Below are 72,089 nucleotides of genomic sequence, written 5' to 3'. Positions count from 1 at the left end.
TACGCAACTTCTGCCTACCATGACGCCAGAAGCAAACCACCAGCATTGACTGAGGCGAATTAGGGACGAGTGATGCATGCAGCCAGCAGTGTCCTTAACATGATGCCACTCAACCTACAAGAGCATGCCCCCTTCCGAGAGAGCCTCTGCCCCTGTTGCACTTTGTGGTGAACTAAATCGGGGTGTCGGACAAGTATTAGGTAGTTTGAAATACCGCGGCCACGAGGTGTAGCCTACATGTGTAATCATTTTTGATTTACGCTTGACCTGAGGTCGCTGTGTAGTTAGTGCTGCACAGAGAGGCGTCTCTAGTTATAAAACATTGTACACTTAAGAACAGCTAGCACACAGATAAAACAAATGACCTGTCAAATGTGGTAATGACGATGTTTGTCCAATTTGAACCTTTATTTGAAACGTCTTGGACTGGCAAAATGGTTATTTTGTATGCATCTAAACCTTCATTTATCCAATATTTTTTTTAAAGAAAATAAACAGTGCTGCCTTCTACTATTGTTCACAATACAATGCATTTTGTGCAGTTAATTTAAGTCTATGACCAAAGTACTTTATTTTGACACTAAATAAAAAAAATACTTTCCTCTTTAAAGGGAGAGCATATAATTGAAGTTATTTAATCTGCAGGTTAGATAATATTTTTAAACATTTTCGAGGCCTGCTCTGTTTTAAGGTCAGACAGTGTGGTTTGTGACCTTCCATTTTTGGGGTTTTAGATAAGTTTCAGGGCTTTGCCTGAACTTTTCATGTCTCACTTGTGGGTAATTTGAGATATTTATTTGTTTCCATGGATATTATTGCTTAGTTTTAACCATAATGGTGTCACTCACATTGTCACTCATTGACAGTGAAAAGTCATACATACACTCAGACAGTAAAATCATAGGAATGTCATACATAAGCAACCAGAAAACTTGCCAGCTGTGAAGTTGTTCCTGGCCACAAACCTGAGCCAAGAACATTATTTTACATTTCTTTTTATTAAAATTTTGAGAAATGATCAAAGAAATGTATAATAACTTCTTAGCTTCAGTTTGTACCTTGGGACAACTTGCAAGAGGTACCTTATTTCAAAAATATCCATGTAAAATGAGGAAATTAAAATGAAGTGTTTATTTCATGGCACAATGAACATATGGCTCAATAACATCACTCAAATGTATCCCAGTTGAAAATAGTACCTAACCCCTGTAGTGGCTATTCTTTGCTGCAACCAAGCTTTGGTGCATGACCCCTTCCTTGCACAAGCACTAGTTTGAAAATATTGCAAAATAATGACACAAAAGTCATACAAAAATTGTATTTAAATTCTTTTTTTTACCAACTTTTATTTCTCCAACATGAAGAAGCATTTCATTGGAGCATCGAATTACACCACAGCATTAAGAAGCATTTTTTTCAATGCTGGTAGCTTTACACAGCTCTGCAGGTCCCTATAGTTTCTTATGATTGTAGTGTACTTGGTGACGTCAGAGGCCAGGACCACACAATCTGTTGAAGAGGGAAGCTGGGATAGGTTTTCTGGTTTCATGTTGAGCATTGCATATACTAAATGGGTAGCTCTGTCTCAGTAGAGGCCCCTTAGTCAAAAAAGCTGGGCGTGGGGGGACTCTGGGAACAATTCGCGAGTTGCTCGGCCCTTAGTTGCTCACAATGATTTTCACTCCTCAAAAGTAGCTCTCACTACAGAAAATGTTGGAGACCCCTGGACTAGGCTGACCACACTAGGTATCATTCAGAATGTAAAAGGGATCAACATTCAGGCCCTGAAGAGAAGCTTAGAGGTAAGCTTCGAAACATGTAGACCCATGAGGAAACTGCCCATTATAGCACTTTTTCCTCCTTTTCCCAACTTTTATTAATACCAGCTACAGGGAGTATTAAAGTTTAGTTTTCCACGCAGCCAGGATTTTTTTTAACTCACTTATCTTCTGACCCTTCCACTCTCACATCAAACACATTATTTCACTTCACTTGAAAGTGCTCCCACGTATCCATAGGTCGTAGCACCCCCGTCCCGCAGCGGGGCAGGAAGAACCCGATGATGAAGCATGCCACCAAGGGACCTTTTGGTGGGTGAGGGTTATTTTAGAATGCATATTGTTTCTCCCATGCTAGAAACCGAATGGTTCTCTAGGGTTTAGTCACTGTTTGTAAGAATAGCACGTTTCTTTGAAATTGAGAGTGGACTCCCTTTGTGTTTTCATTACTTGTAAAGGAGGCAGAGTCCACGACTTGATATACCTCTTCACTCCCTTCTTTGTAGGTATCCAATCTACCGCACCAGGATAAATGAAGAGGGGACCAGATATGAAATACATTTCGAATTTTCAGTTTTAGGGCATTCAAATTATGGACAAGTGTATTAGAAACAGCGGAAGAAAACCAGACACCTAAGTACTTAATCCTGTAATGATAGCATGAGGAATTAAATGGGGAAATCTCAGTTTAAGAAAAGTTTAACTAGTAGCCAGAAATAATAGCTTATAAACCAATCTCTTGCAAGAAGGGTTGCAGGAAAGTAAGGGGATTAGACGTATAAACCAGAATATCATTTACATTAGCAGAAAGTTTGATTTCGAGGGAGTTGTGTTTAAAACCAGATATAAGAAGATTACACCAAATGCACTCAAGAAAGGGTTCAAACAAACAAAGAAGAAAAAGCAAAGGTGAACAAGGACGACCCTGTCTAGTGCCTCTATGCAATTTAAAATAAGGAGACAAATGACCATTAAAAAAAACACAAGCACATGGTTCAGAATATAGTAATTCCAAACCAGTGGAGAGTATTAAACATAGATTGGCAATTTATATGATCAAAAGCTTTTTCAGCATCAAGGGATAGGCCATCAAGATGAGAGGGATATTTTTTTTCCAAAGGAAAGGACGTTAGAAAACATTCTAGCATTATCAGAAGCAAGTCTGCCCTTAATAAAACCAGCTTGGTCAGATTTAACAAGAAGGGGGAATACCATCTCCCAAACGAGATATCAGGATTTTAGCAAAAATGTACAATCATGGTTAATTAACGAAATTGGATGATAGTTTTTACAGAGGGTAGGCTCCTTATCTGGTTTAGGGATAATGACAATAAGGGCATCCAAAAAGGAGACACTAGCTTTAGAGCTAGATAAAAAGAATTAAAAAGTTAAAGTAATTTAGGAGCAAAAATAGAGTAAAAAGAAGAAATAAGCTCAACAGAAAAAAAGATCTGGACCAGGAGCTTTGGTCTTTTTCAAAGAGTTAATAGATCAATAACCTTCTGAAGAGTAACGTCCTTTTCAAGAGTATTAAGAGTATCAGGAATGGAGGTAGGATTAGGAAGGCCATGAAATAAAGTTTGAATATCACACTCAGAAGAACTTGTGTCCTCTTTACATAATAGTTCATAACAAGAGTAAAAGGTGTTAATAATATCAGGGTCCGAAGACAGTATAGTGTTGGTAAGTTCATTAGGTATAGGGCCATTATTTTTCCGTTCCGATTTGACTTTTAAAAAATGGCCAAAATGTTACCAGCTTTATTTTGACCTCCATGATATTTAGACTTAATTTTAAGGAGGACGTTGCAAGTGTCAACTGTACTAAACCTTTTAAGGGCAGACTAAGCTTTAATCAGTTCCTGTACGTTAGAGGAAGACATGGAAGTAAAATAAGCATGTTCAAGAACTTTAATATGTTAGAGAGCATAGAGGTATTTGGAATTCAACATATTTTTCTTTTTAGCAGAGTAGGCAATAATGAAGGCCCTGAAAGAAGCTTTAAAAGCATCTCAATTATTATGATCAGAAGTATCCTTAGATTGATTAAATTGAAAAAACTAATTAATAAAAAGTCACTTCCAAAATAAAAGTTAGGTCCGATGATAAGGAATTTTTAAATCTCCAGTGTCCCTGCTTAGAAGTAGTAAGAGACATGTCAAAAGAGGACAAAACAGTGGCATGATCAGAGATAAAAATAGAACCAATTTCTGATGATTGAATAGAAGGTTTTGAGACTAAAATATAATAAATTTGAGACATAGTATGATGTACATTAGAAAAAAATGTAAATTCATATCTATCTGGATAACAACATTTTCATACATCAAAGAATGGATGAGAGGTAATGGCAGATTGGAATGAGACTTAAATCTATACTTAGATTTCCTATCAGTAAACAGGTCTAACGAGTCATTAAAATCACCAGCAACAATAATATTAGGATTATAAATGAAGGATAGCTTTATTTTAACATTTTGCCAAAATTCTGGATCAGAGTTGACAGGGCCATAAATATTAAAGAAAGTAACTTGCTTTTTAAAAATAAAAGCATTAACCAAAACCCATAGTCATTTCGCCTCACATTCAGTTGACAAAATCTGAATATTTAATGATTTTTGGCATAGAATGGCTACCCACCTTTACGGTTAACAGCAGGAGAAAAGATAACCTGACCAACCCATTGACGTTTAAGTTCATGTGATTCAACATCATTACAATGAGTTTCCTGCAAAAAAGCAACATGTGCATTAAGTTTTGATAAATGAGAATGTACCTTGTGGCTTTTGACGGGATGAACCAGACCACAAACATTCCACGAGACAACATTAAACATGTTGAAGGGTGAGTGTAAGGATACAGGAACGGTTACAACAAGCTGCAAAACCAATAAGGGAAACAAAAAGACACCATTTATCAACAATAAAATAACATAAAGAAACTGTCATTGGAATAAAAAGAAGGACAAAATAAACATTCATACAATTATAAGGGAAATAAAAAGAGGAAGCGAGGAAAAAGATAAAAGAGGCTGAATAGAGAAGAGAAGAAAAACAAAGAAAGAGAATAAGAAAATGAAAAATGCAAGACAGTTCAACAATAAAGATCCAGATCTAAAGTGAAGAGAACGAAGGACGAGTGAAAGGCATAATAGGGCCAAGAGTACGAACAACAACAGAGAAGGAGGCAAGAAAATATATAAAGAATAGCCGCAGACTTAAAGAAATATAGACTTAAAAAATAAAATAAGAAAAACCATGCGCAAAGTTAAGTATATTTTGGAACATCAAGCATTTGTTTCCATAGTCTGACTTGTAATATTTAGTAAAAAAGTTTTTATTTTAGTCGAAGCATCGAACGACCATGAGACACCTTCATAGCAGATTTTACAGAGGCAAGGGTGTAGAATGCCATAACGAATGATCAGTTGTCTCATCCGGGGTTGAAGGGCTAGGAATTATTTTCATCGAGCATGGGATACATTGGAAATATCTTGAGAGGTGAATATGTTGTGGCCAGACCATACATAGAGACGCTTTTTCTTAGTAGCCTTCAAGACTCGCATTAAGTCTTGGAATTCCAGAAAGAGCATTATGATACCACGTGGTTTAGTAGAGTGGGGTTGAAAATGGCCCAAACGATGCGCTCGTTGAATATTAAGAGATGGTGCAGAAGGCCAAGAAGATCAGTTAAAAACTTCTTTAGGAAGGCCAAAAGGTTGCAACCCTCAAGGTTCTCAGGAAATCCATAAAGTTGAACATTATTCCTTCTGTTTCGATTTTCAAGGTCTTCAGTATGTGGTTTGAGTTTCTGAATTTCTTATTCCAGCATAAGAATTTTGGTAGACATTTCTTGAAGATCACCAACACGTTGTTCCAAATCAAGCATTTTACCCTCCATAACGATCCAATGATCCTCAATTTGTTGCAATTTCTCATTAGTTGCACACATGGTTTAAGGCCACGTACCTCATCCAAAATAGTGCCTAAAACAGGATTATTAGATGACAGAATTGGAGATGGAGGGTCATTTTTTGCTCTTTTTGGCTTTGTATCCAAAGAAGTCAGTTTAAAAGATGTATGTAAGTCACTGGCAATCTTGACATAATGAATTGAATGCTGCATACGTTTTTGAAAAGACAGAATCCTGCCCATGCACTAAAAAGATGATGTGTGTAATAAAATGACATATGTAGAAATATCAAAAAGAGTATATCATTATATCACATGTTAACTATAATTTAGTTGTTTGAAAGGAGCCGGTTGACGTCATTCACTTGGACAACAGCATTTGGGCAGAGTCCAGCTATGCATTAAGGAAATTAAATTGACGCAGGACTAGGAAAAAAAGTAATTTCAAGAAAACATATTGAGGAGAGGTGCCGGCTATCAAGCGAAACTGAGGAAGGTGGAGACCTGAAACACGAGTGACGCACTAGAAAATGGTGGCTGCTCACATGTGTGACAGGAAAATCACAGCCGCGGCACCAGGAGATGTAAAACATTCCTCTGACAGTTCTTTTTTGGCTCGCAGATGTGTAGCAAAGTAAAGGAGCCGAAGACTTCGTCAGGTGAAGCAAAGCACAGTGAAGAGAGGCTAAAAAAACGGAATATGGTCTGTGGTCGCAACGGAGCTCAGCAGTCCGCTGCCATCTTACTTCAGCACGGAAGCCCTGCCCCTGGAAATGGTCTTGTTAATAAAAAAAAGGTTGCAATACCAACCCAAAAATGCCTAAGGCATGGGCCTCGATCCTCTTGATGCAAGTTTGTGCTGACTCTTCCCTCAAGAAATCTTTTTTGTTAATGGAGGCTTATGGGAATTACAGTAGTAGACTTTGAGAGAGAGAGAGAGAGAGAGAGAGACAGAGAGAAAGAGACAGAGAGAGAGAGAAAATGTCCAAACCATGCCATGCAAGCAAAAGAATTTTAAGAAAAATGCTGCAAAAATAAATCATACAGAAAAATGGATAAGAGGAGTTAAAAGATATATTTATTAAAAAACTCCATCACAGTATGAAGAAGGCATTCAATGTTATCTTTTGGAAATGTAATACATAAAAGTAGAATATTTTTTGAAGAACTTTCAATGCTGTTCACTGATACCTTCTGGGCTTAATGGCTCATTGACTTATACAGTAATTTGTGTTTGACTCCATGTTCAAAGATATAAACCCTGGCAAGTCCTCTCATCCTTTCCTTCACCAAGGTCAAGAAATAAATAACATTCAGTTGGGTAGCAATTAACATCTGTTGTTCAATGCCAAGATACTCACAGGTGACTTTGTTCCTTACATATACTTATGTTGTGTTAGTTGATATTTGTGTCTGCCTCATGAGTGGCCATGGCTTAATAAACTCAAAACATTTTATACACGCTCTGGTGGCCTTGCTACATTAAAGAAAAATCTTCAAATCTTTACACCTGTCTTCTAAGAAACACATCAACCTTTTGACTTCTGCAACACATAACACATTCCTGCTTCAGGTCCACAAGAACATTTACATTTACATTTGGTCCACTAGTATTCACCTAGGGAGGCAACAGCTTCATCTGCTCTCTGGAACTTCTGCACCTTCTAGCCATATGAGGAAAGTGACACAGCAGCAAGCATGAAAATATGTCCAGTTGGTTCGCTGAATATCAACAGTTCCCTCTGGTACATTTCAGGCAGAGAAGGGCTGTGTCACAGAGACATGCAGGATTCTCTGGCAGGACGTCAAATCCTTTGTCTATGTGTGTCAGCAAGAGACTAGCATAAGCTATTCACTACTAATATGTTAAGAAAGTGGTTCAGGACAGTGGCTGAGAATCCCCAAGACAGTATACCACCCAGAAAGGGAGTCACAATTCTTCACTCTTACAGCATACAAGAAAGTCTTCACTACCATTTATTTCTGGCAAATTCTTCCCTTTAAGTCTATATCAGTCAGCTATCTCTGAATAGATCCAGTCAATCGCAATAAAATTCCAAGTCTTCCTTCCTCCAATTTATCAGCATCATGATGTTCACTTTCTTTGAATCATGCTTGGTTTCAACATAACTATCCCAGAATTCAATGCATGCAACAGCCAAGAGTCAGCTTTGTATAGCTTTATTTTCTCCTTTACCTTTGCCTCAGCTCCTCCCAATACACTACCCGCGGCTTTAAAGAAAATATCTTGCCTTTATCCAACACTTGGTACAGTCATCCTGTACTGCCTTACTCTCTCAAGGCTGGGAGTACTTCTACTCTGAAAATGAAAGGCAACAGTGTGGAAAAAAATCTCAACTGGCAATGCCCTTTGGTTGGATTGTATTATATTGAAGTATTTATATAGTGCATACTACCCCTATGTGGGGCACTGAAATGCTTGCCTACATGGTCGCCATTTGCTTTGCGTAGAGTGTATGGTTAAAAGGAGGGAATTTCTTTGTTTGTTTTTTGATCCTATGTGGTAAGTGTTTCCATGTCATGCGTGATGATCACGAGTTGCAGCAATTGTGTCATCAGACGCAGAGCTCAGCAGTGTGGTGGATTAAAATGTATGAGAGACATATGTATAGGTTATGGGTTTCAATTATCTTTCAGCTTTGAGCAACTCTCCATCAGTAAGCCTGGGTGGAGATCACGGAGGTCTACGGAACTCCACGAAGTGCAAAAAAACTCTGCCGCGCTACGCAGAGCTCTGCAATCAGCGGAGTGCATTAGATAAATGCTGTTTGTGGTGATTTTCGGTGCCAGGAGCTTGTCAGCACTGTGCAATCATCGCGAATGGCACCATGCAAAGCGCATTCAGGCGCTGATTCCTTTCTGCCCTTGCAGTAGATTTTTTACTCAAACAGCAGCTTTCTCAACGAGAACGGACTGTTTCTCAATGTGAACGGTCGCAAGCATAGGTGACCACTTGTAATGAGAAATCTTACCACCCGCGTTGAGAAATCTCACCGGGAGGCGGATTTTCCATGCTCGCGCTCACCATCTTGAAGTTGACAAACGCGAACAGGGAAAATTCTCGCAGGGAGGTGGATTTCCCTCATTCGCACTCACCAACTTGACTTTGGCAAACACGAGTGAGGAAAAAAATTCTGCTCTGCTACGTGGAGCGGAGTTTTTGGGAACTCCACAAGCTCACCGTAAAGCGGAGTGCGTAAAACTCCGCAAACTCCGCGCGCGGAGCAGAGTTCACCGCCCAGGCTTAGTCATATTATGTCTAAAATGTATCAAAAAACTCTAATGTACATACTTATAAATGACTTTCCATTAAAAAAACTATGGAATATTAAATACGCTAAGTTATTGATTGTAGAGGAATGGTAGCAAAAAAGGACTTCAATATCTTTGGTTGGCTTTTTGTCTTCTTTACCAATCACAATTATTTGCCTTAGAAGATTGCTTGGAGACTGTTTGTAAAATATTATAAGTCACACCTTTTGTCAATTTATGATGTTGGCAAAGAGAATAGAGCTTCCATCAATATTTATTTGTTGTTCTGCTATTTTTAAATTTTGGTCTGAGGTCTGTGGTGTTTTTACTAAAGTCCTGTCAACTTCCAATAACCAACCATATTAAATGATTATCTTATATTATGTGCTTTGTTGTGTTCATTGCTTATTTAGCATAAGAATTTTGTATTATCATCTGATTTCAAATAAATTGAATCTAATTGGAAGGATGCAAAATTGCTCTTTGTCGACATTTGACTGTCTGGATTATTTTAATTTGACAATCTTCTAGTATTTCTATAAATAAAATTCATAAAGCGTTACTCTCTTATCAATTGTTTTGGAAACCACTTGCTGATCAGATTAACAGTTGGCCATTAGTCTTAAAGAATAATATCTCATTGATTAGAATTTGAGCAATAATGTTGCACTTGTTTATTGCATTTTGCAGTGATAGGTCAATGTTATATTTATTTAATTATTTATTTGTCCGATTTCAATATTTGTGTAATTTAAAGTAATTTTATACATAAAGATCAGTACTTCCATTGGGAATACATTGTGTTTATCTACTGTAATTATAAACTATAAAATAGTTTCAACACAAAAAAAATGGCCCAAATGAGTATCAAAGCAATGTTGTGAACAATGTAGCAGTCACATTTTCACTAAACAACATAATGGGAAAAAAATGCACCACACAATAACATATTAGTATCAAGAAAAGGTTCATACCTGGGGACACAAGAATATAACTGTGCAAAGGGCAGATTGATTACCACAGAGAAAGTAGACTAGCCTTAAGGCTGTCACAGCTGCCCCTTGGGAAGTGAAGAAAGCTATACTCTCCACAAATCAAAACACCTATACAGAGGCATTGCATACCATTTATGTATATGGCACTTATGCTTAAAATAGCCTATTATTTCAATACAAAACATCATCTAAAAAATTATTTTTAAAGCTTGAAGTAATACACACTGTTATCAATGCTGATCTTTCTTTTACTAGTAACTTAAACTCAATTCTTCTCCAAGTGCTGTGTAAGTTCATGGTCAAATGTGTGTGCCATTAATACAATAATGTGCCCACACTTATTACTACAGCTAGAATGCATGCAATCTAACTGTTTGCATTTCAACTCATTTTCTCCAGTAGTGTAACCAAAGTTGGATGCATGCGATTAAGGGGGATATCCTCAAGAACGTGTGCTAAACATCGCAAAATTAGCGTAACACAACTTTGCATCTCGCAGTCTATTGCGGGCAAACAATGCCATGTTAACGTAGTATTCACAACCCGGCAGCACCATGCAATAGTCCCTCGATAACATGTCAAATAACCACGTTAAAATCAACGCAACGCCCCAAAAATGCAAAACACGAACGCCAAAAAAGTTGCGATGAGGCCAATAGCGCTGCAAAAATCAGCTGTAACCAGAGACAGGCCTGCAGTCCCCACGCATCATGTGGGAAAATGCACTATCAAAGCAGAACAAGATAAACACACCCAAAACAATATAAACTGCGTAGCAACAGGGATGCACCCGGACCGAGTGCCCAGGTCAATGCAAACCCCACAAGCCCCACAGACCACCAGCAAGGAACCAATGCCAAGGAGAAGAGGAAGAAGAAGACGCGGTTCAGTCCGCATGACAACCGGATCGTCGTCATGGAGGTGACAGAACACCAACAACAACTGTCGGTCACCTCCACCGTGTCATTGGCAACACAGACGGAAAAAGGGCATTCCGTTGTGAATGCAGTCGGATTGTCGAGGAGGCCAAGATGCGCTGCATGATGTGAAAAGCCAAACCAAGCAGAAACCCGCTGCCAACAGGAAGGCAGCAATGGCGAATGGAGGTGGCCACAGTCAACAGTGTGGAGACGGTGCAAGGAGTCGGGAGTATGGACACTGCTCGGCATGACCTGACACAACATCAACAGGGCTAGTAACCAACAGGGACTGGGGGAATGGGGGGTGACGGGCACAATGGCACACATGCACAACAATGAGTAGCACACCGCACACCCACAATGACCCTGGGTCACGTCCCAGATCCACGTGGCACGCTGCAGCACATATACAAACATCAAGTAGGCCTATGTCCACCATGTGCCCAAAGGGGTCCCACCCCACACATCACCAATTCCACAACACACACATGCACCTGTGCGAAACACAGCAAAGATGCGTATTTTTGAGCCATACTGACAATGCAAGTGATATTACATGATGAGCAGCATGGCTGGAGTATAATCACCATGACATTGTGCACGCAATGACACTGAGGTGGTTGAGTGTGGACCACATCCGTAAAGGAGCAAGTCACACCCTGACACTTCCACGTGCACAAACAACCACTGACGCCAACAATACATCTGCAGGCAAACAATGCACAAGAGTACAAAGACCGTCCAAGAGCACAAATGACCCAAGTCGCCAACATCACAGCACCTTAACAGCACAAAAGTCAAAGGCATCCGCCTCCAAGGGATAAGGGGCAGCAAAACCACTGCTGCAGTGGCGACTGGCAGCAAACACACATAGCAATGACAGCACATCCACATGGAAGACAATGTGGTACACAGTGCAACACTTACACTGCAGAATAGAGGACACAACTGGGTCCGCTTGTGCGTAGAAAATGGCCAATCACATCTGACATAGCAGGAAACTGTGAGATGAAAATGTACGTGTACAACCTCACCTACGTCATTTAGTCCAAATGTCCACTGTCCCGCATCAAATAGTCCGCTCCTCCCAAGCAGTCACAATGTACATTGTCATGCAGTCTCTATGTAAACTTGAGCAATGCGTCAACATACATGCCATCGCATTACAAGGCCAGGTGTCAGACTGCCAGAAGGGTGTGTCCGAACAAGTGCGGTTGGGGTACTACCTCATGGAAGCCGAACTAGATCACATACGTGGGTGTCTAAGTCCCATCAGGGACCACCTACACTCCCCAACGGAGACCCACACTTTGACAGAGACACATGCCTTTGCACATTTCCAGTACTGAACCACACCCAGAGCCACGGGATAATCATCCACACCCCCACGCTGGACTGTCGTACGCCGGCCCAGTTCACTCCTCTTACGTATTGAGTGTGGGACCACAAAGCTACATGTGCAAGGTCTCATACGCTGCCTGCGGTGACATGTCTGCATCCACTGTGTATGGCACAATGCAATGTTGTCGGGCCTGGGGCCCTAATGCATACATCATGAGCACACAGACACACTAAGATAGTTCATTGAACTGGCTACGGGCACGTGTGCTCGACACCTATATTCCCATGGTCACATGTACAGTGACGCATGTGCTGGATGTGTGTGGGGTGAGTGTAAGCCAGCCCTCATGGAGTAGTTGGTGCTGGCAACAACTTGTACAGAGATCACAATTAAAGCGGAAACAGAAAACACCAGCATAACATAAACAAATATGAAGCATCATGGTGGTAACCGGAGAAAGTACAGTGTTCACCCAACATGCAAGCAGAATGGTCCATGATTTGTGGTGCACTGAGTCAGTGGCACCTGAAGAGCTTATCAGGGTATCAAGCTGATGATGGCACCCACGACAGGTGTGAGCAACTCTGATAGTCTGGCAGTAAGACACTTCCGACTCTGGCATCTGTTGTTTGGAGTTGAGCCTGGCTGTGGTGGCTTGTGCATCCTGCGGTGATGCGACATCCGGGCAGGTCAGGACTCGATTCGATGTGTGAGCCCAGGTGGACTGCAGTTGAGGCCGGAGGCAGCGGACAGCGCAGGGCCACAGATACATGGCCTTGATGACCCCCAGTTCATCAACCCAGAGGCCATCCAATATGCTATCAGACAGAGCCCATGTCTTGAGCTGCACAGAGTCAGTGGCCCCGGATGCACTGTGGCCGGCACAGGCACACCTCCACGGGATGGTAACTTGCGGTGCAGTGAGATAGGGCCACGGGAGCTGAGCGGGTCCTCGTCGATGTCGAAGGTGAATGTAGCGAAGGGTTGCGGGGGACAGTGGAAGGTGTCCTCCAGGGCATGATGCTGAGGGCAGAAGCCGTCTGGAAGCGGCAAATGGAGGACTGGAATGCTACAGCCTCATTTTTGCCACAAAGTCAGTATCACCGACATGATGATGAAGACAACCCCCAGTCCATAGACTCAGTCGCCACCAAAGTAAAACCAGAAAGTGTCCATGGATGTCGGGGAACAGACTTAGTGGCACCGGAGCTGAAAGGGGATGCAGTCTGCGATGAGGCCAGTACAATGATATCAAAAGTGCCATAGATAAATCAAGACTGAGTTCCCAATGTGTGACCTACTCGACTGCAGTGTAGGCCAGAGGCAGTGGTCCGCATGGTCCCACAGACACGTGTCGTTGTGATGCTATGCACAGACTTGCTGGCACCAGATCGAAGGGAGTACAGTGAAATAAAAGCTGCCATAAATATATGGCCTCGTACATCATGAAATCAAGACTCAGTTCGAAGTGTGTGACCTACTCGGACTCAGTGTAGGTCGAAGGCAGTAGTCAGCAAGGGACCACAGACAGGTGTCGTTCGGATGCTTTGCACAGACTTGGTAGCACCACATCGAAGGGAGTATAGTGACATAAAATCAGCCATTAAGTGTGCACTCTGACATTTCATAATCAAGACTCAGTTCCACATGTGTGACCTACTTGACCGTAGTGTAGGCCGAAGGCAGCGGTAGAGTAGGTCAACGAGAAAGGAGTAAAGCAGGCCTGTGTCGTGGAGGCCGTGATCGTCTGAGGAGGCTGCAAACATCATGGGCCTCGGGCTCGGAACTTACGCCGGCACTTGGTGAGCCCTCTTTGGTACACGCCGGTGTCAGCAGGTGAGCAGTGAGGCCTGGCTGCGCAGTGGCGGGCATGACGGGTTCGGGGACCAGCGGCCCAGGTTGCAGCAGGGGCACAGGATCGCAGGCCACACCGCTCATGGTGCTGGCGTCGGCCTTGTGACGGGGTAGGAGGCGCCGCCCTGGCAGACGCGTTGGGCATTCCGGAAGAGAACCATGCCCAGAGCAACGTGCTTTTTATTCACACCCCTGGAGCCAACGGTCCCCTCCGTGCTAAGGCATTCTTTTGTACATCCCCAGTGCCAGTACAAACACTATGTGGCAAATTCCTATCACTCCCCTTTTTAACAATGAAAGTCGGATGATAGAATTAGAAAGGAAAGTAATGGAGGGATCAAATTTAGCCTCTTTGTTGTGACAGACATTCCACCGGGGTGCGGCCGAATCTGACATGTGCGCAGATCGGACGGCCCCCGGACGTCCTCCGCACACGCTCACCATGATGTCGGACAGCCGTGGGCCGTCCGACGCATGGAAATGGTTAAAGATTGGGCGTTGATCCTCATTCTTTTATCAAAGCATAACAGTTGCGGAAGAACATTTCACTGAGCAATATATTACTGGACAAACAGTAGCTACCATTATCAGATAAAAGGTGCAGAATTCCCTTTTCTCCCAGTGAGATGGATGTTCCTGATTAAAATATAATTATACATTGTCATCATGTTTGCATCTCACTGGTAAAATGGGGTATACATGCTACCTGTGCTGCATGACTAAAAGAATGTTCAAGGAAAGAAGTCCAAGGACTTTGGAAGAAATGATGAACCATAAATCGAGGTAGGTTTGTAAGAAAGAGTGTTTTTAATAAAGCTGTAAATGTCCCTTTAAAATTTACCAATACTAAATGAAGAAACTTCAATAAAGATTAAACTAAATAATGGCACCGTGTTCCCTGTTAAAATAAGAGCTTCTAGCATCCTAATACATGGATCTATTCTTGTGCCTTTGTGGTTCAATCTTTTATGTATGGCAGACCCCCAAAATAATTAGAGGAGGTCGAAAGTCATCTGCTAAATTGGTTAGTATTAGGTTCAAAAGTCTAACTAGCACTCATCACTTAGTATTAAAAACAATTACATCGATAGTCCTACAGAAATTACTAACAGCACTGAAGACATATAATATAATGGAGACAATATGTCAGTTAAGATAACTAAAACACAAGTCACTGCTTCTGATGAAACAAAAAAGTCAGGTTCAGTATATCAATTGAAGTGCGCAATTTAGTAGGTTAAGCAATATCCTTATTTGAATATAGTTACAAGTGTTTTATTTACATGGATTCAGCATCTAAGGAACACTAAGCATGTTACCGGAGCAGTACTTGGGGTCTGAAGTGGCTTATAAAGTTATATGTGGAAGAGCTAAAGATGAGGCACAATCTGATTTAGACCTATGGTCCCCTCAATTCTGCTGCATGGAGCACTATTGGTTTTGTTATTTAAACAAATATCCGGAAACAAAAACATTTCAGGGGTATATTCACAAGAACTTGTGATAACTACCGCAAGAGTAGCGTAAAACAACTTTCAATATCGCAGCCCATCGCGGGAAAATAGCCCCGTAACAACCTGGGATTCACAACAGGGCGGTAGCATGCGAGAGTCTGCCGAAACCGCGGACAATGCCTGTGATAAAACCACCTCGATGGAGATAAAAACACAAACCACAACACCAAAAAACCTGCGATGGGCCAAAGTGCGATGAGGAAATCAGCGATAAGCAGCGCCAGGCCAGCAACACACACCTGGCAGGTGGGAAAAATCTCCATAAAAGCAGAAAAAACACCCACACCCAAACCAACCTACACCCAAGCACCATGGAGGCAGCCGGAGCAGGCGCAGAGGACGAGCGCAACCCCACAAGCACCCTGGGCGGCCAGGTTGGGACCTCGGGGACAAGGAAGGGCAAGGACAAGAAGACAAGGAAGACGAAGTTCAGTCCGCAGGCGGACAGGATCATAGTAACGAAGGTGATGGAACACCATCAACAACTCTTCGTCACCTCCAATGTGTCACTGGGCACCAAAACTGCAATATGGCAGGACATCGTCAACAAGGTGAATGCCGTCGGAGAGCACAAGCGGACAATGGACGAGGTCAAGAGGTGATGGAATGACATCAAGTGGAAGACCAAGGAGAAACTCTCCGCCAACCAGAAGGCAGCAATGCAGACTGGAGGTGGGGGCCCAGCACCACAGCTGGAGCTGGATGACATGGAGGAGCTGGTGTCGACAGTCATCAGTGTGGAGACTGACCGGAGTCGACAGGACACAACACAACCGCAACAGGGTGAGTGACCACCAGGTTCTGGGGGGACGGGTGGAGATGGGCGCAATGGCACACATGCACAATCAAGCAGAGCACAGTGCACACCCACAATGACTCCGGGTCATCGCCCAGATCTACAGACTGTCACAATGTACAATGCCATGCTGTCTGAATGTCAACCTGTACCATGCGTCTACACACATGTGGACACATTGCAATACACCATCATCCCTTCACATCGCAGGAGCACTGTCAACACCTCCTGCAGAGCAGTCCCAGCCACTCTTCAGGGATGACGAGGAGGACAACGCCAGCATCGACACCAAACCATCCAAGACATCATTGACCTCATCCGCCACTCACCTCCAGGCTCAGGGCAGCCCAGCTACATCGATGAGACCCCACCCACCACCCAAACCACTAAGCAGGAGGCACCCACAGCCCCGGCACCCTCCTAAGACCTTCAGCAACAACACATAGCCTTCCAACGCCGTGTGCTGGAGTGCCAGATGGAGATGGCTGAGCAGGTGCGGGTGGGCTTCAGCATCAACTGGCTGCCAAACTGGACGCCATCCTTGGGTGTCTATGTCCGCCCCATGGTCTCCAACGAAGAAGACAACCATGGAAGACATGGTGCGGATGGAGGCGGAAAGGATGGCAGCCACCACTGCACATCATCGAAATGTATCTGGGATCTATAATGCCCTACAGACCTCCACCATGGCATTGCTGCCACAAGGTGTGGCGCTGATGAATGCTGCTGCCCTCACACCATCCAATTCCCTGCCCCCTGGTGTTTCAGTGCCACCTAGTGTGGCAGCCAAATCTACTCAGGCCCCTGATGTGTCAGTGGCATGCAGTGCGGCAGCCAGATCCACTCAGGCCCCTGATGTGTCAGTGCCTCAAAGTGCGCAGCCAGATCCACTCAGGCCCCTGATGTGTCAGTGGCACACAGTGCGGCAGCCGGTTCTGCAACACTCACAGGTGGGGCAGGGCACACAACAAGGGATGGGGACGTGGATGGGACTGAGGTCAGAAGAATCAGGCACTAGCATTCATTACCTCCACCTGGCCTGTTTCTGCTTGGTCCCGCACATGGACACCTTGGACAGCGACATGGACTGCCACTTCCGGATTGATGACCAATGACATAGGGACCAGGCTGCGGACTGTACCCATCTCCCTTCAGCAGGACTTGTCATCCCCGGATGGACTCTGGCTGGCACTCCACGGGCCCATATTGTGTAGTGTGCTGGGCATTGCCCTGAACCGCTCCAGCTGCATAACTGCACTGGATGTGAAATAAACATCCATTGACGCACTGCTGTGTCATCTCTTTCATCAGGCATGTATGCATGTGTGGATGAATGTAGGGGCAGTGATTTCCCTTGTGTCAAAGATGCTCATCCTGTGGGATGCCAGTCAGAGGGTGCTACATTGCATATTGTGTACTGGGTCCCGTGGACACCACAACAGGGACATACGCATCACTCACTTCCTTGTCTGGGCATGGACTGAACCACGCCCAGAGCCCACGTGTCATTGCAGCAAGCCCTGCGCTGGTCCGGGGTACAGCAGGCCAGACCACTCCGCTTACGCTCAGAAGGGGGCCCTCATTGCTCTCCGTCGCTGGCGAACTCACTGGTGGTGTGCAGGTCGCTGGTCTAGTTGTCAGCATGTCACAGCACCTCCCTGAGGGCAGATTTGCACGCACACCACACCCATCCGGAACAGGTGTCACAGGCCATGTGACTCTGCCAACATAAGGGGCTGACGACGCCACATTCTCCTTTGCCTGTGGTGACTGGAAGACGGATGCCACGGTTCCCAATCATGAAGGGCACAAGTGTTTTGTTGTGCACAGGGTTAGTGGGAACCCAGGCCTGCGTACGGCATGAGCTGACCACCACATGGTCTGACTGGGGTTGCACAGGGTTAGTGGCAACCCAGGCCTGCGTACGGCATGGGCCGGCCACCACATGGAGCTGACTGGGGTTGCACAGGGTTAGTCGCACCCGGCGCATTGCGGCAGGCACAGGCACCCCGCCACGGGATGGTGACTTTGGGTGCACTGAGTCAGTGGCACCTTAAGCTGCTGAGCGGGTGGGCACCCTATGATGATGCCCCATCCCGGCGGTCTGGGCAACTCAGGTTTTGTGTGCCCTGCTGGACCGCAGTGTAGGCCAGAGCCAGCGGGCAGCACGGGCCTACCGCCACGTGGCCTCATTTTTGGGTCACAGACTTAGTGGCACCCATTGGGCTGATTGGGTGTGCAAAAGACGCACAATTGATGTGCCTAATGATGAACAAATCAAAACTGAGCGGGTGTGCAGCCTGCGATATTGCCGGGTGCACTGGTATGTCCTCTGCCATGGAGTATTCAAGACCCAGCACCAAACGTGAGACCTGTTGGCCTGCGGAGCGTGGCTGCATGGTGTGGAGGGTGCCATGTTTGCGGGCCCCGGGCTTGTGGCTTGCAAGGGCACTTGGTGGGACATCCAGTCTACACGCCGATGGCGGAAGGTTAGCAGTGAGGCCTGGGTGTGCATGGGCGGGTAGACGATGTTATCTTGTGCAAGTTTGTGTACTGTGCCAGTCATGTATCAGGAACCTGTTTCAGATGACGGCTCTGAATCAGATGTGTGTCCTGGTGTACTGCTATACATACCTGCACGTGGTTGGAGACACACCGGTAGCAGCAGGTGAACAGTGCTGCCTGGGTGCACAGGGGCGGCTCTTTCTCTTTCTCTCTCTCTCCCTCTCTTCTTCTCTCTCTCTCTCCCTCTCTTCTTCTCTCTCTCTCTCTCCCTCCCTCTCTTCTCCTCTCTCTCTCTCTCCCTCTCTTCTTCACTCTCTCCCTCTCTTCTTCTCTCTCTCTCCCCTCCTTCTCTTCCTCTCTCTCTCTCCTTTGCTCTCTCTCTGTCCTTTGATGTGCGCAGGACACACTTTCTCATCATGTTTTTTGTCTTGCAGGCTGTGACCTCTCTTCTCTCTCTCTCTCTCTCTCTCTCTTCTTCCTCTCTCTCTCTCTCCCCCTCTCTTCTTCCTCTCTCTATCTCTCCCTCTCTTCTTCTCCCTCTCCTTCTCTCTCTCTCCTCTCTTCTTCTCTCTCTCCTTTTCTTCTTCTCTCTCTCCCTCTCTTCTTGTCTCTCTCCCTCTCTTCTTCTCTCTCTCTCCCTCTCTTCTTCCTCTCTCTCTCCCTCTCTTCTTCTCTCTCTCTCTCCCTCTCTTCTTCTCTCTCTCTCTTCTCCTCTTTCTCTCTCTCTCCCTCTCTTCTTCTCTCTCTCCCTCTCTTCTTCTTTCTCTCTCCCTCTCTTCTCTCTCTCTCTCTCTCTCTCTCTTCTTCCTCTCTCTCTCTCTCTCTCTCCCTCTCTTCTTCCTCTCTCTCTCTCTCTCTCTCTCTCTCTCTCTCCCTCTCTTCTTCTCTCTCTCTCTCTCTCCCTCTCTTCCTCTCTCTCTCTCCTTCGCTCTCTCTCTGTCCTTTGATGTGCGCAGGACACACCTTCTCATCATGTTTTTTGTCTTGCAGGCTGTGACCTACGGACTGTCCTGCGGGGAGCCGCCATGTGTCCTCATTTAATTTCGGTATTAATTTCAATAAAGTTGTATTTGTTGCTTCGAAAGTGAATGTGTGATGCTCATTTCTGTGACGACACATGCATTTCAACTGTTGTGATTGTGTGACATCATGCAGAATATTTTGTACATGTTTTTGTGTAGCTGATGTGGCATGTCTTTGTTGGGGGGGTTGCCAGGGAGGGGTGTTCCGGGGGGTGGTGTCGGTGGGTGTTGTGGCCCTCTTGGGTGTCCGGGCCACATGATGTGTGGCTCCATGGCATCTGTTGCCCTTCCGATGTGGCCCTGGGCTGGTCTCCGTTTTGTGGTGCCGGCAGCCATCCGACTTAACACCAGGTCAGAGCAGGTGTAGATTTCCTGGTGCTAACGCGCCTTATTGCCGGTTTTGTGTTCTTATCGCCGATCGGGTTGGTCGTTGAGAATGTTGAGGTGTGGTGTTGTCGCGGCTTTTGGCACGGGAATGCCTACTCTACAACTCATTAGCAATAGTTGCGGGGATCCTCTGAGGCGATGTTTTTTGCGGCTACTTTCGCGGGTAAACTGGTGCTGTGAGCTGTTAGCATCAGCTTGTGAATGGGGAGGTACATTTATCACAACTTTGGTTGCGATAAAGTGACGTTAATTCGGCGATATCTCCTTGTGAATATGGCCCTCAGTGTATTAATACACTGCTTAACCAATGCAATCGGCACCACATTCAAGAATATGCCTGGAATTGACCACCATTGTCTTCTTTTAATATCAACAACTTTGAGCCTACCTAATGAAATGTTTAAATGTTGAGTTGGGTACTTTGAAAGCTAGGATCAGTTATTACATTTTAAAGTGTGCAGCAGAGGTTGGTGTCGTGAATTAATTTAGGTGGCTCTTGCTACATTCCTGGCATGAATGGCTAAATACTCTCCAGCACAAGTTAACTTATTTCTAAAAGCATGAGATAGGAACATTTCCATTGAGGTATACATTCTGCAGTGTAAATTGAAACAGAACACCAAGTACCAGGTGAAAATCTATAACCAGGTTAGACAACAGTACACAGACTCACCTATCTTACAAGCTGCAAGTGCATGTTATGGTCTTCACCAATCTGAGAATTTGCAAGTGCATGGTATGGTATTACTAATGAAGGTCACATTTGTTGGTTAGGTGAAAGATCACAGAAAGCAATGAAGCACAAATTATGCATGTACCAGGAATTCTACCTTCAAAATAGATTATTGTGCTTAATGCTCAACATGGATTGTATACGATCTTTTTCTGCAGATGAAAGGTTGTGCTGCAAGGGAGAGAGTGCCTGCAAAAGAGAACGTGACATTTGGAACATGCTAAAGTAGAATATAAACAGGTCCCATATATATGCAGCCTTGCAATGCATTTGGCTGTAAATAATATTGATATTAATACAGAACAACTATTATGGCCACTGGTTAGGCTCAGTTATCTGGAAATCAGTGAGTTCCCTACTGGAAATAGTATAATTTGTGGCTAAGGAATGAATCCTCACCACCAAAATCTAGATGTGATGTATGAATTTTTAAAGTGAATGTGTAGATTCTAAAGGTCTGAAGCAACAATTAATGCTGCTTTAGTTTTTAAATATGCTTAGGGTCTACTCATGACTCAGGAGTTTGCAAATAATATTTGTATTTTAAGAATATATTTTGTAAAGGATATAATTAACCCAACAATAAAGAGTATTGCTACCACTATGGCTAGAGTATTAAAGGCTCAAGTTTAAAATGTGTATGAATTTTATGATATACATATTGTCCTCTTAGTATCTACTTTACTATTTCCTATAACAGAAACAAATAAAACATCTGAATAGAAAAAAAACATATATTCCATGAATAGATCAATTTTTGCTAGTGTGCATGGATGTTTGTTAACAACATATATACACGGATCACACTAAGCGTAGACAAAGTCACTTTATCAAATGTAATATTTACTATATAGAATTACTAAAATATTCCATCCAGTATATTGACTGCCTCAATATCCTCAAAGTAAGTAGATATGGAGTTAAGAATAGTAAATCTATGCTTAACTATGATTGCACAGCTGCAGGCCATATAGCAGATGTAATATTGTTTTAGGTCGACCTGTTGATCTTGTCGTTTTGACATACAAACCACTAAATGTTAAAACATTATGACAACTTGGAGTGTAGCAGGTAGAAAATTGATTCCTTAGATGTCCGTGTAAAAAAGAACACACTACACAGTAAATGACACAGAAATGATGCATCTGTCAATAGTGTGTTATACCTAATCAGGACACCAACGCAAGCAAATTAAAAAATTATTAGACAATATCACCTTTAAGAAATTCATAAATGCTGAATGTATATGCAGTGAACCAGTCTTCTGAATTGGAAAAAGTGATAAAGAGTAATAAGTATAAAGACAGAGTATAGAAAATAAAAACTAAACAACTTATCAAACAGCTCTTGGTAGAAGGGTCACAGAATGTCTTTATTACAGGATACAGTTCAACACGAATGGGCAAACACACCTCTGTAAGGGTTGTTACCAAATATAATGAGATAAGTCAAATGAATTGCAAAACCTACACACTGACACCTTCTGACTAGAAACTGGGATCTAAAAAGCACATTACTAGAAAGCCAGTGACTTCTGGAATAAGTGATACATTAAGATCACTTCTAAATCATGATGAAGGTATTTCTCACAAGGATTCAGTATTTCAAATAATATGGCTGCCATTTATAAGAAACTGTTTTTCAGTGTGATGCATGTGTTTACTGTAAATACAGTGTACACAATCCTGCACAAGATGTTAGCATAATAATAATAGACAAAGACTTGCTATAAGACTTTATGTACTGCAGTACATATTTTCGAGTATTTACAAAATATTTGAATTGATCTACAATGAGTTGGGCCAAGCATTCATCTTTTAAGCATTGGATGAAATGAACATTTACGGAATTTAAATAGCTCTAATCATAAGTAACCCATGTACCAACATTTTGAATACTTTTATAAAGGAAAATAGATTACACATATTAAATTACAGAGCATCTCCCATGTGAGGGTTAACAATAGAGGAGGTGACAGGGAGCTTTTCGGTAGAAGGATACTTATTTAATTAAACTGTTGAATAAGGTACACTAGGGGTGGCTAACAACTGAGAACATCAAACATAAACATAATTATCCAGAAAATGTACTCACACTCTCTATGAGGCTAGCTGACTTGGTATGGTTATTGCTTTCCATACCAGTCCGTGGTACCAGTATTTGGTAGAACGCCGCAGGGTGTGTGCATCCACTAGTGGGTTAAGCAATATCTATTTTTTGTTAGATTATCTTTAAGAAATACAAAATGTACTAATTATTTTCAATGACATTGAATATTCTATAGAAATGTACACTTTTGTAGAGCTGTACACCAAGAACACTCGGTTAAGATGAATGGGAAGGTTTCTTTTTGAAACAATAGTTTAGTCTGGACTCGAAAACACTGACTGACATATGATGAGCAGAGAAGGAAAGCATATCCATATTTATTTCTTTTTAGGAGTTTACCTTTTTTTATTACATATTTTTGTGTGGTTTCTACATATTTTACTCAACAAACCGTGTAATCTTAAAGATAACTTAATCCCAAACTCCCAGGTACTTAAATGAGCATTTAGGTATAACTGAGTAGCTAAAAGCTTTTTCACCAATATGGAGCAATCACTTCCGTGGTCACGTACCCGAGATCTCTTTTTGGCAGGCAAATCCATATATATAGAGAAGTACTTAAACTCCAATTAGCCTATGGTCTCTCTTTTAGCTGATATCATGCCAAAGCAACTATGGACAGAGTGAGTCAGGACTTTCAAAGAAGGCATCAGGAATAATGGATTCAGCATTCTTTAAGCTATATGCATCAAACACCTATGGGTATTCTGCCATGTTGTACCTTTATATAAGCAAATACCAAAAGCTAACTGAATGCAGACATTTATAAGACATTGAACATTTCTCAAATGGGTGAACTATGGTGGACATCACTTCTGAGTCTGAGACAGAGATGCTTTTTTGGGGTATTTCATTTTATACTATTTACATTTGAGATTAACTCAAAGAAATTATTTTTTGCAACTTCAATATTGCTGTTATTTTAAAAAGATAGAAATTAGATAAATTCAGTTGCCATCAAAAAAATTTGAGTAGATTCTTGTTGTAATTATAATATGTTTGTGATTTAGACGTGCAGTTCATCATAATTGATGTGCCTTGGCTAGTGCCAAGAAAATCCATGTAAAGTTGAAAAAACATTATTTTATTTATTGCAATTAATTTCCAGCACATTTTAGATGATAAAGTATGACATACTTGCTGAAATTACGTTCAGCCTTCAGAAAGTGACAGAGTTATGAAACAAGTTTGTAAGGCACCCATACAGCTGGATTGTTATCAGACATAAATAAATAAGAGACAAAGGTGAATATTTAGAGTTAGGCTGACAGGGTAATCCACTGCAAACACGGCGAAGTACCCTGTCAACCAAACTTTAGGTTCATCTACTCTATTTATAATTGGATGAACTGTCATCCTCCCATCAGTGGAGCCTCAATAGGCTCCACTAGTAGAAATCTTAAATCAATGGTGTCATGGTCGTCAGGATGACAGCCTGAGTACCTCAGACCATTGATGTCGGCCTGAGTACCTCAGACGATTCACCCTCTTTGGAGCAGGCATTGATGTAAAATTTGTTTCTGCTCAAAACCACCAGGAAATGTCTGGTGATCCCAAACAGAAAAAAAGAAAAATGGCCTTAGACCCTGGGAGAAAACTTCACTTTAGGAGTTTGCTTCAACAATAAATTAAGTTTGCTGACCTCATCAAATAAATATGACAGCCACTGAGCAACCAAAAATACTTTTAGAAGATTCATTGTGGTGACAGCTCCTCCGAGAGCAACGAGATCTCCCTCAGGCAGGGGGGCAAGAATACACATCTCCACAACTACCTAAACAGCAAACTCATAAAAGTATCAAGAGCCAGAACTCTGAGAAGCTCTAACTCACTTCTCATCCCTCCGAAATTGAAAAAGAAAACCACCCAGTCTTGATACTTTTTGGGTAGTGTACCCAGGTTGTGGAACGCACTCCCTATTGGACTCAGATGCAACCCCTCCTTCTCCTGCTTCAAAAAGGACTTGAAATTCCATCTCCTCGACAAATGCTTTACCAACAAAGCCAACTGCACCAGACTCTGAAAACCCAGTTGACTCTCCTTACTATCTAGACCATCAAGGATTGGTGGTCATTTGACTGTTTCACCTACCTAAGCTATCTCTTGGCTCACCCCTCTAATGTATTGTCTCAAAATGTTTATTGTTATGCATATCTGCTAATGTTTCCTTATACCATGTTTTTCACCACTCTATTATTTCATGTTGTAAAGCATTCTGATACCCATGGGTCTAGCTAGCGCTATATAAAACTTATAAAATCAAATAAAAAAAATAAAAAACTAAAAACCCATCTCTGTTCAATTCTCAATAACCTCTTAGTCATGTTAGGTGTGGTGGGAGACAAATTAGGTTTATCTAGGACTGTCCATCTCATGGCATCGGCTTGGTGGTTCTTCTCCAAGAAGTTTTTGTGAGTTTAGTTGTTTGCTTCTCAAACCTGATGGTACTTTTGTGTTCCGATATTCGGATTCTGACTTTGCGGGTGGTCATGCCAACGTATCTGAGTCTGCATGGACACGTGATATGGTATATCACTCTCTCACTGTTACAAATCGTGTGGTGCCACAGTTCCCATGGTTTATCAGTGCCAAAATCAATTGTCTTAGTTACGGAAATCTGTGCACATACCGCGCATGTTTGCGGGAGGAATGTCCCTGTACTGGTGGAAGTCCCGAGAGCGTATTCTGCGTGGTAGACTGAATTGTACAGAGTCTGGTGTGTACCAAGCTATCTTTGAGATTACAACTCCGTTTAAAGGCGAACAGCAGTTTTTCTAGAGATTGCTTTCCTTTATTCAGGATGTGCCAGTTCTTATTAATCAATTTTTTCACTTCATTAGATAGGATGCAAAAAGTGTTCACGCAGACAAGTCTTATTTGGGGATCTCTGTTAGAAAGAGTGTCAAGCAAGCCATCTCTGTTGTTGTGTAGTAGAGCTCGTTTAGCTGATTTCTTTATTAGGGATGCTGGGTAGTGTCTATCCAGGAAATTGCCTCGTAGCTTAGTAGAATGTTCTTTGTATTTTTCTATGCTTGAACAGTTCCGTCTTAATCTTAGGAACTGTCCGAATGGAACGTTGTCTCGCAGGGACTTGGGATGGTAGCTGTCATATTGCAAGAGAGCGTTCCGAGCCATCGGATTCTGATACAGCTCGGGTTTCAAGGCAACCAGTGCAAGGGACAATAAGGAGATGAAGAAATGGTAAGCGTTCTTTGCTGTATTCACAGGTGAACTGTAGATGGATATTTTGAGTGCTGAGCCAATGGTGGAATTGTACAATAGAGATAGCGTCACCATGCCACACCACCAAAATGTCATTGATATACCTCTTCAATAACAATAGATGGGAACGGTAGGGATTGTTGGCTGAGAGAACCTTCTCCGCCTCAAAAACATGCATATACAAATTCACCAGACTGGGGGTGAAGGAACTCCCCATCGAAGTACCTGATATTTGTAAATATAATCGCTCTTCAAACTGAAAAAATTCTCTTTTTTGGCCGGCGTGGCGCATTTCATGATGAAAGATGTTGGTGTGATGGTATCAGGTTTGTTAGAAATCAGAAGACTCTCTACGGTGGTTAGGGTTTGGTCCTGTGGGATGCACGTGTATAAGTGTTCGACATTGAAAGAAACCAAGAAGTTGGTCTCGCTGTCAAAGGCAGTATCCTTTAGTATGCACAGAGCATCTTTGGTGCCCTGTAGATATGTTGGCATTTGTTTTACCAAGGGTCTCAGAAAGAAATCAACAAATTGAGACAGTGGTACTAGAGCAGAACCAATCCCTGAAACGATTAGCCTGCCTGGTGGTGGTCTTTGAGTTTTGTGAATTTTGGGAAGTATATTGAAGTAAGGAATAATGGGTTCCTTTGTTTTCAAAACATCTGCCTCCTTGGGTGTTATCCACTCATTGTCTAATGCTTTTTCCACCATCGATGAAATGATATCCAGTATCCTGTTGGTTGGGTCGGTCTGCAGTGAAAGGTAGGATGTGGCCATCCCAAGTTGGTGTAGACATTCAGACCTGTAGTTTGTTATATCCATTATTACTGTGGCTCCTCCTTAGTCTGCCAACTTGACTATGATGGATTTGTCTTTGCTTAGAGCTTGTAGTGCCAGTTGTTCCCTCTTAGGAAGGTTATGATAGACGGGGGCAGTGGTCAGTTTTGAGTGAATGTCGTTGAGAACAGCTTTCTCAAACGTGGCCACTTCTACAGGTAATTGTCCAACGGGTGAATTGAATGTTGACTTGTTGCAGAGATTGGTATTGGTTATAGTTGTCTCTGTGATATTTAAGGTTTTCTCAGCGCAGAAGAAATGTAGCCTTATTTTGCGAAATAATTGGTGTATCTCCTGGTGTAGCTGCAACAGGTGCCTTGTTGAAGTAAGTACGAATCCAAGTCCTTGGTTAAGTACGCGTTCTTCATCATCTGTCAATTCATGGTCGCCCAGATTTACCATTGGGTTGGATCTCTGATCAACACTGGTTTTACTATGGTCTTTGTCATGCTCCGTGTGTTGCGTGGAAACATCGGGGGCTCCAGTGCACTTGTTGTCATCTTTTTCCTCTTGATCGTCTGCGGCCCTGTCCTAAAAAAGACTGGGTGCAGCCTGACAGTGGAGGTGGCTGAAATCCCATCATGGGTCCTTGTGGTCCTAGGCCCAGAGGTGTCTGCCACTGGGTGCAGGAATCAACAGGGGGGTACCATAGGTGGGCAACCTCAGACTCCAACTGGAGGCCAAACACACAAGGGGACCCTACTGGCGGCCCCCAAACACGCTTTCCGACATGGTTTCCATGTCAGACAGGCCGGCATGGAAACCATGCTGGAAACTGTGCATCATAATCCCAAGGGCGGAAAGGCCCGCCCTTTGGTATTATGAGCCGGTTCCAACTGGCTGACGGGCTCCTTTTGCACATCGGAAGCCAGCTGAAATTACCGGCCGGTTTAAATTCCAACCGGCTGATACATAATCAACCAGTCGGAAAGGAAACCGACGATGGGGATCAGAAAGCCTCCGACCTCCATCGTAGTGGCCCCTAAATGACATACTTACTATAAAAAGAGAATGGTCCCCCGACTGTTATTTAATTAGCACATTGTGGTAGTGTTTGTAAAGTTTGTGACAAGACGTAGATAGGGCGATTCACAAAGAAATGAGTGAATATGCACCCATAAATATACTCCTACGAATGTGTGAAGATTTAAAACTTTTTGGAACTCCCAGTAAATGCCTGAAAATCTGCATTAGAAAAAAGATTCCAGGGACCGTATTATGGAAAATTCCCAGGGGGTGCAACTGGCATGTGTGCCTGCTATGCGCACCCCAGGGCACTTTGGTATTACAGAAAAGGCTGCAGACACTTGTGCAGCCCTTTCTTTAATACAGATAGCGCTGACACACATATAGCGCCGACGCTATCAACAGAGGGTGTTCCCTCATTTGCATGGGTGTGGCTCCATGCAAATGAGGGATCCCTTTGCCTCTACCCTGGACTGTATTATAGACGTGGGCACAGAGGCAAAGATGCTGTTAGGTGGCGTACTGACAGTGCGCCACCTAAAAGGTGGTGTACTGTCAGTGCGTCCCCTGATGGCAGCCCTCTGGAGGGGGGAACAGGGGGTCCTATGAACCCCCCAGAATTCCTGTTGCTGACAGGTGCAGTCACTCACTGCACTCGCCTGCAAGGAGATCTCGCTCCGGGTTGCCGCCTGCACAGTGAAACGTCAGCTGCTTCACAACCACTTAGTTTTTCACTTGAATGCGCTGCGCCCAGGGCGGCACGACTTAGCGGCTGCCCTGGGGGCAGCACATTCAATGTAATAGGGCACACTTTCCATCTTTTCACCCAGCGCACCTGTTTTAAAGTGTACTGTGGCGCAAACAGGAAAAGTGCAATTTATGTGTAATAGGGCCCCAGGCGTACTACTGGTTATGCTATGTGACATAATCCCCAACCTTTCATTTCTCCAAAGCAACATTTTACATAGCCTGGACTTTTGCCCAGTTTGGTAATGCACATATTCTTAATTTTATTCTCCACAGGACAAATGTTTTCCATAGGGACAAACTTCTTGTACTTCTGTTACGTATCATATTGCACTAGCCAGGAAACAGTCTCCTACCCATTGTCACAATCCCAATATGGCCACCTCATTGTAATGCTGAGGCTTCTTGGATGCTCCTTCCTTTAATCTGGATTGATGAAATCAAAGTACAAAGGGCTCCTGAAATGTTTTGGGGCTGACAGAATTCCCCATTCTTTGAGGTTACCCCTTTTCTTGCCTCTTGCACTGATTGCACTGCTTACCAATTTGGCTCTACCCACTTGCACATTGATGGTTACTGTATTGTTTCCTCCCCAATGTCTCACTTTGACATTCTGGGTTTAAGTCAACCACTTCACTCCTTGCAGGTGGTGGCCCACTTTTGGCCTTTATTTGCTACTTCATTACCTTTTTCTCCTTAAATTCTTCTTGTCATCTCCTGTATTTATCCCTGATGCAACTTACATCCATGAGTGCGATATCAACGTGTTTTCTTAGGCTGTTGTTGGTTGATCCTCCCCATTGCCTCACTCCGCAGACTACTGTTCCACCTTGTTATCTCATACACAGGATGCATTGCAATGCTAGTATCTTGTAGACAGCAACCATCACCTGGTTTTGACTCAGAAGACATAAATCCCAACTAGAGTACATTGACTGCTGACCCTTGGTGGGGATTTCTGAAGAGCCTGCAACATAAGAGAGGAGGAAGAGTGTTTAAGTACAGTCTGAATACAATAGGATTAAGATTTTATGGATAATTTTGCAGATTCTTTCTTGTGCCAACAATGCCCGTAACCCTTATCTGAGAATTCCTTTAGCACATTTTAAGCATTTTTGAAAGTGAATATTCCTATGTTTGTGCTTCCTCATATGAACATTCAAGTCTAGATTTACCATCCACTTCATAATCGCACCAGAGCAATGATTCCATTTCTGTGATGTCTCCTTGGATTCCAACAATTGCTGAGTTACGAGTATGTCAAACCATCTGAAAGTCTATAGTGTCTTGAATAGTAAGCACATTGTTTTACCCGAAGCAGAACATCAGCCTGATCAAAACTATGTCCACATAGGTCTCCTTTATCTCCGCTTAGTCAGAAGGAGTCAAACTGTAGTGTTCTCTGTCAAACATGGAATATTGTCATATTGGAAGGCCTTGAGAACTGTCCCACTGACAAACCCTCTAGATTAATGTTAAAATATCAAGAGCACACCATAGTGCACAATGTGTAACGCCACAGGATCCTTCCTCTACAGTTGGTAATCAAGAAACTGGTCCAATAAACCCATATGTCTGTAATTTCCGAAGGTGTTAAACCCTTCCTTCAAGAATCACTTCTGAAGAACCTCTGAAAATCATTGTTTTTGACTTGCTGCCATTATTGTTAGTAGACTTTACCATAAAACTTTCAAAGAGTCTGTGAAAAGAGCTATGTAAACCTATAGTGGGTACTTCAAGTATGACAAACATTGGCACGGGCATAGTAGATAAATGTATGACTCTCTGCTTGCATTGAAAAATGTGGCTCATCTTCAGGAACTCTGGCAAATTCATGAAAACAAACAAGTAGGAGTGAGTGTGTAATCATGTAGTCATGATTCCCCCAGAGCAGGGTTGTGATAAAGGCACACAATTTATATTTTTCCCACTCAAAACGTTATCAAGTGTTGACTGTGTAACTCTACTAAAATTATGAGAAGGTACAACAGGGTGCCCTCATTACAAAAAGGCTGGAAGGGGGAGATCTATGATTAATTGTTTGCATAATAAATTGGGGCCTAGCAAATACATTTTCAATCATTTGGTAGAACTTTCTAAAACCAGTTTGTTCAATATTGAGAGCATCATCCTTTTCCCACTTCCTGGAAGGGTGGTTAAAGCACCTTCATGACAATCTCCACTAGCTTCCAATTCTAGAAGAACTATGACAGACTTTTTTGTTCCTTCTGCAGGAGTTAGACCAAACGTTTCCTTTTTTAGTAAGTGCGAATTATTCCAATGGCATAGTAAAGATGTTATCAAATTCTGGCTCACATCACATGCAAAACCTCGCTGTAGTTTAAATCAGAGCAAACTGCCTGACTTTTCACTTGTAGTACGTTTCCGGGAAAACGTTCAACCAAAAACCTCACTGCGTACCAACCAAATTAGATTTGAAACTTTATATGGCCAAACAATTAGCAATTTTGGCCAAACAAAAGGGAAGGCACTGTGGCTCTAAAGCATAAGAAATAATTAAACCACTGAATATGCTCCAATACATTTGACAGTGAATTATGGGAGAATCTGGTTCAGACATTTAAAGTGATATTCAAAGTATAACCAGCCTACCATTTCTTCCTTGTTTGCAGTTTTCCCTTCTTTAGATGAGAAGGGCCTCTGGAACTGGCACTGGCCTGATGCTGTCCGAGGTGCCTGATGCTCTGTTCGTGGGTTCCTAAAAGCAACTATTATTATATTGGTCAGTAATCCCCTGGTGGCTCTCACAAAGGAGGTAGCAATAGGCACACTAGGGGCCTGATTGAGAAAGGTATCTTATATTTGTGAGTAATGTACACTTTTGAGGAAGTGTACTTCTTTTGGCTATTCACAATCTCACAGTATAAGCTACTACTAAAAAGATTTAAAAAAACATAGTAAGTTCAACACCACACAAGGCCAACCACTGATACCCCCTTGAAAATAACGGAGATATGGACTTTAAATAAAACCCTATAGGAAATAATGTAAGATTCAGTTAAAATATTTTAACTAGTTAAAAATATAAATACACTTAACGTAATGTTAAAAATATAAAAATAGTGCATATTTATTTTTTTGATATTTTATCAAATAATTTTTATTGTAAACATTAATGTCACTTTTTTGTAATAAAATCAAAATAGTCAGACTTAATTATATAATCACTTTTAATAGTTATTATAGCATATTAAAATATTGTTGGTGATCATATTACTTAATTACAATTTCAGTAAAATAATTGTAATTTAATTTAATAAAAATAAATCAATTACAGAATTAATTCAAAATAAATAAAATAGTGATACCACATTTTTTCTTTTGTTCAAAATTATGTCACATTAATATTTAAATCAAAAATATTGTAAATATTTTTGAAGTTAAATAAACATTTGTACTTTTTCCTATACTTTACCAGAGGGAGAATTCGCCGTCAGGGAGCTTGGGGCAGCCAGTCAGCTGCAGTACCTGAATGATTTAATACTGCCTCTGCTGTCGGACAGCTAAAGGGAAATATTGGGTGATGCAATCTGCCAAGACGATATACGAAGTGCAAAAAAAATGTTTAAGGACAACAAGGGCCCTAGACCAGATGGGTTCACAAATCCCTGTAATCAACCATTTCAGACAAGCTAGAGAAGATATGACCATATAGAGCATTTGGAGCCTGTACCAAGGGATGTGGGAGAGGTGACAATATCTGTAATACACAAATAGGGGAAGAATCCACAACTATGCACTACATGTAGGCCAATAGCTCTAAAAAACATGAACATCAAACTTTATTTGAAGATTTTAGCAATTAAAATGGAGACGATCTTACCTAGTTTGATTCACTCTGACCAATCTGAATTTATAGCTTCCAGACAGATGCAGAACATTATCTGTACAATGGTTTACCTGGATGAAATGGTACAGAAGAAAAATATCTGGCCATTAAAGTTTTTCCAACGCCAAGATAGCCTTTGCCAGGGTGGATTGGTCTTACTTATGGATGATTATGGAGAAAATGGGGTTTGGAGCACAATTTCTAACAAGACAATTACTGGGCATCGCAATTGGGAATAGTAATTGAATGGTTGAAGGCTGAAACAGACAGAATTGTGGCATCTATGAATGATGCGATAGTGGGGCAACCCTTGTGGGATCTGATTTGACTACACAGGGTGATAGACCACCTAACGCTCATTTGTGCATTCGCGTGAGCACAACTCTTTCTGAATGGGTCACAGTAGGAGTGGACTCGAGTAACCCTGTATGTAGTTCGCGTAGTAGTGCTACGTGTAGCTACGCGAAGAGCACTTCGCACTACGCGAGATACGCGTAGCACTACCCAAACTGCGTAGTACGCTGTTCGCAATGATTGCTCAGTGCCGGATGCATATCCGCACTGTGCAATCATTGCAAACGGCATCTTGCACAGTGCAAGCGGTCGTTTTCTGCCGCTCAAGTAGATTTTTACTCGAGCAGCAGCTTTCTCAACGTGGACTGGTAGTTTTTCATAGCGAGCGGTCGCGAGCATTTGCGACCACTCACAATGAGAAACCTGACCTCCCCGCATTAAGAATCTCGCCAGGAGGTTTATTTTCCATGCTCGCGATCGGCAACTTGATGTTACTGATCCCGAACGAGGAAAAAGTCTCGTCGGGATGTCATTTTGCTTGCTCGTGGTTGCCAACTTGACGTTGAGGACCGCAAGCGACCAAAAAATGCCTACTATGCTACGCTACGCGATTTTGCACTGTGCTACGTGCAATTTGCGTAGCGCGAAGTAGCACAAACTACGCAAACTTCACGAGTGTAGCGTAGTTGTCCACCCAGGGTTAAACTCGAGCCAACCTAGTTACCCTCTGCATAAACCCCTATTCACTATAATGCCTAGTTTACTCCTGCCTCTGAGACAAGCCTGGTTGAAAGTTTAGAAGGAGCGGCATGTCAGGCAATCTCTGATACATATTCTGGAGGGATTTAACAATCCTTTAAACAGTGCAAGCTTGAATTTGGGCTGAGGGAAACAAAGAACCTGAGATTTATACACGTACAAAATTGAGTGATGCATTCTGAAGTAAAAGAGGCAGCAAATAGAGATAAGACTCCATTTGAGAGAACAGTAGGCAAACTCCTCTCCACAAAGGGGCAGTCATGAGTGTCTATAAATTACTAATGGGAGCGACTGAGAGAGTGCATTGGGTATATAAGGGGCAGTTTGGCAGATATTTGATCAATCAGAGTGGAATGAGGCAGTAGGACATCTTCCAGAAAGACATACATAAAAGCTCCATTAGCCTACAAATTAAAGAAATATATTACAAATTAAATATTTAACTGGCATTATACCTCGGTGATGATATTTAGGATCTACCCTACAGCCTCGAATTACTGTTAAAACAGAGGTGGAATGGTAGAAACTATGCTCTACAAGTGCTGGAAATGTCCAAGTATTGTAGGCTTGATATCGAGTTTGGTGGGCATCCTGTGGGCCGCCACGCCAGTGCCCCACAGGAAGACTGCCAAACCCGTAGTCAGACTGCTGGCCAGATTAAAAGTTAATCTGGGGCTGGCAGTCATTGCTACAGCGGTGTTCTGGTGGTATGTATCTAAGGCACATAGGTGTGCCTTAGACATGCACCACTGGGAGACTGCCGCAGCCCGTTCCTGTACATTATAGAATGCACAATGTTGTGAATTCTATAGGATGCAGGAACTGGGGTTGCAAATGCACAGGGGGCACAGCATGTGCCCCCCCCTGCATTCACCCCCTGGCCCAGGAGTGGCATGGGGCCCTAAAAGGGCCCCCATAGTTTCCTCACGACCACCCTTTTCATGGCGGACTCACCGCCATCAAAAGGAGGACAGTGAGGAAACTCGTAATATGCTTGGCTGTGCCACAGCGGCATCGGCAGCATAATACTCCCACATACCGCTGTTTCAACGCTACGTGATCATGGATCCCCAGCGGTTACAGCAGTCCTGTGGCAGTCCAACTGCCCAAGTCATATTACAGCAGGAGGACCGCCAGTCTGGTGGTCCACAGACTGCCACCAGGGGTTCTGTGGTCTTATGGACCGCAAAACTCATAATCAGACCCTGTGTCTTTTTTAGAAGAGTGTGACTGATACTTTGAGGAATATTTTAGGCTTCCCACTTCTTTTTGATCCAAGATGCTAGTGGTATACTGCAGTACAATGACTAGGGACCTCTAAAGTGGCTACTGCACTACTCTGGAAAAAGGTAAACCCTTGTATTCTAGATCAGTGGTATCAACAGCTGTATAGCATTCTTGCTATGGAGAAACTCATTAACAATTTTGAAAATACATACCTCCTGCTTAAAGTTCAGTGGGGCCCATTACTTAGGTGGCTCTTAGAGGGTACCCCTATAGATCAATTGTTACCACAGTGGAGGGCGCTTGGTCTATTATCTCGAATACCAGAGATGGGGAAGATAGGGTCACACAGTGTGGAGTGGGGGAAGTGGACACCTGGGCCGTCCTGGTGAAATAGAATTGTCTTGTCACATTGGGGGGGGGGGGGTTAAGTTGTACAGAGGAAGGTTTTATAGAAAATGTGAACTGTGGTGAACCTTCGGCATATACTACAGAAATGTGTTCTCTCATGATTGCTTTCTGTAATGTATTGTTTATACCCAGAGAAATGACCAATAAATTGTTCTTTTTGCGCTCTCAGTGAACCATGTTTCAGTCAGATAAACACAATCCACATCGTTCCCAAAATGAGATAAAAGAATTTGTACACTGTGCGAGCAGGAATTTTTGTATCTTAGTCTTCAAGTGTAATAATGAAATAACCCTGCCATTGGTCGAATGGACGTTTGTTAGTCGACAAGGAGCAATCATTTACGTCAAACACCACGAACAGTGAAATCCAATTGCTTCACAAGAATCGATAAAGAGAGTTGGTGCGAGTTAAAAGGTTTTATTAACAAATTATTAAAATCAATGTATTTACATATTACACTTGGTTATCATTGTTACAAATTCAAATATTCCATTAGTCAATATTTCAAAATAAGATAAAATACCACATTAGTAAGAATTACAAATGAAATAGACAAAATACAGTGAATGTGTTCCATAAAGGAACACCCTAATGTAAATTAATTGGGTTATTGGCATAACAACGTAATTTCTTCTTCAAGCAAGGTAAGGTGTCAGTTTCAGAAACCCAAAAGGAGAGTTCTGATCAGAGGTTAAAAATTCAAAGGCATGAAGCCTTAGCACATAATCAATGGAAAATTGTCAAACGCTTGAAAGTATTCTCAGCTATAAATCAGCCGGTTACCTATTCGCTGAGTGAGAAAGGGAAGGGCTCTGCTGGGTTCTCTCATCTCCTGCCCTGACCAAATTGGGATACACATGCTAATATAATTCAACCAAAATATCATTAACAACAGAAACTTGAATTTCCCCGTTCCCACTAACCAATCAGTATCCATCAAACTCTGTAACCAGGTAAAATCCCTAGTTTCCCATGTCTTCACAATCTAGTACAGAATCTAGTCCTTGAATTGTTACATTTGATCAAGTCTTGTGGTTCAGACAGTTCTTCCCACGAGTCGTGTTTCCTTCTATATCCTCTCCTCTTGGTGAGAACCTTACTATCAGTTGTCTAATACATAAGAAATGTCCATTTACTAGCTAACAAAAGGCTTCTGGAAAACTACACCATCTGTAGTGGAGGGAGAAAAACATATTAGGCAGAACAACAAATTAATGTGAAAACAAGCCTCTCAACCATAACTTTAAGTCAACATTTAATATGGTATTAGTAGTAAGGCTAACTTAAATCAAAACAATATGTTAATTTATTTGTGTGCTTTTAATGTCTAAAGGCCTGATTACGTGTTTGGCGGACAGGGTTACTCTTTAACAAACGTGATGGATATCCCGTCTGCCAAATTACAATTCCATTATATCCTATGGACCTTGTAATACGGTGGACGGGATACCCCTCATGTTTGTGATGGAGTATCGCATCCGCCAAACTCGTAATCAGGCCCTAAGTCTGAATACCTACTACATTTCACATTTATAATGCATATATCACAGCTTATAAATTTGCACTTTTTTTTTGTTAAATGCGTTAGGTAATTTGCTCTATCAATAGCGTATTCCACTCCTGACCTTCAGATGGATGATCAGCATGTAGCTGAGGATTTTTGACTCTTTTAACTCTTTTGGTTAGTCCACAGGGTTTATTAATTTGCCAAGAATTACATAGTGGTCATGGATTGACAGGAACAGCAGGACTATCCGAGTGTAGCTGTTTACTTGCATTTATTCGAGTTGGATGTGTGTTGCCAAGATTCAAACAATATAAAAAACCCTTTAGTACATGAAAGTTCACCAGCACGAGAGCCTACTCACTGAAAGCTTGCTCTGCAAAAACACCACATGTCTTAGTTTTTTGCCTAATTCCATATAAGGGCAACAAAGATGCTATGATGTATGATATGTGATGATAAATATAAAATAATAATCATAGGAGGAAGATGATTAAGGATCGTCTACAATTCTAACACAGTTCTGCTTTAAAGTACACTAGATATAGCTGTTCCTCTAGGGAAAAAAATACTTTTTCCTTAAAGCCAGTAAAAGAGATTTGATTTTCTCACTGATAGAAGCATGAGGAATATTTCTGTCAAGTTAAAATGATTTGACAAAGTGTATATAGAGGAGCATGTTTAATATTCAGCAAGTATCTTCTGGTAGTTTGGATGATTGTATCACAACCCCTAGTGCTGATAGCATTGTGCCACATTCCGATACTTCATTAATTATAACTTTTGCATGACTAATGCACATACTACAGGGATATATGTTTGGCACTATTGTCATATGTTTGAATCCTGGTTGACCACCCTAGTCTTTCATACCTATGAGGACAATAAAATGATTGTCATAGGTCGGGGAACAATAAACATTTAAAAATACAGGAGACCTTGCAAGTCCCACTTGAAAGGTTTGTCTCTAATTTCCTTATTACAGGCAACCTTTGACTTCTCTAGTCATCTGTAATAAATAAATGATGTTGTTGCTCAAATAAAATATGTTATTACATTTGAGATTTGACATCACAATGCCTGCTGCCAGAGCCTGGTGCCACGGGGAAAGGCAGGACTCAAAGTTCCTTGACCTGATAGAGAAAATCGGCTTTTGATCTCGTTCATATATATAGTCCCAGAACTCCTTGATGACATGCAAAATCCTTATAATGTACAGCAGGGGGTATCTTATCCCTTATATTATCTGTTAATATGGTCAAGAAAGTCACTTAGGGGTGAATGTGTGCTCTACAAATAGGCTTGTAATGTTATGCAACAAAATTAAGCAAAACTTAATACGCTTTAATAATAATAATAAATCTCAAATGCACACATTTAATGGTACACATCACATTCACAATTTATACTTGAAATATAGAAGCACAGTGGTTAAGTAACAAAAGCACTTTTAATTATGAGACTTTGTTAACACCTAAGCGATATGTTATGTTTATGAATGGTCATAAGCTTTCTGTCTGTCCCACAAGAATACTACAGGCCCTATTAACAGGCTGCACTTTGTAGTACGTTTATGTTAGACCTGTCATCCTTAGGGTGGTCTTCCCCCAAATGTTTTACTTTTTGCCTCAATGTTTTGCTGAATCTCTTTGTTACCCTTAGGACTCTGAGCACTTTACCACTGCTGACTAGTACTAACGTGCATGTGCTTCTTCCCTAAACATGTGTGTCATTGATGTATACCTGTTTGGCATATGTAATTCACCTGCAAGCCCCTTGTAAAGTGGTATACCATATACCCAGGGCCTGTAAGCTAAATTCTACTAGTGGGCTTGCGGGCACTGATTGTGACATTAACAGAAGTAGCCTTTTAAACCTATCACAGGGCTCACACTGCAGTGCATGTGTGTGCAGTTTACTGCCACTTCAACTTGCCATTTAAAATTCCTTAATAGACTTTTAAGCTGTAATTACTGATCAGAGAAGAGTAGTCAGTTCATGATTTATATCTTTGGAATGGTAATGATAAATCCTCCTTACTGGTGTAGTTGGATTTAACATGACTGTTTTGGAAATGCCACTTTTAGAAAGTGGGCACTTCTCTCCATTCACTGCTCTGTGTACATTGCAGTCTGTCTCCAATACATGTCTGGGGTGAGTGAAGCTACACATTGTGCATTCCCTCTAGACAGCCACAAACGCAGGAAGGCTAGGTGTGTCTCAATACCCATCTATAAACATCTATATTCTGATGGTCCTGCCTGGGCAGGATGGGATGGAGGGGTTAACACTTCACTGAATAGGTAGTGTCCTGTCCTTACACAAAGGGCTGATATATCCCCCAGAGATAGCCTGGCAGACATAGCTGAATTGAAAGGATATTTGTGCACTTCAAAGATCACTCTGTGAAGTCACCCGTCACGCCCACTTCAAAGGTACTTTTGGGAACAATAGGTACTGGGTCTCTGACCCCCTAAAATCAGATACTACCGGACTTGTAAATGAAACTCTGCCAAAGGAACTGCTGTGCTGCTTAATGAACTCAACTGGACTGCTGATCTAGAAGGCCTGCTTTTCTGTTTATTGCCCTGATGCCTGTTGCTCTCTGACTATGCAGAAAGAGAGCTGGGCTCTGCCTTTTCTCCAAGTGTGGTCTAAGTGCTTGTTGGCTTGCCTCCTGTGTTATGTGAGCCCCGTTCTCCGTTGACGTCGGCGAACAGGGTGGGGCTGACTACCAATAAAGAGGGCAGTCTGTGAATGGAGCGTGCTATGCTTTCCATTACAGATTTCTGCCGAGCTTTACCCACACTCCAGTCCTTAGTCACACTCACCCGATTCCTCATTGCTGTTACTCTGTCGGGTCTCGGGCATCAGTTGTTCTTGGCGTTCCCTCACCGGCCATTCCTTGCACTTTTAGCTTTTCCAGGACAGCGCTTTGTCTTCACCAAACCTGTATGGAAAAAACAAGGTGAAGAAATTATTTAAAGAATCCTCGCCTCCTATTTCTCAGTAGGATTGAGGAATGGAATTCCCGAATATATTTTACTTATCTGATGTCTTGCTTGCCACGCTGTGAGGTTTTGGAGCCCCTTCATTGGTTTCCCTGCATTCTTTATTATGCTGAAAAATACGAAAGTAGAAATAGGTTAATTTCCTGAACCCTAAGGATAGCCAAATCTATTTTTGACCCAGCACCTTTTTTAATAGCATTTCTCTGATTTTTATCCTGTCTAGGAAAATATGTTTTTTTGTTGGGTCTAGTTAATATTATGGTGTCTTTTGTTAATGTTAGTACTGTTCATGCTCTTCATGAACTGAATACCAGTTGCTGCATCCCTAACGTTAATGCTCACTACCTTAATGCTCACTACCTTTTCTGTTTGTAGACATAACAATTCTAAGTTAAATACTGCGGGCCCGATTCACAGAACAAACTTAAGACTAAATCCTAAACTTAGTACCATTCTGGTATTCACAGAATGCACCTAGTACTTCTGGTATTCACAAAATGAACTTACTACTTTTGCTATTCACAGAATGAACTTAGTACTTTTGCTATTCACAGAATGGATTTACGACTACTAAACTTACGTCCGCACTCGGGCCGGAAATTCCGGCCCGGAGGCGGAGCTTCCGGCCCGGAGGCAGGGCTTCCGGGCCGGAGGCGGAGCTTCCGGGCCGGAGGCGGAGCTTCTGGCCCGGAGGTGGGGATTCCGGCCGATTTAGCTATGGCCGAAATCTCCACCTCCGGGCCGGAAGCTCCGCCTCTGGCCCGGAAGCCCCGCCTCCGGGCCGGAATTTCCGGCCCGAGTGCGGACGTAAGTTTAGTAGTCGTAAATCCATTCTGTGAATAGCAAAAGTACTAAGTTCATTCTGTGAATAGCAAAAGTAGTAAGTTCATTCTGTGAATACCAGAAGTACTAGGTGCATTCTGTGAATACCAGAATGGTACTAAGTTTAGGATTTAGTCTTAAGTTTGTTCTGTGAATCGGGCCCATTACATCTATACCTTCAAAAGAATTGGAAGAGGGACGTTCATCAGGTATCTCACATCACACTATTTTTTAAATGTCTTTTCACTAAATGCATGAATATACTTACCCTAGGTTATTTTCATGTAGGATGTATCTGCAATCAACCCAGTAAGACTATTGTGCCATCATGTTTGACTCCTCACTTTCCTTGTTTTGTTTTCCCCTTTTCCTCACATTCATCTCTTTGGCTTTGACTATGTTGTGCTGATTTGGTGGGTGAGGGAATTTGGGATCCAGCATCTGTTCCTCCACCACGCTTCTGCGGAAACACCAGGTAAGCTCCACATCATGTCCTTGAGACTCAGGGATATCAAAGTCTCTAACCCTGCTCCTGTGTCTGGTTCAAGTGGACCCACATATTTGCAACATAGACATAGATGCATCTCCTGGCTGCATGTAGCAGAACCGGCACATTGACCCGGTTGTGGGAGTACATTAGGCGCTTCACTCTCAGAACCAAGGCAGCGTTTTGAGAGCCTGACGCATGGGAACCATGCTTCTCCGCTGCACAAGCTAGGAAAGATCAACGCATCCCTCGATTGCATGGAGAAGCCAGTACATCACTCTATGGAACCAACACATCTTGACCCAGTGTCTTGCCTTTAAAACCGATGCATATCCATCCCTGCATGGAGAAGAATCGAAACATCCTTGACTTGAGGGACTGAGATCGACGCATCTCTCAACACATCTCACAGGTGCAACAAGGAAAGGTACTTTATTCATTGGCGCCTGCATGGGTCCTATAGTCTGCCGGTCCTCCATCACTGTCGGCCCAAATATTGACTTTGCCCCAGTCCAGTGCAACCTCAAGTAACTGTTAAAGTGCTATTTGCTTCTAAGTGCTATTTTCACGTATTCTTTTAAAAATCATATCTCAACTTCTATACATTGGATTTTTGTCGTTTTGGTCTTGTTTTGTTTAGAATGTAATAATCAATTTTTATAAAAACGTGTGGAGCCTTTTGTGGTGTATTGATTGTGTTACTGTCTTTGTGTGTTGCACAAATACTTTACACATTGCCTCTTTAGATAAGCCTGAATGCTCTGTGCCAAGTTACCAGAGGGTGAGCACAGGCTATCTTTTAGTGTATACTTAGCTTACCCTGTTTAGCTTACCCCGACTAGAGTGGTGGTTTCTGCCGGCGTGGATGCACACCTCAGCCAACCAGGAATCCCAGTTCTAGCAGTTTAGCAGTAAAACACCAGTATAACTCATGTACTACTAAAAATTATTAACTAACCTTCATGTTCAGAGCTCCGCCTCTGCTGCTTCAATCTTTTCTGTTTGGAGATCTCATCCTGATTACGGAGGTCTCAGCACATAGATGCCAACGTGTTATTTTCAAATGTCTTCTGTTTACCTTCAGAACTTTTCACAATAAAGGTCCTGCCTCTCTCAGGAATAGAATTCAGGCCTACCTTGACTCTCGTTCTCCAGGATCCGCTAATCAGTTACTACTGTTGATCCCTTCAGTACAGCGTGCTCGCCTGGGAGGCCGTTCCTTTTCTTTTTTGGCCTCTAAGCTGTGGAATGGTTAAATGCCATACATATTGAAAATACTTAAATGTGTAAAAGGAAATTGGCATGAGTAAATCTGCATATGTAAATCTACCTTTAGGAATAGGGCCCCCTGTGCATAAACTGCATCTTTGCATCAGTCACAGGTTGTTTCTGCCTTTGATTAAATAGGCCTTTCTCTTGACTTTCGCTACTTCGACACACACTGATGTATAGAAAACTGTAATCTCTGTGTGCAAAAATACTGTTCCTGATTCACAAAGGCAGTGTCTGTCGATTTTTAGCGGTGGGATATCATCTGCAGTTGCACATTTTCCTCCTTTTGAGAGATGATTTGTCCACAGTGAAGTCAAGCAAGATACTCAGGGGAGAGTAGTGGGTGTTCATATGGATGTGTCTGAAGGTGGCAGATGTAAAGCAGGATTGTTCAGTGTAAGTCAAGGAGTGACAAATCCATCCCAGATTTCCCGGATGCTCACATAAGACATATTTCCACACAGAGAATATATATTTATCTCATTTACATATTTAGTGCTTATCCTAACATTTTAGTAGTATAGCAACAGGAGCCACCCAAAAATCCTATGAAACCTAGGCAGAATACATTCTGTATCAAGAACATGCACAATGCAGTCTGCATTTACCGCAGGAGAACTCCGTGCGCCAAGACGCCTCAGGGCAAAAGTTTATGCTTAAAAAATTCCTCATTCATTCAGAACTTGGACACTTAGGCCCTGATTCACAAAGGTAACTTACACATTTGAGTAAATTTATACTTTTGATTAAGGTTACTTATTTTCAGTATTCACAAACTTTTGTAGTAACTTACACTTTTGTAGTCCATCATTATACATGGCTAACCACTGGCATTGCAACACCTTCACACAGAATATAAGGGAGGTAGGTACTTATTACAAAAGTTTACAAAAGTATAAGTTACCACACAGTGTAGTTTGTTAATTATGAACAGTAGCAAGCTTACTCAAAAGTGTAAGTTACTACAAAAGTGCAGTTTGTGAATAGCAATTTGTAGTAAGTTGGGTAGTGATTTTGTAATACAACAAGCCATACTGCAACCTTATTACAAAGTGCAATTTGTGATTTAGGCTCATAGAGTACCTCCACCTATAGTCCTTATTCCAGTTACACATTCTCATGCTTCCACATCCTGATTGTGATAAATATTCTTCTCATCACCGTACTTAAGCTACATGAGCCGATTGGCCATGCCTGAGATAATGTGCACTTTTCAGTTTTTCTTTGTCCTGATGATGACCCTTCTCCTATCGAGAGGTCGAAATGCTCTTGACAACTTTGGCAACTCGAACCACAAAATTGATGTTGTGTTTCGATTTCATACAGGTTGTCGCCTACCCAATACACACAATTTGAAATTTCGGATTCCAGCTACTGATATACGCTTTTAGAATTTATTTCAGTTTTACTGGATTACATAACAAAATATCAACAACAAAAATATGGTGAACAAAAATATTGTGATCAAAACATTGAGTACAAAAATATGGACTTTATATACATACAATGTAAAGTTCAAAAATATTGACTAGCGAAATATTATGATCCAAAAGGTTGACATTAGAACAGTAAGTGTATGTATTTAATTAAAAATAAAATCATTATGATTTAAAATAAAATGCTAATGATTTGATTTAACAATTAAAAATATATCCATAGCAAAAATAACATATAGATATTCATTCATTAACTTACAAAGACATGTTAATACCAATTTTTACATAAATTTATCAGTGAATAAAGAATAGATTTTAATATTAAAACATAAATTTCAATTCAATTATTGTAACATTTATATATATTCTAATTAAACACTACACCGCCCATAAGCTATTTAACAACAATACCTGAAATCAAAATGTATTAAATAATTTAAAAATAATTTAAGTAAATACATAAATAGCAATTAATAAACAATTATTTAATATTAATATATATTTTAAATGCTACTCACTCAAAAATGGGGCAAACCTAAACTCTCAATTAAAATGCAATTAATAATTGCATTTATTACACCTGTAGGCGAACAAAGAGCCAATAAAATATAACAAATGAATCAGTTCAAATTAATTCATATACCACTTAAAAAGTGCACAGCCCACCGAATCCTCTACTAAACAAAAAATCTCCAAAAATTATCAATTATTTAAATATGATTTAAAAATATATTTCACAATAACATATATATAATGAAATAAAAACTTATAACAATACAATAAAACAAATTATAATAATCTATATTTTAAACTCCTAATTCTTGTAAAAAAGATATACTTACTTACTTTGAAATTTTTGCCCACAATGTTTTTGTGGCCACTGTATTATGATGCAAAAAGAACTATTGATGGACAGAATGCAGAACAATGTCATACATTCACCCCAGTACAGAGATCTGGGCCTAAATCCATCGTTTTTTTGCTCACCATGCCATTCCAGTTTGGACCTAGCCATATGCAAATCAGTCTTGACCCTGCACCCAATGGGAACAGTCCAGCCCGAACTGCCAGGCCAGGTCCTCCCTGGACTGGAAACAAGCATCCTAGGACCGGTTTCTGGGTTTCACCCCTCTTCAGCCAGGATAGCTTGATTCCAGTGGCATGGAGAGCACGGCACCCACGTCTGAGCATACCCGTCCCACTCGGGGTGACAAATGCAAAAAGAACTATTGATTAACAGAATGCAGAACAATGTCATACATTCACCCCAGTACAGAGATCTGGGCTTAAATCCATTATTTTTTTGCTCGCCATGCCATTCCAGTTTGGACCCAGCCATATGCAAATCAGTCTTGACCCTGCGCCCAATGGGAACAGTTCAGCCCGAACTGCCAGGCCAGGTCCTCACTGGACTGGAAACAAGCATCCTAGGACCTGTTTTGGGGTTTCACCCCTCTTCAGACAGGATGATGGATTTAACCCAGATCTCTTGACTGGGGGTGAATGTTTTGATTTGTTCTGCATTCCGTCTATCAATTGTGTGTCTTTTGCTGCACTGTATTATGATAACAATATTATGGTCACACAATATTTTTGAGTCGATATTTAGGTGGAATACTTTCTTATTATTCTTCACCATGTGATCACTCCTTGCACCATATGGATTATTGTTTATACTTTTTTATATTTAATAAATATATAGGATCTCAATGATCACCAATATATCTTTATTTATTTTTCTTTTATTATTTGACTTGCAGGTAATTTGTTGTAGTCTAACATCAAAATGTCATGCTGTTTAGCAGTTACCTCGTATTGTTGATGTTAATATCTTAAACATGAGGGATTAATCTCACTCTTCTGGAGCTACATTGGACATGAATGATGTACAGGATGTAAATGTGAATAAAGCTGTAACCATGTAGATACGCATGTACATTTGCTATGCCACAAATCTGAGCACAGTGACGCAGGAAGCTGTGGTAGTGAAAGTTTGGAAAAGGTATAGAAAGCACCTTCTTTGAAAGCAATGAAAGGGGTGAAAGGGAAGGTAAGCTTACACAAGGAAAATATTTTCTTTGTGAAGAAAAAGAAATCAAAACATGGAATTAAATTTATTTTAAAACTCTACATCTGCAAATTTTCTGCAGCGCATTGAAGAATATATGGTTATAGAACACAAATAATAGTCATACATTTTCATGGTGTATATTTGAGGCTTTTGCGAGCAGCGGTAATATTAAAAAGGTTTTGCTAGAAGTAAGCTTATAGGATTTCTGACTTTTTTGGGAATCAGACTGAAGGCCTTCATAAATATATATCATAATCACTGCATATATTTCTCTCTAGGAATTGTGTGCTCGATTCACAAAAAATGCTTTTAAATCTACATAAGTACACATAATACTATGCCCAGGTGTAAATTTACGCAATTTGGGCAATTCATATCCAGTCCCAGTAGTATTCCTAGAAAATATTCCCAGATGCATCTTCTCTGGTGAACTATTATAAATATCATTTGCTCTTTGGGGGGAGGGGGTGGCTAAGCCAGCCTAGATGGCGGATGCAACACCCCAGTGCTCTGGCAGCTCCTCCGACAATCGCACTTCATCCAGGCCAGTGATATGACGGGGAAGCCGCTGACCCCCTGCAGTCTACTCACTGCTCATCGGAGTGCTAGGGCAGATCGAGGTGGCATTTGGAGGCAGGAGGCCCGTGAGTCTTCTGATAGCTTATAACATGGTGGCAGCCAGCAGCCGTTAGAGCAGACTGCAATTAGGCGATGGGCGATGGCAGGGAGCCAGCGGTCAAGGTCTCAACTCCCTGCCTGGGCTTTGGAACCCGTCATTGCTGGAAAAGCATTGGGGGATCATGTGCTGAGTGGTCACCAGGGGACCCACGTTCTGTGGAGAGCTGACTCACCCGCCTCGGCACCATCATCGAGGTGTGCAGTAATGCGCTGACCATCAGTGGGCCAGTTCCGACGATGTGAAGCATTAGACCACTAACTGACAGCTCTCTGCAGATGGAGGTTGCTGATCTGTGGCTAAGCCGGGAACCCCACCGAGGCAGTAGGTGAGAGGTGGCACTGGTGAGTGGGGGCATCTGGCAGGTAGGTGCCATAATAGAGGCGTGTGATGGGGCAGTGGCCGGTGGATCTGATGGGGCCCTGGCCATGCACTGAAATACTCTCCCAGCACTCGCCTTCATTGTGGGCCCCACGTATCTTGGCCCTCTGCGAGTGATTCTGTGCTGCTACATGGGGGGTCCCCGGCCGGCAGCTGGAGCGGGCCCTTTGCTGCGGTAGCATGGAGAGGGGCCCAGTCTTATCGACTGGCCCAGCTTGACAATACCCAGGCACTAACACACATGCAAAAGGGCCCTCACTCTACTGCACAGCTCAAAGCGGTCGCCACCATAGTTGAGGCATGCCAGGTTGGTGCCATAATTGAGGCGCATGAAGGGGGCAGTGGCCGGTAGACCTAAGGGGTGGTGAGCAGCCATGCACTGAGATACTCTCCCAGCACTTACCTTCATTGCGGGCCCCACCTCCCTTGGCTCTCTGCGAGTGATGCTGGGCTACCACATGGGGGGTTCTCTGGGCCAGCAGCAGGGGTGGGCCCTTCACTGCAGCAGCATGGAGACGTGCCCAGTCTTATCGACTGGCCTTGCATTGAAAATACCCTGGCACTAACGCTACTGCAAAGGGGCCCTCATTCTACTGCCTTGCTCAAAGCAGCCAGCACGCTAGTCGAGGTGTGAGCAATGCAGGGTGAAGACTAGCGCTGACTGGAGGTGGTGCCCACCAGCCAGGGTTCTTCCCCCACCGGATTCGGTCCAAGTTGGTGCCATAAACAAGGCGCACAAAGTAGAATATTGCAATATAGGATTATAAGAATGAAATGGAGTAATACCACATTTAAGAAATGAGTATTAATCAAGGGCACTTAGTCATTGATAATTGTTTGTGTAAATAAATATTTCACACTGTTGGACTCCATAAAACAAACATATCAACAATTCAAATTGCTTACTTGGGGCACTCAGCCCAGACGTTTTAATGATATGTATGCTGAATAAATCGCAGTAATCACTTGGCTACAATAATGTGATATGGGAAAGATATGCTCATAATCTTACCTATCATGCAACAAAAGTGAAAAGTTGTTATGCAACCATATGTATATGTACATACAGACTACATTACCCAGAATGCCTCATGATGGGCAGGACGGGCAATATGTATCAATATTGGAACTGATGAGGGACTCACTGACTGTGAGCAAGACTCGGAGGAGCTGAAACGCGTAGGTGTTTGCTACGTGCAATAAATATAGATGGAATTCTTCCCAGAGACTGGAGTACAGCGTCTTTTGTTGTAAGAGTGGATGTGAAATTGACCAGGGGGCTTTGGTCTACCCCCATCGCTGGCACCAACAGAGGAGTGTGTCGCTGATATTAGACCGCCTTGGGTTTTGATATATATATATATATTCACTGAAAAAAACATAGGTTTTACAGACGTTATAGTTAGGAATTAGCATTTAAAAAACCTTAGAAATTCAGTGAAAAAAACCATAGGTTTCAGGGACGTTATAGTTAGTTGGACATTTGACTCATGTAAAACCAGAGAAATTCGCCCGTTATAGTTAGTTGAGCTAACTATAACTCGCGCGCCCGCAATGCACTGGTGATGACATCACATATTACATCACTCATGACATGGTCAGTGACATCACTGATGACATCTCAAATTACATCACTAATGATATCACCGATGACATCATCCAGTGAATGTGTGTTTCTGTAAAGTTTAAATATTTTTCATATATATCTATGCCAAGGTGTATTGAAGAAAGAGTGAATTTACAAGTCCCTGAATGGATTATTTAGTAGGTGCGTGCCTGACTGTATAACTGAGTGATTGAACATGTGTTACTGAATGTATGGGTTGGTAACTAAACTGTGTGAAAGTCTGTATTAGTGTCTCAGTTGGTGTATAAGCGGCTGCATGTGTTGGTGAGTAGCTACATGAGTGTATATATGGGTTATTGATTTGTTGTCTGAGTATCTGTATGAGTGCCCGAGTGTCTGTGTGGGTGGGTGGGGGGGTGTGTGACTCTGTGCATACATGTCTGAGTGGGTGATTCACTGGTTGTATGGATTCAAAAGAACATCTGGGAAGGGCTGTATGGGTGAGTTAGTGTGTGTATGGGTGTGTTGATGAGTAAATGAATGTCTCACTGGTATATGTGGGAGTAACTACATATGTTTTAAGGCAGTATATGTGAGTGTTGGAGTATATAAATGACTATATGTGAGAGTAAGTTATTTGAAGGAGTGGGTGTATAAAAGTGTCTGCTTGTATCAGTGATTCTATAAAACAGTAACTATGTGTTAGTATCTGCATAAATACGTGATGTGGTATGTGTATAAGTAACGCAGTTGGTGTGTATAACTGTATACATGAGTAAATGGGTATGGATTGATTATTTGCATGACTGACTAGGTGTGCGAGTAACTCTATGGATGAGTGGCGGACTGTGACTGTATTTATAGGTGTATGAGTGCATATTATAGTACTGTATTGATGAGTAACTGCATGTATAAGTGAGTAGATGTGAGTGTAGACCTAGGAAATAGTGGGTGGTATGTAGTATCTGGCATTGTTGTGTATATGGTTTCAAAAATAGTAGTCTGTATTTTAGAGTGAGTGTATCAAAGTTTATATTAGGCCATCAGTATGTGCATCAGATTATCAGGTGGATGATGTCATCAGTGATGTAATCAGTGATGTCATTTGAGATGTAATCAGTGATGTCATTAGTGATGTCACTGACCATGTCATGAGTGATGTAAAATGTGATGTCATCACCAGTGCATTGTGGGGGCGCGAGTTATAGTTAGCTCAAATAACTATAACGGGCACATTTCTCTGGTTTTATATGAGTCAAATGTCCAACTAACTATAACGTCCCTGAAACCTATGGTTTTTTCAGTGAATTTCTAAGGTTTCTTAAATGCTAATTCCTAACTATAACGTCTGTAAAATCTATGTTTTTGTCAGTGAATTTCAAAGGTTTTTTAAATGTTAATTTCTTATTTTAATATTTATAAAACCTATATTTTTTCTATTTTTTTGTAATATTTTGGAACTCTATTATCCTTTTTTGTTTTTAAGTTGAAAAATATGTAATGTTTTATATCTTCAAAAAAAAGTATGTATATCTTTTTTTTGTTGTTGAGAAAACTGAAGTCCCGTACCGGTAGTGTACCAAGCTCCATCATCACGCGAATCCTATCAGCCATATTGCTAAACTCGTAAAGGATGCGCATTTCGTATCCGACGGGTTCGTGGCACCGCGTCCCGCATAGCATCATATATGTATGTGGTCGCGCCAGCTGCTACTTTGGTATGCAATGGGTACGCAGTACCAAGCCACGTCTTATGTTGTACGTATGGGGTCACGCCCACTGCGCGTTGCGTATGCGACGAGTGCACGCTGCCAGGCCCTGTGTTACATCATAGATGTATGGTGTTGCGCTGGGAACGCAATTCCCTCACTTTTTTTTGTCTCAAAACAATATCTAAATAAGTTTAAAGTGTATATGAGAACAAGCGATAATCTAAAATATTTTAAACATTTACATATTTCTAACTGTAATAAACTTATATTATGGTAATATTTTCTCAAAATCACGTCGGGTGCGGCCTCCTTGTGCGCTCACTGCGCAATTGCCATGTGACCTTAAAGAAAAGTATTTGATTGGTTCATAACATTTCCCATTGTAACAGTTGGAGGACCCCACCCATTTTCGCCATTCTCTCTACAGCGTTTGATGAGAGACTCCTCTTCTGCTTACAGAGCTTTTTTGAAAACTTTTTGCTATGTACACATATCTGACAGTACACACAACATGCAACCATCATCTTCATCAATATTCATGCTCTGTAAAGCTGCCTTCTACCTGTGATAGTCATGCATCTAAAAGCTACATAAAGAACTTTTCCCCACTGCCAGAGGTAACATGGTTGCATACGCTGTCCACAGCACAATGTAATGTGGTACGGTCCAGGGGCAGTATCATGCATATATAATGAACACACGGACACAGATAGATAGTGGAAGTGGGTACGGGCACGTGCGCTCGACTCCTGTTTATTACCAGGGTCACATATCCAGTGACATCTGTGCTGGATACGTGTGGGGGGAGTGTAAATCAGCCCTCAGGAAATGGTTGCTGCTAGCATCAACTACAACAGTAATCATTGGATCACACACAGAGATTCAATAATAAAAGGGTCAATAGTTTATTCTGCAGTAAAGTAGGGACACTAGATGTGAAATAATACAGAAAAGATTCTATCGTAAAACAACCATAACTTGTGGTATACTAAGATACAGGCAGCAGATCTGAAATAATACACAAAAAGATTGTATCATAAAGGGTCTATCAGGTCTAGTGCACTTAGATAGCCACATCAAAAGCATTCAGCATGTGCACAGCCAGCGATGATGCGTGCTGCGGGCGGGCCGTACTAGGAGCAATGTCTGTTGCCTACAACACTACATCATCTGCAATAGCGACTCGATCTGAATTGTAAATACTGCTGTCTGCAGTGTAGGCCAGAGAGTGGTCAGTAAGGGCCCACAGCCACGTGGCGTTGACTTGAGCTGTCCTGTTTACCATACGCAAAGCAGCAAAAACCATGTGCGGACCCTGTGATGATACGTATGCGTGGTGCAGACAGAGCGCACTAGAGCAATGTCTTTTGCCTACAGGACTGCGTCATCTACAATAACGACTCAATCTGAATTGTGAACACTGCTGTCTGCAGTGTAAATTGAAAGCAGTAGTGAGCACAGTCTTCCATGAATACTTTCTCTCATGTCCTCTTCACAAAATACAACAACATAAATTACACAAAACTCTGCAAAACATAAATCAAAACAATTCGAATTGCGATCTCTGCTGTCCACTGTGTGCACTGCTGTTATTCAGTGTTCTTTACCACTACCAAGAAGAGTTTGGTCATTGTACTAGACCTATAAGTCATCTTAAAAAACTTCTTCAAGCAAGTATACTAAAAGGGTATTGCGTATATTTCAATAGACGTTGTAATTAGTTGCCTACTGGATTCTGTAGTTAAACAATCACCACTCGATCTGAATTGTAAGCCCTGCTGACCGCACTGTAGGTCAGAGGCAGTGGTCATTAATGCCTCACAGCCGCATGACGTTGGTTTCGGAAGCACGCAGTTGGTTGCACCGGATTGGAGTGGGTACACAGAAATCATCACAAACTTTAACTTCTGACATCCTCAATCACAGAATCAAGACCCCGTTTCACTGTTCCGACCTGCTGTACCATGGTGTACTCCACCGACTGCAGTCAACCAAGCCCAATAATCATGTGCAGCAGTTAGCTACGGAAGCACAGAGTCTGATGCACCTCAACGGAAGGAGTTCTGTCAAAACCAAGCAGCAAGTAATATCGGACATTGTTCATTTTGGGATCAAGACACCGTTCCACTGTTGGGACCTAGAGTTGGTTGCACCTGGTCGAAGGGACTACCTTCATCTCCAGTCTCAGATACAGTTCCAACATCGTCCATTGTAGGATCAAGACCCCGTTCCACTGTTCGGACCTGCTGTACCGCGGTGTACTTCACCGACTGTAGTCAGCCAACCCCAATAATCATGTGCAGCAGTTAGCTACGGAAGCACAGAGTCTGATGCACCTCAACAGAGGGATTCTGTGAAAACCAAGCAGCACGTAGTATTGTACATCGTACATTTTGGGATCAAGACACCGTTCCACTGTTGGGACCTAGAGTTGGTTACACCTGGTCGAAGGGAGTACGTTCATCTCCACTCTCAGATGCAGTTCTAACATCGTCCTTTCTGGGATCAAGACCCCGTTCCACTGTTCCGACCTGCTGTACCGTGGTGTACTCCACGGACTGGTGTCAACCAAGCACAATAATCATGTACAGCACTTATCTACGAAAGCACAGAGTCTGATGCACGTCAACGCAGGGACATCTGTGAAAATTCACAAGCAGCAGGTAATCTCGGACACCGTCCACTGAGGGATCAAGACACCGTTCCACTGTTGGGACCTAGAGCTGCTTGCACCTGGTCGAAGGGAGTACCTTCATCACCACTCTCAGATGTAGTTCTAACATTGTCCATTGTGGGATAAAGACACCATTCCACAGTTGGGACCTATAGTTGGTTACAGCTGGTCGAAAGGAGTACCTTCATCTGCACTCTCAGATGCAGTTCTAAAATCGTCCATTGTGAGATCAAGACACCATTCCACTGTTGGTACCTCTTTGACTACTGTGTTAGTAGTATACAGAGCACTTCACGGTGCTGGGCCTCAGGCTGGGCGCCGTCTGCCTGTGTCGTGGTAGCCAGCGTTGATCTCAGTAGCCTTCCCAGATTGCAGACCTCGGCCCAAAAGCTTCCGCCGGCACGTGGTGGGCCCTCTCTCACATAGGACGGTGTCGAAATGTGAACTGTGGGGCATATGTGCGTCGCAGCGGCCATGACGGTTTCTGGGTAGCAGCAGGCTGAGAGCATTATTCCCGCAGCCACCTTCACTCACAGCGTCAGCCTCATGGCGGTGTAAGCTGCGCAGACCTGACAGACATGTTCGCCATTCCAGAAGAGAACCACACCCAGAGAAACGTGCCTTTTATTCATACCCCTACGCTAGCCTTGTGTATGCCGAGCCAGCCCACTACGCTAAAGATTTGGGGGGGGAGAGGGCACGTACGCGCTATGTTTTTGTAATCTTCCCTACTGACTGTACTATCATGGCTGCGTCCACTGTCGACTTCACTCAATAGACCATCAGTGTATGTTGACATGTAAATGTCTGCGCTCTGCATACTCAAGTCTGTCCGGCACATCCCCTCAACACTTTACATTGTATACTTTTATAATCGAGAATCACTTGCCACCTTCGCACATACTTTGCTCCCGTCTCTCCCTGCATTCTGCATTGTGTGGCAGAGGTGCCATGCCATTTTTGGATTGTGTACATGGCTAGCCACGGTTCTCACAGTACGTAGTGTCATTCCGTCTGCTAGGTGTACATGTTGTTTGTCATGTTGTATGTGATTATATAAGGTAGCGCGTTTATTCACGAGCACTGGTTTCTCCCATTTACATATCACTGTCTTAAAGAGGATACCAAAGTTTTTCCCACAGGTGAAAAGTGGGACCACAATGGCAATCATTCATTACTATGCAAGAATGTCCAACTGCACGACGCTTCTAAGCTTACAGCCCCCAATCGTGTGTGCTTTCTTAAAAGCACGCCAACTCCCACAATCAGAGCAACATTCACACAGCTTTCTAACGGCAGTTATCTGCTTCTTAAAAACATCGACTGCTACGCAATGTGAGCTGGCATACCATATGTCCTTACTGTTTCAAACCAGATAACTTCCTCTGGCAATCTCTATTCCCACCCACACAAAGTAATTCCCAAAGTTAAACTTGGCCTTCAATACCTACTTTGAAAACAGATTTTATTAAACAGAGCAAACTGAAAGCGCTTTTTTTTCAAACAGAAGTGTCCCTCACTTCTCCAACAGTAATTTATCGACTGCAGATAGCACAAACTTCAAGTAATATACACTCCCTTTTAAATACAAACCTCCCATTACACTTTGTGAATTGTTATACAATTTTCAACACATCTGACATTTAAGGTCTGGCACACTTTTTTAACATTGTCTCCTCCGGCCTTCTCACAGGCTTTCAAACTGTTTTTAGTCTAATATCAGACTTCATTTATTCAATCATCTCTGGAATAACAGCAACAGTGCCCATAATTCTCGTTTGCGGCTATCCTACCACTATTTTAGCTTGTTAAAAATGGCTACGCTCCCTGTGGTAACAAGCATGTCCAACAGAATATGCCTCTACGCGAAGCTACATCAATATCGTGAAAAAATGGAACAACTTTTCAGCTGCCTGCCGCTATCTATTATCGGAGCTAGCTACAACATGACATTTATTTACACATATACAATCTGCATGCAACCATCTTTTTATTGCAAAACTTGCCCAATCGACTGGCGAATGGATCTATGCCTTGCCAACATCCCACCAAACGCTCCCGATATCCAGCAGGTAATGGAGTTTCTTGAAAACCATGAACTTGATTGTTCTGGCAGTGGAGCAATGGCGGATGCAACGCAAAAAGGTATCCTGGCGGGATGGGATTTCTGCGCAGCCGCAAAAGATCTCCCGCAACATGCAACCTTTGACAACGTTGCAGATTGCCTGCCAATTCAAATTGCCACTCCAACATTCGAGGAACATTACTGTCCCTTCTAGGATATGAATTTGATCGCTTTGCTTTTCTCACACGATGGCAACAATCGCCTCTTGGAACATTACCCATCTCAAGTCGCTGAAGAACTTCCGGACTGCAATCTCCAAGACTTGTAAGAAATTCACTTTATTCTTGAATTGATTTTTTCCAACTTTTTTGACTTTTTCCTATTAAATTTTTTAATACACTTCAATTGAACTATTTTCATATAATAACTTTATGAGTATGCTTAGCCATTTGAACTCTGTTTTCATTATTAGCCCTTACCTCTCCACACTAACCAGGGATGGGTGATGTATGGCCTATGCAAATACGCTATTTACTTGCTAAATTAGCCTAAACCCAACATCCATTTTGAAACCATATCTATTCTTTGTACACACGTCTCTCTGCCTGCCTCTTATCCACGAAGCCCTTTCACACAAATTAGCTCATCCTCAGCCTCTGCCCACGAACTGGTGATCAAGATCAAAAAACACAGCATTGTTTAGGAACTGGTTGGCACAGTGTGGTAATCGTATCCTACCTTTATTTTCATTCTACAATTTACAGTCATTCATGTCTAATAGGTATTATTTATGTCACATGGAACTGTAACATGTAATGTGGAATTGACTGCTGCAGAAGCTTAGCTTTGAATACAGCAGAAGCGGTTGGAGTTTGCCTCAGCTGGATGCCTTAGCTCTTGCACCAGTGGTTCCATTTATGGCACTTACATAAAGACACTTTTTATATAACTTGCAGACTCCATCACTTCATCCCACACAGCCACTTTCTTAAACACACCTGATTTCACCATTTGTCTTCTGTGGCATTGCAACATTCTGCATTATATTCTTCATGATTATTTCTTTATTCCTGCCTGCTAAAACACTCCATTCGAGTCTTCAGACCGGTAGGGGAGAGTAGTTTGCTTCCCACTCCTGCTATAGTCTAAACCCATACTAACACCACTTGCACAGCTATGCTACAGCGGCCAGTATTCTACAGCGCGAGGAGCACATCAGTTTACAGCAATCAGCTCACGGTTTCATCCCTGAGTGTACCGGCACCTCACCTCAGCGCCATCTCACTCTGGGCAAAACAGCACTTTCACACCGGTAGGGGTGAATACATCGCTTCACTCTCCTACCCTCCTCTTTCCTACTCTTTTCACCCCTTTTTCCCCTTACTTGCTTCAAAGGAATCACAAAATGGCGGCCAACACTTCCTAGTTGCAACCGCTGGCAGCGCTCACAACCAATAAGCAGCAAGTTTGTGCTCGTAACGCCTCAGCCAATCAGATGGCAGAATTCCCAAATATCAATATCTGTAAATTTCGATATTTCTCAAAAACTACTGAACGGATTTACACCAAATAAAGAGAAGCGTGCTTTCTAGACCAAGACCCATCTCCCTGCCAAATTTGGGGTAATTCCATTCACCCGTTCGACCTGTAGCCTTGTCTACAGTTTCCTATGGAAATTAACATGGAGAAAACACGTTTTGGCACCTCCCTTTTTCTTGGCCCTCCCTTGACGAATCACCCCCAACCTTCCCACATAGGAGTCGATATGAACAAAGAATTAGTTTGGAAAATTTCATGAAGATTCATCAAACAACGCCAAAGTTATAGGCAAAACAAAAGAAATGCTCTTCTTATGGAAACTTAGTCCTAACTATAACTACCTACTGGCGACCGCCAGTAGGTAATGTATCTATATATACATATATGTGTGTGTAATACGCAGTAGCACTATATTTAGGTCCTGAAGTAGGCCATGACACCTCCATGGGTCAGGTATGCCGAAACATGTAGATCTATTTTCATCTGATACATGCAGTAAACATTTTTTAGAGAGCAGTTGCACCGTTTTAAATCCTGACACTAGGAGTGAGCTAATAAAGTTTATTTTTCTCTTAGTAGTTAGTTTTAACATCACATACTCCACATGTTTATTTATTATTTGCTTGCACTGCGCCCATTTCCCAACCAGTTTATTGTTTCACAGCTTGAGGATTTTAGTATATCCTCTCTAGAATAGGATTAAAAACATCCTTGAGCTCCTCCCTCACAGTGAGGGGGTTGTAGCCCTTGGCGGGGCTAGGTGTCTTCGCCAAGAGGAGAATCCCAGATGATGAAGCATGCCACCTCTGTGGTGATGGGATTTTGCCCTAATTAAAGGACTTCGCCATTAGTGACTGAGTATCTGTACTTTTGTCATGTGTCGTGCTCTTTAAGGCTTAAGCACGCTAGACCCATGGACTCGTTGTATAGTACAACGTGACCAAAGTCCATCGAGAGGGAGACAAATCCGGCAGGCTCCTGACCTAGATTTCCCGGCAGAAGTCTGAGACCCACCCCATCACCAAAGTGTTCAACCTAGCAGGTGATATAGTTCACACTTCTTTGACTATTACTCGTCAGTCTACACATCGGCAGATCTTGCCACTGCATCTCTGGTGAGTATAGCTTTCCCACGCATTCCAGCCTCCACCAGGCTCTCTCTAGAGGTGGAGATCGCACCTACAGATGTAAAGCAGGCCATCCATGACCTAGACCAGAGCAAAAACCCTGAATTGGATGTCCTGCCATTGGAGTACTATAGCACCTTTTCCTCACTCCTGGCACCGCACCTGGCAGCAATGTATAATGCTGCATTAAACACAGGTGAACTCCCGTACTCACTTCAAGAGTCTCTTTGGTTTAACTTCCCAAGCCGGTAGAGACCCCACACTTCTAGCCTCTTACAGGCCCATCACCATCCTATGAACCAATTGCAAAATCCTTGGCAAAATCCTGGCCAATCATGGCACCCAGATCCTCCCGGAACTGGTGCACATGGATAAAAATGGCTTCATCCCTGGATGCAGCACCTCGTAGAAAATTCTTCACCTCTTCCATGTACAGGACAAGGTACAAGGGCCGTTCCCACAGTCAGTCTGCCTTATCCTTGATCTGGAGAAGACGTTTGATACCCTAATGTGGCACTATCTGTTCGTAGTCGTCACCCGCATGGGGGTAGGACCCAGACTCCTACCCTACACCAGAGTGCTCTACTCCAGGTCAGCTTCCTGGGTCTGCCTGGGCCATCCTGGTTGGCCGAAGTATGAGACAGAGATGTCCGTTCTCCCACCTTCTGTTTGCGCTCGCCATGAAGCATCTCTCTGTGCGGCTGCAATGGGTGGCTTTTGAGCAGAGCATCTCGCTCACCGGCAGGACACCCACATTATCCCTATATGTGGATGACTTACTCCCAGACATTCGTGATATATCAGCCAACCTCACACCGATTCAGGAGACCCTGTATACAACAATACAGGTTTGCCCTAATAATCCCACTAGGACCTGGTCTCAAGGTATAAGAAACAGAAAAATGGTAACCTGTAGGAATAAATGGATACAAAACTACGCCAGTAAACATATTAATTGGTTACTGGTCCAGTATACAAGATTAGACAATGTCATTTATTTTACTTTTTAAAAAGCGAAAACCAAAAACTCCTAATATTAAATGAGAAAGGAAGTGTCTACATGTAACGACATAACAAATGTATACTGACATCACATCAAAAAACTTGTAATCTTATACATAAATCAAAACTTTTTCAGTTTCACAGACCAAAATACACATATATTCACTGTCCTTCAAATCAGTGAATATCGTCTACCTTTCCAAATGTTTCACACAGGGATATGGCTGCGTTTTTGATTTATCATACGCAGTCCATGTTAGAGGTAGTCCATTATGGTAACACACATCAGGGAACATTCGGCCCTCAGGAGTTCTGCTGTGTGTCCCACGTAGTATGGATACTTTTAATTTTTTTTATCAGACTCCTCCATTTATAGAAGTTGATGTGTTTCAGCCATTGTAATTTGGCCTCTTCAGGACATAGGAAGATGAGAACCGCTAAATCACGGAAATAATATGTGAGACACTCCAGGGTAGCTTGCACTCAGTGTGCCCAGCCAAAATCCATCGAGTGCCAAACGGTACCATTGTGGTTGTGAATAGCCGCTGAAGTTAGCCATCCATATGGAATGCACCTTGCATATCGTGAAGGGAGAGAACCTTCTCTTGAGGCATCTTTTCTTGGATGTGGTACTGTCCCTACTTTGAAACATGTTCAGATCGTGTCACGGGGTGTGTGAAGCCTCCTCCTCATGGTCAGCTGTATGTGAGATCAAGTCTGGTTGCTACATGAAAAGGCTCCTGCACATTCAGGACACCCTGCGGGAGTATGCCAATATTTAGATTTTTTGGGTTAGCTGGGCAAAATCAGCCGTATACCCACTCTGCCTTGGCCAGCAACCACAGGACATTTATCTCGGGGACACCTGCCTCAATTGGCATGCACAGGGGAGCACGCTACTTGGGGGTTTACCTTTATCACAGACCCCAGGACCTTTATGAGGAGAACCTCTGCAAAGCCCTGGCGGGAATCCGAATGGAGGTGCATTTCTGGAGGTCCCTTCCGCTGGTTCCCACAATCAAGGGCGCTATGGCAAAAATGGTCATCCTGCCTCGCCTGTTATACCATTTCACAAATCTCACAGTTATGCCACCACGCTTCTTCTTCAGAGAACTATACCCTATCCCATGCACACTGATATGGGGATCCAGGTGCAGAAATGTTGCTCTCGCTAAGCTTCATTAACCACAATCCCAGGGAGGCTTGGGAGCCCCATGCTTTGAGGCATACTTCCTTACAGCACAGCTACAATGGTTGTCCCGTTAAACAGCTGGGCCTTACTTGGACGAAACCAGGATTGAAGCGGGGCCCCTCCCAATCCCTGCAATCAGACACCTACTTCTACAGAAGGCTCGGCACAAGGTTTCCTAGTCCTTTCAAGTAATTGGTAGCAATCTGCCCCTAGTAGGCCTGCCTCACAACCCAGGTTTCTATACCACAGGGGAGCTGAGGGTCTGGACTGGCCACTCAGTGCTCACTGCGAGCGACATATTTGCCAAGGGACATCTTCTCCCTTTTGGCCAGCTAGCCGAGGAGAATGACCTTCCCCCTGGGCAGTCACTCTTACAACGGCAACTTAATCATACACGCTACACCCTCTGGGACCTCTCGGAGGGAGAACCTGTGGTGTGGCCAGTGCTCCGGACCGCCCTAGCTATGGAGGCCGGTCGGCATCTGATTACCTGGCTCTACAAAGCCACATGCAAACTGATGGCTGCTCCCCTCACAACATTGGGTCAAAAGTGGGAAGATAAATTCGGGAGGGTATTGCATGATAAGGAATGGGAGCGGGTGCCAAAGTTCCCCAAAAAGATCTCTTTCAATCGTGCTTCAACAATATACAGTTCCTAATCCTACACAGGCCTTCCGTGACTCCGGCTCAACTCCACCGCTACTTCCCTAAGACACGGTTCGAGTGTCTGCGATGTCGAGCTCCTGATGCGGACCTCATGCGAATGCTGTGATCCTACTCTGCTCTCCAGGAGTACTGGCACACAATTCACACCATTCTACGTGAGGTCACAGAGTTACCAGACTTCCACACATGTGAAGCATGCTCCCTGGGCATATTTAAGTGCAGGAAGAGCCTGAAAGTGGACCTGGCACTACTGCTAGCCAAGATCATGCTTATACTTCATTGACGCTTTGGTGTGGCTTCCCCGTTGGAGGAATGAAGGGGATGGTGTGTAAGTGGGATGCAGCAGAGGAGAACACCCTCTGCTATGAGGAGGTCTGTCGGCTACGCAGGCTAGTCATATTAACTCAGTCGGCCATCCTTGTGGTGTACTCCCGCAAGGAGGTGGAAAACTGCGACCTACCCTTATGAAGCAACCGGCCCCTCCCACACATGCAGCACACACCACCTTGAACAGGGTTCAACACGGTGGCAAGCACCCACACTATGCCTTTGCTCGCATTTACACACCTCCAGCCCGCCGGGAGAACTACTTGCTGGCCCTCACACAGTCACCCACTCTACCGTATACATTCTGTTACTGATGCTAACCAGCCCACCAGCCACCCTTGACCAAGACCTCATTGCTCATCCCAAGTTACACCACAATTACGCTTGCCACAGTATACAACTGTATTCAACACCCCAAGAAGGGTGATCTTAAAAACACTCTTGAATATCCCACATAGCTACTTGTCAAATGTGCATTTGATCAAATGCTTGGCTCTACCTGATATACACTGCAATAATATGCTGTAAGATGTCCTACATTACTGTTGTTTATGTTGAAAAACTCAATAAAAATATATTTACAAATAAAATATATGGCATTTGCTATTCACCCACTGCTGAGCTGTAAACACAGTACAGCTCCGAAGTGGGGGAAGTCAACCAGCTGTGCAAATGCTTATTATTTTCTTGTTATTTTTTTCTCTGTCGCGAAATATTTTTCTTCCCGGAGAATCCCCTTTCCTTACATGCCCAATAAGTTTGGGAGTATTCCATTCTCCTTCTCACCCTCGAAGGGAGTTATTCCAGCCCTTTGCTGGAGTAAACCACTGACCATTTCCAGGGGTATATAAATTCCAACAAACTGATGAGCTATTTGGAGCTTATAAACTCTCAAGCCAAATCACTCTTTGATTCATCAACTTTCTACCCATTGTGTAGGTTTTACTACTGCATTATTATATGCAACACAGTTGTGCCATAAAATTATCCATTAGTAAAATCATTTATGCCTGCAAGGCGTCCTTTTGAGGGTACCAGACAGGTGTAAATGGAATACTTTCTGCCTGCAATCATAGGTTTTCTGCCATAAGCGACGTTGTAAATCAGGGCTTGTGTGTCTACTCCTTTAGCCCCTCTCTCCTTAGAGTACCATCCTGCCCCTTCTCATGCAACTGTGTGTGTGCTCCCTTCAACACATGCGATCAGCGTTGTGTTATGATGAGACTTGATGGAAGGTTTGGTACACTAGCATCAGTGCATTACAACACTCGCATCATTCCATTCTGGTGTGGAGGGGTTCTAAGTACAATATGTGGGGTAAGTTGAAGGCAGGCATCAGTCCTATGAGTCTTTGGTGGTGATTACTGCTGAACTTCATTAAATCATAAGACCTTCCCTGAGGTTTTGGAGCTGCATTTTCAGCAGACACAGCACACTGCATCAAATAATACATACAAGACGTCACAAGGAACTGACAACCCTCTTCTTACCAAAGAGAAAACAAAATTACAAGACACCCTGGAAATTTGCAAACAGTAATAAAAGCATTCAGAGAAAGAGCACTATAGCAACTGTTAAGGAATAAAAATATAGGGCCCGATTCACAAAAGTAATCTGAGTCAAAATCCTAACTTTACGACTTTCGGAATTCACAAAAGACATTTAGTAGTAGTAAAGTTAGGAGGCCTAACTTTACTACTACCAAATGCCTTCTGTGAATATCAAACGTAGTAGGTTTAGGATTTTGTCTCAGATTAGTTCTGTGAATCTGGCCCGTTAAGTTTAAAGAATATGCAAAAAAAGCAACTAAAAGTTGATGTCATGTGGAAAATCTAGAGGATTAGGGCACTTAACAAAAAGCTTGCTATAATGATGTCAACTTTGTTTATTTATTTCCAGCCTGTCTTTTGCAAATCAGAGTCAAATGAGAAAACAAGTAGATTTGTTCAATTACTCTGCCAAATACTGTGATAATAGTTTTACAGAGAAAAAAATATATATATATAGTAAATCATTTCTAGGCCACATTGCTCTGCACATGTATCTTTGTTCAATCAACCTTTCTGCTGCTTAGGAAAAGCCTGTAAATTATTTTTACAAATGCTCCAATTTTCTTCAAAGTTCTTCACTTTTAATAAGATTTTCTCGCTGTTTTTATTCAGTTTGGTGTGGTATTCAGCACTGTAGAGACACAAAAGTTAGAGTTTCCACATGTCAGTTTGAACAATTTGCCTCTCCATGCCAACGTTTTGCTGCTGTTGGTTAACTTTCTATTACCAGTTGCACAATGACATGTTTGTCATTTTATTTTTATTCTGCACCACTCATTGGCATGAGCATTAGAAGATCAATGATATTTGTCCAGCTCGTTTAATACCAATATGCTATATGTTTTTACCAGCACGCATTTCAATACTTGCATTGATTTGCATTCGTTTATTGGCATATTTTTAGGTTTTACGTGTAATGATGCTTCTGCCACTCTGGGCGAATGTCCTGTGTTCTACTCATACTGCTCACTGAAATGGTTCATCCTCCATCGGATTTGCGTTTTTTGCCTCAAGATCCTTCAACCTTTGGCATTGGGTGTTGTGAATCACATCTTGAATCAGTCCAAAAGAGCCTTTTAATCTCATCTTCCATCTGTAGGCTGTTTTGTGTGTATTTCGACGTCCATTGGAATGCATCAGGGGCTATTTTAAATCTGAAAAGTACACACTGTCATCACAATTTTTTTTTATCTCATCCATGCATTGAATTCACAAAGCTGAATTACTTAGGTCTACTGTACAGCTTTATCTGTCTGTTGTTGAAGATCTATTGTCTCAAATACATTAAAATATCTACAAACAGTGAACTTTGGGTCTTGTTTGTATGGCCTTATTGTCTATCTAATTATGTTGCTTCTTATTTGTCAGATTTCATCCCTATTCTTTGTTTGTCCCACTTCCGGAGCATGTCTTCTTTACTGTGTTCTCATTGGATGACTTGTGTCCTTCCGGTGCTTGCACTCAGGGAACTATTTTTTGTTTTTTTCTTCTAACACTACATGCAAGTGCATGTGTTTTCTTGCTCTCTCTCTCATGTGCTGTTCGACTCAAATCCATCCCTGGTTTTCATGTTGCTAAACCCGTCACATTAGCTATTCAATTGCTTCCATGCCAGTATTTTTTCAAAATAATTTGTAATCCCCCTCTCCTCTGTGTCTCTCTTTCCCTGGCAACACTGCACCTTCTGCTTTGTGGTGTTGACTTCGAACCCTTCACCCCTATCCACTCCTCCTTTGCTCCCCAAACTGTTGCCATTACAGTCTTTTTACAGTTGCAACTTGACACTCCTTTCTTAAAAGGTGCATTTGCACATAATATCTTCATTTTTCCATTTAACTACTCCAAGATAGGTGTTTCTAAACAATTTTAATATGATTTAAACACATCTGCTCTAAATAAATAAGACTAAAATTAACCAGGACTCAATTAAAGATTGACTGTTATCTCTTGTCTTCTTTTTAAATGTATTATGTTAAAAAATGAAGGCCCAGGACTAGATTGACACCTCTTGGCAGGGCAGGACTCACACTTGGCAGGGTCCAGCAGCTGAAGTAGAGTTGAAGGAAGTCTTGATGTACTGAGACTTCAGAACAGGAGGCAAGCCAGGAAGCCTTTGGAGTCACTTGATTCTGCGGATGTAGAGATTCAGATCTGGTACATCTCAATAACAGGCAGGTTGCAGCACAGCAAGGCAGGTACAGTTGAGCAGGAGTCCAGCAAACAAGCAGAGTCCAGCAGAGTGTTATTCCTTCCAGCTGCACAGCAGTGCTTCTTCTTGACAGAGAGTCCTAAGGCCCAAAGGGTACTAGGTTGGTGGTGTCAGGGGGTCCAGTACTTATACCCAGGTGTGTCTTTAAAGTGGTTGGACTTCAAAGAGAGGCCTTTGAAGTCCACAAACAAGACCAAACGACAAAAATCCACATTACAGTAATAAAAATATGACTTTCAGATGGTAGAAATAGTTCAGTTCAAACAAATTGCAGATGAGACAACTTTCACACAAAGTTCCTGGGATGTGTCACGCAAACAAACAAAACGGGCTGCAGGGAAGGTGATGCGTTGGTTCCTTACTGGCGAGGAGGTGATGCGTCTGTTTCTTACTGCGTGGGGAAGTGATGCGTCAGTTTCTTACTGCGTCCCCCAACAATGCGACAAACTTGGCGCCTCAATGTGATGCGTGGATTCTTCCAGCTCCCAATGAAAAACAGTCTCTAGAGGTCCAAAACAAGAGCAGGCACCTCTTTGCAGGTCAGAACTCCCAGCAAGGAAGTTCAGTGGAGCTGGTGATGAAGTCTTTGTGTCCCTGAGACTTCAGAACAGTAGGCAAGCTCAGTTTCAAGCCCTTGGAGATCTTTCTCAAGCAGGGGACACCTCAAACAGCAAAGTCCTTTTCTCCTGTCCTTGGCAGCAAGTAGCCACTGAAGGCCAAACCCAGACAGCAAATAGCACAGGGGTAGTATTCCTCCTCAGCTTCTCCGGCTCTTCTCCTTGGCAAAGGTTCCTCTTGATTTCCCAGAAGTGACCTAAAAGTCTGGGGTCTAGGCCCCTCTTTTTATACCCAAAAATCCTTTGTTCTCTAAAGGCAGAGAGTATCTGTACCCAGCTAAAACCAGCTCTGTGGGGCACTTGGCAAGTGCACAATAACTTCCATTGTCAGTGTGAGCCCTGGCTCCAGACACACCACAGGGGGGTGGAGCCAACATTGTGGAAGGCAGGCACAGCCATATTCAGGTGCAGGTGCTACTCCTCCCACCACTCCAAATGCAGACCAGGCCTATTCAGCCCAGCCCTGACTCATCAGGCTTTCTGGAGCCACTGCTCCTCCCCAGCCCCTGACACTCCAAAGCCAGACATGCAATGCACAAACCTAGCAGAGGCATACTGGATGGCTAAGCAAGAAAATACCTACTTTCCAAAAGTGATATTTTCAACTACAGAATGTAAAAATCACCCTCACTAAAAGATGCATTTTAACATTCTGAGTTCAGGCATATCAAACTTTATTTTTCTACCTTGTTCCCAGAGGCAGATATGTTTATAAGATGTTATAAACAAACTCCCCATTCGATCCTGTGAGAGCAGGTAGCCTAGCAACAGTGAAAAACGAAATTGGCAGTATTTCACTATCAGGACATGCCACACACATCAGAGAATGTCCTACCTGCCTCGCTTTCATTGTATTGTGCCCTCGTTCTGCTGACTCGCTTGTTTAATCTATTGTGCCCTCGTATTGTTTATTCTGTGGTGCCCTCGTATTACTGCCTCGTTCATCTATTGTGCTGTTTGTGACTCTGCTGTGCCCCCGTTCCCCTTCCTTGCTGCCTTGCCTTTTTTCGTTTCTTTTCCACAGGACGGGACGACCCAGCCGCAGCTGAGCCGCCCCCTGCCCTCCTTTCCCGACGCTGCCTCCCTGCGGCCCCACCCCCCTCCTGCCCATTTGCCGCCCTGCTCCCGCCACCCAGCTGCTCCTCCCTCCCGGCTCCTTCTTTTTACGCCCTCGCCCACGCGCAGCGGTCACGCACAGCGGGCGCACCGATTGTGCGCCGAAGGCGCGCCAAAGGCAAGCCTGTCTGCGCCCGTCCGCGCCTGGACCGCGCCCAACGCCAGGACCCCTGGCCGCCGATGCAAGACTACACGACAGACCTACGATGCCGCCGCCCTCAACGCACTCAATACCGGCCGGAACCCCGCCTGCTGCCGGGCCGCCCCGAAACGCATTCATGGACCCTTCACCTGCAGAACCTGCAAGTTCACCTGCCTCCGAACCTGCACCGCACCCGCCAAGCCAAGCTCCAGCAGCAACCTCAAGTGCATCCTGCTCAACACCAGCTCCGTCCACAGACACGCCGTGGAACTCTGGAACCTGCTCGACACAACATCACCAGACGTCGCCTTCCTCACGGAAACCTGGATGAACGCCTCCTCTGCCCCCGACATCGCCATCGGCATCCCAGACGGGTACAAGATCATCAGGAGGGACCGCGTCAACCAGACCGGAGGAGGCATCGCCATCGTCCACAAGAACACCATCCGCATCACGACCGACTCCAACAACACCTTCGCCGCCGCAGAGCACCTCCACTTCCAGATTCACACCGACCCAAAGACTACCCTCAGAGGCACCCTCATCTACAGACCCCCGGGACCATGCACACAATTCAGCGAAGACATCACGGACTTCATCAGCCCACACGCCCTCCCCTCCGCCGACTTCATCCTCCTAGGGGACCTTCGCTTCCACCTGGAGAACAACAAGGACCACAACACCGCCGCCCTGCTGGACAACCTCGCCAACCTCGGACTCAAGCAACTGGTCAACACCCCCACCCACTACGCCGGCCACACGCTTAATCCCGTCTTCTCATCCAGCAAGCACATCACCTTCAGCCACTCCACCGGACTGCACTGGACCGACCACAGCTGCGTCCACTTCAGCTTCAGAAGAACCACAACCCACCACCACCCGCAACAGGTTCCTCACAGAAGCTGGAGCAAGATCACCGCCGACCAGCTCACCACCTCCCTCAGCCAGAACCCACCCGCCAGCACAACGGACCCCAGCAAAGCAGCCCTCAACTTCACCCAGTGGCTAACCGCCTGCGCCGATGACCTCGCACCACTGAACAACCCTCCCAGCAGACCCAGAAGCAAGAAGGCCTCCTGGTTCACCGACAAACTCAAGAACTCCAAGAAGACCTGCCGCACCCTTGAGAAAGCTTGGCTCCTCGACCAGACCACCGACAACATGACCGCCCTGAAACACGCCACTCGCAAGCACCACCAGCTCATCCGCACCACCAAGAAGAAATCACTGAAGGAACGACTGGACAACAACGCCCACGACAGCAAGGAACTCTTCACCATCGTCAAGGAGTTCTCCAACCCCAGCACCGGCAACAACGACATCACTCCCTCACAAGATCTCTGCGACTCTCTCGCCTCGTTCTTCCACCGCAAGATTGCCGACATCCACAACAGTTTCGGCCCACCATCCACGCACCCAACCGTCGAACCAACGCCCCCCACCGCCACCCTCCGCACCTGGACCACGGTGACCACCGAAGACACAGCCCGTACAATGAACACCATCCACTCCGGATCTCCGACTGACCCCTGCCCCCACCACATCTTCAACAAGGCCGACTCCACCATCGCACCCCAACTCCGAGTCGTCATCAACACCTCCTTCGACACCGCCACCTTCCCAGAGAGCTGGAAGCACGCCGAGCTCAGCGCCCTACTGAAGAAACCTACAGCGGACCCCACTGACCTCAAAAACTTCCGCCCCATCTCGCTCCTTCCTTTTCCTGCCAAAGTCATCGAGAAGATCTTCAACAGACAGCTTACCGCCTTCCTCGAGACGAACGGATCCCTCGACCCCTCACAGTCTGGTTTCAGAGCCAACCACAGCACCGAGACCGCCCTCATCGCAGCCACCGACGACATCCGAGCCCTGCTCGACAACGGGGAAACAGCGGCACTCATCCTCCTGGACCTCTCCGCAGCTTTCGACACTGTCTGCCACCGCACCCTAATCCAGCGCCTCAGCAACATCGGCATCCAAGAGAAGGCACTGGAGTGGATTGTCTCGTTCCTCGCCGGAAGAATACAGAGAGTCCGCCTCCCCCCGTTTCGATCCGAGGCCACCGAAGTCATCTGCGGCGTTCCGCAAGGCTCATCACTCAGCCCCACCCTCTTCAACGTCTACATGAGACCTCTTGCCGCCATCGCACGCCAACACAACCTCAACATCATCTCCTACGCCGACGACACCCAGCTGATCCTCTCCCTCACCAGAGACTCCGACACCGCCAGAACCAGCCTACACGAAGGGATGAAAGATGTCGCCGAGTGGATGAAGGACAGCCGCCTGAAACTGAACTCAGACAAGACGGAAGTCCTCATCCTGGGACCATCGCCCTCCGCCTGGGACAACTCCTGGTGCCCCCCAGCCGTGGGCACCGCTCCCAAGCCAACAGACCACGCACGCAACCTGGGCTTCATCCTGGACTCCTCCCGCTCGATGACCAGACAAGTCAACGCCGTCTCCTCATCATGCTTTCACACCCTATGAATGCTTCGCAAGATCTTCCGATGGATCCCAACCGAAACCAGGAAGACGGTCACCCAGGCCCTCGTCACCAGCCGATTGGACTACGGTAACACCCTCTACGGAGGAACCAGAGCCAAGCTACAGAAAAGACTCCAACGCATCCAGAACGCCTCCGCCCGACTCATCCTGGACATCCCCCGACGCAGCCACATCTCCGGCCACCTGAGGGACCTGCACTGGCTCCCCGTCAACAAGAGGATCACGTTCAGGCTCCTCACCCACGCACACAAGTCTCTCCACGACCTGGGCCCCAAGTACCTCAACGACCGCCTGACCTTCTACACGCCCACCCGCCAGCTACGGTCCACTGGCCTCGCCCTCGCCGCCGTACCACGCATCCGAAGAGCAGCCGCCGGAGGCAGATCCTTCTCCTACCTAGCGGCCAAGACATGGAACTCCCTCCCCATCCACCTTCGGCTGACCCAGGACCATCTCGCCTTCAGGAGACAACTCAAGACCTGGCTGTTCGAACAGTAGCAGACCCCCTCCCCCAAGCGCCTTGAGACCCTTCCGGGTGAGTAGTGCGCTATACAAGTGCTATGATTGATTGATTGATTGACATACAAGGCACCCTTCCCACAGGGGTACCTTGGGCCTACCTTAGGGGTGACTAACATGTAAGAAAAGGGAAGGTTAGGGACTGGCGAATGTGTGCACTTGCCAAGTTGACATGGCAGTCCCAGACTTCACAAAGGCTCTGCAATGGCAGGCCAGAGTTACAATTTGCAGGCTGCTTCTGTGGGTGGCACAATCAGTGCTGCAGCCCACTAGCAGCATTTGATTGACAGGCCCTGGGCACACACAGTGCACTGTACTAGGGTCTGACTAGTAAATCAAATATGCCAATCATGAAATCACCAATCCATAAACACAATTTACACAGAGAGCATATGCACTTTAGCACTGATCAGCAGTGGTAAAGTGCCCAGTGTCATAAAACCAACATAAACAGGTCAGAAACTACACAGGAGGAAGGCAAAACGTTCTGGGATGAACCTGCAAAAATGGCCAAGTCCAACAAGATGGAATAACAGAATCCCAATGTTGATCCATGGGAAAGATAGGCCTTGCAGTAGTGAGAAACAAATTCAGGAGTTTTTCCCTACCTGGACAGTTAAAACTTAAAAGTACATGTTCAACTTTTTTAATGCACTGCACCCTGCCCCTGGGGCTGTCTAGAGTCTACCTCAGGGGTGATTTATTTGTATTAAAAAGGAACGTTTAGGCCTGGCAAGAGGGTTAATTTAAAACTGCACACACAGGCTCTGCAATGGCAGGCATGAGACATGTTTAAATGACTACTGAAGTAAATGGCGCATCAATGCTGCAGGCCCACTAGTAGCATTTAATTTACAGGCCCTGGGCACATGTGGGGCACTTTACTAGAGACTTATAACTAAATTAGATATACCAATTGTTGACAAGCCAATGCTGCCATGTTTTAAATAGAGAGCACATGCACTTTAGCACTGGTTAGCAGTGGTGAAGTGCCTAGGGTAGCAAAGCCAACAAAAACAAATTGAGCAAAAAGGGAAGAAGGAAGGCAAAAAGTTTGGAGGCGACTCTGCAGAAAGGGCCAGGTCCAATACGAGCATACCAACAATCACTCTCTAATTGCTGCACTGGGTGAAGGGAAGAATTCAAGGATGTATATTGTCACCTACTCTTAGTTGCCCATAAGTTGTTCCAATACATACCACAAATATCCTCTTCATACAGCCATGTCTTTACAAATCATTCGAGATAATGACCTGCTTTCAGGGAAAATGAAATTTAAAAAAAGCAAAATGGCAGCCCTGTCAAGTCGTGTGTGAGCATGCTTGGTGATGTTTCAGCAGGTATACATCATCATGCTGGACCACCATAGCATCCTGACTCACGCACACATGCATGATGCCACCTGCTTGCGTACACAAAAAACAGCAAAACAAACTGTCCAAGCTGAGGATCACTGAAAACAATCCCTTTTATATCTCCTATCATGAGAGATAAAACGTGAAAGGAGGGCTTTATGAATTGCCTTTTATTCAGAAGAACATTCATTGTTTATTTCTCATTTGTGCGCTCAACAATTATTCATTGCGCATTTACATTTTACAAAATACATCATAATATATACACAAATACATTAAACAACAGAAAACAATAATCTTGATCCCCTATATGGAGGTTTCAAACTACATTCATTCATCAAACATTCTTGGCCAATTCATTCATACACACAATCAACAAACACTGGACAAAGCGGTCCTAATGACACCTCTCCTTTTTAGTGAAATGACTTCCAAACTCTATATATGTCATAACATTTTCTCTTTTGTTACACAATGAAAGTCCATAAGAACGTTTTTACTTAGAGCCTATCAAATGGGTGCACAAAAGGACCGGTCTGGTCGGCGCGTTTCGAACCTCTATCTTTTTGAGGTTCTCTTCAGGACCAACCCATTTCTGTAACAAAAAAACAAACCCTCTTTAGATGATTGGAACCTACTCAGGACCTCTAGAAAGCCACCAACGACTGAGCATACCCACCTTAGAGAAGTACGTCAATGTGGAACCTTAACTATCCGTAAATCATCCAGCTTAACCTGGGGCTGTAAAACAAATAATTCCCAATCACATCATCCTCCTTTCTGCCAAAAACATTTAAATGACATACATAAAAACTACATAAAGTGTCCATTTGGCTCACCCTTCGAAGTGAATCTGTTGCCTTAATGGGACAGCCTGAGTCCTATAAAAGATTGTAGAATTGCGTCAGCCGGAGTATAAATGGGTCCCCAAAATCTAACTCTTTTAATGAAATGTAATATTGGCTTATCCATTTAAGAGACGGCTGTCTCCTAAGCCGGCTCCCTCGGTGGACAAACCTCTTTTCTTCCTAAGGACGAAAGGAACACTTTTAGGTTTCCTCTTATGGCCGGACCGGACTAAGGGTAAATGAAG

Source organism: Triturus cristatus, chromosome 8 (genome assembly GCF_964204655.1).
Source record: "Triturus cristatus chromosome 8, aTriCri1.1, whole genome shotgun sequence".
NCBI classification, from domain to species: Eukaryota; Metazoa; Chordata; class Amphibia; order Caudata; family Salamandridae; genus Triturus; species Triturus cristatus.
The sequence above is the reverse complement of the archived record's forward strand: the minus strand, read 5'-3'. Positions refer to the sequence as shown.